General features: G+C 51.2%; 2 protein-coding genes and 1 non-coding gene across 3 annotated transcripts; 1 reads left to right on the forward strand and 2 right to left on the reverse strand.

Moving 5' to 3' along the window:
* The first annotated feature begins 1,466 nt into the window (after window positions 1–1,466).
* On the forward strand, window positions 1,467–22,084 carry MORN3 (MORN repeat containing 3). Its single transcript, XM_033220341.1, has 7 exons — window positions 1,467–1,486; window positions 5,297–5,470; window positions 13,251–13,408; window positions 18,726–18,885; window positions 20,229–20,413; window positions 20,679–20,759; window positions 21,828–22,084. The coding sequence occupies exons 2-6, from the start codon at window positions 5,326–5,328 to the stop codon at window positions 20,751–20,753; spliced, it is 723 nt and encodes a 240-aa protein (XP_033076232.1). The 5' UTR covers window positions 1,467–1,486; window positions 5,297–5,325; the 3' UTR covers window positions 20,754–20,759; window positions 21,828–22,084.
* A 12,216-nt stretch (window positions 22,085–34,300) lies between these two features.
* Window positions 34,301–50,952, reverse strand: ORAI1 (ORAI calcium release-activated calcium modulator 1). The gene is made up of 2 exons (XM_033220346.1): window positions 50,373–50,952; window positions 34,301–35,075 (listed from the first exon to the last, which is right to left on the reverse strand). The coding sequence occupies exons 1-2, from the start codon at window positions 50,667–50,669 to the stop codon at window positions 34,473–34,475; spliced, it is 900 nt and encodes a 299-aa protein (XP_033076237.1). The 5' UTR covers window positions 50,670–50,952; the 3' UTR covers window positions 34,301–34,472.
* Window positions 50,953–65,090: 14,138 nt separating this feature from the next.
* Window positions 65,091–65,197, reverse strand: LOC117091194. The gene has a single exon (XR_004440305.1). It is a non-coding gene; the product is annotated as a U6 spliceosomal RNA (small nuclear RNA).
* Window positions 65,198–70,083: the final 4,886 nt, after the last annotated feature.

The following is a 70,083-nucleotide window of genomic DNA, read 5'->3' on the forward strand; positions in this document are numbered from 1 at the left end:
GAACTCCTGATCTCAAGTGATCCACCTGCCTTGGCCTCCCAAAGTGCTGGGATTACAGATGTGAGCCACCACACCGGCTGAGACTCTGATTCCTTTCTAGAAGGAATCCTTAACCTGAGGACCACCAACTCCCACAGTGGGAGTCCCTGAAAGCGCCTCATTCATTCATTCACTCATTCATTCATTCACTCATTCATTCATCCAACAAATACTGAACAAATTTGTGTGTCTGGCACACTTCTAGGTCCTACAGAGATGGCAGTAAGAAAGCACAAAAACTTTTCTGCTTTCAAATAGGGCAAAATGCCAGTAATTGTTAAAAATAGGCAGAGGCAGTAACAGGTGTTCATTGTAGTTATTTTTTTTTCTGTGTTTGAAATTTTTATTGAAAATAGAAGTTGGAAGAAAAAAATGTTTGTCTTCCAAGAGGCAGACAATAAATAAGGGGTGTATGTGTGGTGGTGCCAAGTGCTAAAGAGGACATAAAACAGAAATGAGGGGGTTGGCAAGTGTACATGGAAATTCCAACTTTAAATAGGGTGATTCCAGGAACTCCTCACTGAGAAGGTGATTTTTGAATAAAGCCCTGAAGGAAAGAAGGGAATGATCCAGGCTGCTTTCCGGAGGAACAGATGTCCTGGCAGCAGGCACAAAAGAGGCAAAGGCCCCGAGGCCAGAACATGCCCAGTATTTTCCAGGAACAGCAATGAAGCAAGTATGTGGCTGAAGCAGAGAGCAGGTGCCAGGAGTGGCGGGGGACAAGGTCTGATTGGAAAGGGGAGGCGCGGGCAGATCACCAGGGCCTTGAAGGCCACTGGAAGGGCTGCGGCTTTTACCCTGAGTGACCAGGGGAGCCCCTGGAGGGTGTGAGCCAAGAGTGACAAGAGCTGACTTGTGTAGGGTAATGAGAAGGCACCCTTCAGGGTTTAGGGGGTCTTTAGAGCTCCCATGAGACACTCGGAGCAGTCCAGACCCCTACATGGCTAAGGACCAGTGTGACGGCAGGGCACAGTGGCTCAGGCCTCTAATCCCAGCACTTTGGGAGATGAGGTGGGCGAATCACTTGAGGTTAGGAGTTCAAGATCAGCCTAGCCAAACCCCATCTCTACTAAAAATACAAAAAATTAGCTGGGCATGGTGGTGGGCGCCTATAATCACAGTTACTTGGGAGGCTGAAGCAGGAAGAATCGCTTGAACCAGGGCGGCGAAGGTTGCAGTGAGCCGAGATCGCGCCACTGCACTCCAGCCTGGGCGACAGAGTGAGACTCCATCTCAAAAAAACAAACAAAACCAAAACAAAACATAAAAAACAAAAAAAGTGTGACGTAAGTTTGACGATCAAATTTTGCCGCTATCGGATCTCTGCAGGAAGGGGCGGGCACTGCCTGGTTGCTAGGCTGGGGCGGCGCGTTGCCACAGCGACCCTGGCCGGGCCCGCGGCGCACGCTGCTGAAGGACTTGGAAGCTGAAGGCTGCGATCCCGCAGGTGAGGGCAGGTGAGCCGGGCGCATGTGGGGCAGGGCCAGGACTCCTGACTGACCCCAAGCCATCTGGTTCCCGGCTCCTCCCCCTTCCATTGTGGGTTGTTGTTGTTTTTTTTTCCCCCTTGAGACAGGGTCTCCCTCTGTCCCTTAGGCTGAAATGCAGTGGCGCCGGATGGTAGCTCACTGCAGTCCTGACCTCCTAGGATCAAGGCATCTTCCCACCTCAGCCTCCAGCGTAGCCGGGATACAGGCCTGCGCCACCATGCTCAGCTGATTTTTTTTTTTGGAAGAGACAAGGTCTCACTATGGTTTCCCAGGCTGGTCTCCAACTCTTGGACTCATGCGATCCTCCCGCGTCAGCTTCCCAACGTGCTGGGATTGCAGGCGGCAGCCCCTGTGCCGCCAGGGTGGTCTGTTACTCAGCACCAAAACAACCTGGGCCGACTTTCATTTCCTGTCAACAGCCCACGTGTTAAGACCACAGCCTCCTCGGAGTAGAACCTATGTTCCCTAAACTGTGGGATGGAGGGTGATTTTAGGTTACACTTATGAGGTGTGAAGTAACATCCAATGACATCATGAGAAAGTTATTAGAGTCTGGGTTCTCTTACAATTCTGAGTAAGCCAAGGAGAGTCAGTCTGGTGATTACATGACATTAACACCTCTTTTAACATTTGCCAATCTTTTTTTTTTTTTTTTTTTTGAGAAGGAGTTTTGCTCTTTTCGCCCAGGCTGAGTGCAGTAGTGCAATGTCAGCTCACTGCAACCTCCTCCTTCCAGTTTCAAGGGATTCTCTTGCCTCAGCCTCCCGAGTAGCTGAGATTGCAGGTGTCACGCCCGGCTAATTTTTGTATTTTTAGTAGAGACGAGGTTTCACCATGTTGGCCAGGCTGGTCTCAAACTCCTGACCTCGTGATCTGCTCACCTCAGCCTCCCAAAGTGCTGGGATTACAGGCGTGAGCCACCGCACCCAGTCTTACTAATTCCTATTTTTAACAGAGACCTTGGAGCTCAACCTACTCTAAGCCATAGCATCTAGCTAAGACTTAAGTTGGTTCGTTCAATGTTTTTATTTTTACATTTATCATTGCCTTAGGGTACCTGCTACTGGTTTTCTATTTATAATAATGATACGTAAAGCCTCCATTCTTCTTCTTCTTCTTTTTTTTTTTTGAAACGGAATCTTGCTTTGTGGCCCAGGCTGGAGTGCAGTGGCGCGATCTTGGCTCACTGCAAGCTCCGCCTCCCTGCAAGCTCCACCTCCCAGGTTCACCCCATTCTCCTGCCTCAGCTTCCTGAATAGCTGGGACTACAGGCTCCCGCCACCACGCCTGGCTAATTTTTTTGTATTTTTAATAGAGACGGGGTTTCACCTTGTTAGCCAGGACGGTCTCAATCTCCTGACCTTGTGATCTGCCCGCCTCAGCCTCCCAAAGTGCTGGGATTACAGGTGTGAGCCACCACGCCTGGCCTTTTTTCTTTCTTTTTTTTTTGAGACAGAGTCTCACTCTGCCTGGCCCAGGCTGGAGTGCAGTGGTGCAATCTCGGCTCACTGCAGCCTCCTCCTCCCGGGTTCAAGCGATTCTCCTGTCTCAGCCTCCGGAATAGCTCGGACTGCAGGCATGGGACACCACACCTGGCTAATTTTGTATTTTTAGTAGAGACCAGGTTTCACCATGTTGGATAGGCTGGTCTTAAACTCCTGACCTCAGGCCATCCACCAGCCTCAGTCTCCCAAAGTGCTAGGATTGCAGGCATGGGCCACTGCAGCTGGCCCTCCTTTTTTCAATATATGTATTTTTTTAAATGAGTTAACTTATTTTATTATTATTATTTTTTTATTTTTTATTTTATTTTATTTTATTTTATTTTTTTGAGATGGAGTTTCGCTCTGTCACCCGGCTGGAGTGCAGTGGTGCAATCTCGGCTCACTAGAAGCTCAGGCTGGTCTCTAACTCCCGGGTTCACGCAATTCTCCTGCCTCAGCCTCCCGAGTAGCTGGGACTACAGGCGTCCGCCACCACACCCAGCTAATTTTTTGTATTTTTAGTAGAGATGGGGTTTCATAGTGTTAGCCAGGATGGTCTCGGTCTCCTGACCTTGTGATCCACCCTCCTCGGCCTCCCAAAGTGCTGGGATTACAGGTGTGAGCCACTGCGCCTGGCCTTATTATTTTTTAAGACTGAGTGTTGCTCTGTCACCCAACCTAGAGTGCAATGGTGCCAACTCAGCTCGCTGCAACCTCCGCCTCCCGGATTCAAGTGATTCTCCTGCCTCAGCCTCCTGAGTAGCTGGGATTACATAGGCGCATGCCACCAGGTCCGGCTAATTTTTGTATTTTTAGTAGAGACAAGGGTTCACCATGTTGACCAGGCTGGTCTCGAACTCCTGACCTCAGGTGATCCGCCTCGGCCTCCCAAAGTGCTGGGATTACAGGGGTGAGTCACTGCGCCTGGCCCTCCTTTTTTCAATATATATATTGATTTTTTAAAGTGAGTTAACTTATTTTTATTTTCTTCTTGAGAAAAGTTCTCACTCTGTCATCCAAGCTGGAGTGCAGTGGCATGATCTCGGCTTACTGCAACCTCTGCCAAGTGAGTTAATTTACATATAAAGATTAATAATAGTACATGTGATATTTGGAAATGGGAGGGGAGGCCGGGCACGGTGGCTCAAGCCTGTAATCCCAGCACTTTGGGAGGCCGAGACGGGTGGATCACGAGGTCAGGAGATCGAGACCATCCTGGCTAACACGGTGAAACCCCGTCTCTACTAAAAAATACAAAAATCTAGCCGGGCGAAGTGGCGGGCGCCTGTAGTCCCAGCTACTCGGGAGGCTGAGGCAGGAGAATGGCGTGAACCTGGGAGGCGGAGCTTGCAGTGAGCTGAGAACCGGCCCCTGCACTCCAGCCCGGGAGACAGAGCGAGACTCCGTCTCAAAAAAAAAAAAAAAAAAAAGGAAATGGGAGGGGAAAAAATCCCATCGGCATAGAATTTGGGACCTGAGATTGTTTCCCCACTGCCAGTTTTTGCTCTGCCTGTTTTCTTTGCCTGGAATGATTTTTCCCTACTCCTAGGTGTGATTGTCAAAATATGTAACCCATATTTTGGGTTCATATTTTGGATTCATATTTGGCTCAGTGGCTCATGCCTGTAATCCCAGCACTTGGAGAGGCTGAGGTGGGTGGATCATTTGAGGTCAGGAATTCAAGACGAGCCTGGCCAACATGGTGAAACCCCGTCTCTACTAAAAATACAAAAATCAGCCAGGCGTGGTGGTGGGCGCCTGTAATCCCAGCTATTTAGGAGGCTGAGGCAGGAGAATCACTTGAACCCAGGAGGCAGAGGTTGTAGTGAGCCAAGATGGTGCCACTGCACTCAAGCCTGGGCAACAAAGCAAGATTCCGTCTCTAAATAAATAAATAAATAAATAAATAAATAAATAAATAAATATAAATATTTAGAAGACATCAAATATATATATATATATATATACACACACACACACATGTATACATGACGCCACCCCCTCCCTAGGGGCAGCTTCTCCCTGATGCCATCACAAACCCTCCTGCTCTACTGGTCTCCCTAGATTCCCAAGTGATTGTGCCATCAGACCCCCTGGGAGGGGGCCCCTGGGAGAGGCAAGGGAGGGGCCAGCCAAAGGTCAGTCCAGCACTAAAGGATCCCCACCAAGGGCCGTTCACCTGCCCCGGGAGCTCAGAACACACATGACTCGCCCCACTTGAGCTCAGGATCCCGGCATTACACGGGGCACACTGAGCCCCAGATGTTCCTAACCCCTTTCCAGCACCCTCCATCCTTGCAGAAGCAGCCACCATGCCAGACTCTAAGTGCCCGAAAAAGTTGGAGTCCCTGTGGAAGGGGTGGGACCAGAAGGCCCAGAAGAACGGCCTGCGGCGCCAGGTGTATGCTGTGAATGGCGACTACTATGTGGGCGAGTGGAAGGACAATGTGAAACAGGGTGAGTGGGACTCGAGGACAGGCGGCCAGAGTGGGTCGTGCCCACAGTGGGCAACAGGGCCAGGAAGGCGGCATACAGAGCTCACTGGGGACATGAGATGTGTCCCCAAGGCTCCCCCAGGATGAGTGCTGGCCCAGGCCAGCGGGGGGCCTCCATGTGCTGGGGCTTCTGAACAAATTCAGCCCTGACTTCAACAGAGTGAGGGTCTCAGGACCAGCAGTGGACAGAGGGTCTTGAGAAACTGGCCTGTCCCCGGGGCTCTGGGACCTAGGGGGCTCAGTTCCTGCCTTCTGAGACTTGGGTTAAGCACCAGGCTGGCTGGCAACAAGAAAAGCCAATCCCCCCGAAACCCGCTTGCAGCGGGGTTCGGGCTTTGCATTCATCTGTGATGCTCTGCAGAGGGCTGAGCTCCACGCACAAGGGAGGACCCCCTACTCCATCCCCCCGAGGAGGAGCCAGGGCTCAAGTCTGACCAGCAGGGGGCAAAGGGGTCCTGTCGATACAAACTAAATCCTGACTGGGGGAAAAAAAGAAAGAAAAAAGAGCTTTTATTTTTAAATGTGACACTGCTGCTCACTCTAGTCTTTCAATTCCAGACTGTGTATTCTTTTTTTTTTTTTTGAGGGGACAAGGCCTTGCTCTGTCTCAGAAAAACAGGCTGGAGTGCAGTTGTGCCTCGAGATCCTGCAGCCTCAGGATCCTGGGCTCAATCCTCCTGTCTCAGCCTCCAGAATTGCCAGGATTACAAGTGGGAGTCACTGTGCCTGGCTAGATTCTGTGCTCTTTGTTTTTTTTTTTTTTAAGACGGAGTTTCACACTTGTTGCCCAGGCTGGAGTGCAGTGGCACAATCTTGGCTCACCACAACCTCCACCTCCTGAGTTCAAGCAATTCTCCTGCCTCAGCCTCCAGAGTAGCTGGGATTACAGGCATGCGCCACTATGCCAGACTAATTTTGTATTTTTAGTAAGACGAGGTTTCTCCATGTTGGTCAGGCTGGTCTCGAACTCCCGACCTCAAGTGATCCACCCGCCTTGGCCTCCCAAAGTGCTGGGATTACAGGTGTGAGCCACTGAGCCCGGCCCGATTCTGTGCTCTTAACCACCCTGCTCTCCTGCCTTGCTGGGTTAAGTGCTTTGGAGTCAAATAAACCCGGGTTAGGATCCCAGTTCCAGGCTGGGTGTGGTGGCTCACATCTGTAATCCCAGCACTTTGGGAGGCCGAGGCAGGCAGATCACCTGAGGTCAGGAGTTCGAGACTACCTTGGCCAATATGGCAAAATCCCATCTCTACTAAAGAATTACAAACGGCCGGGCGCGGTGGCTCAAGCCTGTAATCCCAGCACTTTGGGAGGCCGAGACGGCCGGATCACAAGGTCAGGAGAACGAGACCATCCTGGCTAACCCGGTGAAACCCCGTCTCTACTAAAAAATATAAAAAACCAGCCGGGCGAGGTGGCCGGCGCTTGTAGTCCCAGCTACTCGGGAGGCTGAGGCAGGAGAATGGCGTAAACCCGGGAGGCGGAGCTTGCAGTGAGCTGAGATCCGGCCACTGCACTCCAGCCTGGGTGACAGAGCGAGACTCCGTCTCAAAAAAAAAAAAAAAAAAAAAAAAAAAAAGAATTACAAAAATGGGCCAGGCGGGGCCAGGTGCGGTGCGCCATTGCACTCCAGCCTGGGCGACAGAGCGAGACTCTGTCAAAAAAAAAAAAAAGGTGCCTGAGTGTATTTTCCAGTTCTTGTGGGTGGCATATGTTGTGGACAGAGCCCTGTACACTGCACAACCCAGCTGTACTGCAGAGCAGTTGTGAAGCTTCAGGTAAGTCATCTCCTATTCACTGGGTCTTGGCCTCCCCATCTGTGACGGGACAGTGGGCTTCCATCTGTGTGAATCTTGCTGTCCCTTAGACCTTGGAGGTGTAGACCTAATGCCAATGGGCCAGGGGCTGCAGAAAGCAGACCTCAGAGAACTGAGGCCCCCTCTCTTCAAGACACATGCCTTGACCAAGCTGAAGTGAGTTGCTGTGGTATAAGCAGATCAGAAGTGGTCAAGACAGTCGTTACAGAAGTTGAGGACAGAGTGGCCTGGTGGGTCCCCACGCCACTCATTCATTCACTCCACAAACACTTACTGAACTCCCAATCCATTCCAGGCCCTGTGTGGGGCATCCAGCATGATCCTAGCCCTCAGAGAGCTTACTGTGTTGCAAAGAACCTGCCCAGGAAGGTAACATTCTCATTTTACAGATGAGGCACATGGCGCTCAGAGAGAGGAAGTAACTTACTCAAGGTCAAGGGGCTACAGGTGGTGGCATCTGGATATGAAGGGAACCAGAGAGGAGACATGAAGGAGCCATGAGAACACAGATTGTGGGAGAGGTGATGTTCCAGCTGAACCAGACAGGAGGAGGATGAGTTCACCAGGCAGGGGGTATGCCTGCTAGGCAGTGCAGTCAGAATTGGGGGATGCTGTGGAGTACTGAGAGGGTACTGGGCATGGCAGTGCATACCTGTAGTTCCAGCTACTCGGGAGGGTGAGGCAGGAGGATTGCTTGAGGCTAGGCATTGGAGACCAGCCTGGGCAACGTAGCAAGACCCCATCTCTGCAAAATAGAATACTTTTTTTTTTTTTGAGACGAAGTTTTGCTCTTGTCACCCAGGCTGGAGTGCAGTGGCATGACCTTGACTCATTGAAACCTCCGCCTCCTGGGTCAAGCCTGATTCTCCTGCCTCAGCCTCCTGAGTAGCTGGAATTACAGGCATGTGCCACCACACCCAGCTAATTTTTGTATTTTTAGTAGAGACGGGGGTTTCACCATGTTGGCCTGGCTGGTCTCGAACTCCTGACCTCAGGTGATCCATCTGCCTCGGCCTCCCAAAGTGCTGGGATTACAGGTATGAGCCACCGCACCCGGCCTTAGAAAATAGAAAACTTAAGGAATTAGCTAGATATGGTGGTATGCTCCTGTAGTCCCAGCTACTCAGGAGGCTGAGGCAGGAGGATCGCTTGAACCCAGGAGTTAAGAGAGGCTGCAGTGAGCCATGGTTGCGCCACTACAATCCAGAGTGAGACCCTGTCTCAAAAGAAAAGAAAAAAAAAAAAAGAAAAAGAAAAAAAGGAGACTGGAAACCAGTGTGGCTGCAATAGAGTGAGCAAGGGGAGAGACAGTGGGCAGGTCAGTAGCACCAACCATGTAGGGTCTCACGGGCTGTGATGACATTTGCCTTTATCCCAGAGGCAAGCAGCAAATGGCTTAAAAGTGGGGGCTGGACAGGCACAGTGGTTCACGTCTGTAATCACAGCACTTTGGGAGGCTGATACAGGCAGATTATGAGGTCAGGAGTTTGAGACCAGCCTGGCCAGCACAGTGAAACCTCGTCTCTATTAAAAAAATACAAAAAATTAGCCAGGCATGATGGCACACGCATGTAATCCCAGCTACTCGGGAGGCTGAGGCAGGAGAATCGCTTGTATCCAGGAGGCAGAGGTTGCAATAAGCCGAGATTGCGCCACTGCACTCCAGCCTGGGCAACAGAGTGAGACTCTCTCTCAAAAAAAAAAAAAAAAAGGGAGGGGGCCATGCTTGGTCACTGCTTACATCCTCACCATCCTAACACCCGGCGGGGAGGGGTGCACCACATATGTGTAGCATGAATAGTGAGTCCACATGACTTAGGAATAACCAAGTTCACACCGACTTCACAATTTGTATTGAGTACCTACTATGTGCCAGGAACTATGCTAAACTCTGTGGAAATGTAGCAGTGAAGAAAACAAAGATACCTGTTCTTATGAAGTGTATGTTTAGCAGGGCTAGACTGACAACAAATGATAAATATAATAAGTAAATAATATACTATGTTAGAGGTGGTAGGTATACATGTATGAAAACAGAAAAACAATAGGGTAATCTGAGTTTGCAGAATTAAATGGTGATCTCAACTCAGTGAACAGATAAATTCTCAGTCAAGACTTGGAGGAGAGGGCCAGGCACGGTGGCTTACACCTGTTATCCCAGCACTTTGGGAGGCTGAGGTGGGTGGATCACGAGGTCGGGAGATGTGTGCCATCCTGGCCAACATGGTGAAACCCTGTCTCAAGTAAAAATACAAAAAATTAGCCGAGCGTGGTGGCGGGAGCCTGTAGTCCCAGCTACTTGGGAGGCTGAGGCGGGAGAATGGTGTGAACCCGGGAGGCGGAGCTTGTAGTGAGCCAAGATGGTGCCACTGCACTCCAGCCTGGGCAACAGAGCCAGACTCTGTCTCGGGGAAAAAAAAAAGAGACTTTGGAAGAGAGGGAGTAACTGAGTGGATGTCTGCAGGGACTAGGATAGAAGGTGGCGTGACCAGCTGGAGCAGAGGAACATACCTGGGGTGTTCAAGGAACAGCCAGGAGGATGGTGTGAATGAAACAGAGTGAGGAAGAGGAGGAGGTCAGAGAGGTTGAGGGCTGGCAGGGCATGGTGGCTCACGCCTGTAATCCCAGCACTTTGAGAGGCCGAGGTGGGCAGATCACTTGAGGTCAGGAGTTCCACAGCAGCCTGGCCAGCATGGCAAAACCCAATCTCTACTAAAAATACAACAAATTAGCTGGGTCAAGTGGTGAACGCCTGTAATCCCAGCTACTAGGGAGGCTGAGACAGGAGAATCGCTTGAATCCGGGAGGTGGAGGTTACAGTAAGCCAAGATCATGCCACTGCACTCCAGCCTGAGTGCCAGAGCAAGACTCTGCCTCAAAAAAAACAGGCCCAGCGTGGTCCCTCATGCCTGAAATCCCAGCACTTTGGGAGGCCGAGACAGGCAGATTGCCTGAGGTCAGGAGTTCAAGACCAGCCTAGCCAACATGGTGAAACCCCATCTCTACTAAAAATACAAAAATTAGCCGGGCGTGATGGCAGGTGCCTGTAATCCCAGCTACTTGGGAGGCTGAGACAAGAGAATTGCTTGAACCTGGGAGGAGGAGGTTACAGTGAGCTGACATCGCGCCATTGCACTCCAGCCTGGGAGTTTCCAAGAGCGAAACTCCATCTAAAAAAAAAAAAAAAAAAAAGTTGTGGGCTAAAGAAGGGTAGTCAGATCATACAGGACCTTGTCAGCCACGGTAAGAACTTTGGATTTGACTCTGTGACACAGGGAGGATTTAGAGCAGAGGAATGACATGTTCTGATTCATGTCCTATAACACCCATGCTGGCTATTTTGTTGTGAATGAGGTGGGGGCAGCAAGACCCCTCAGAGGCCCTTGCAGACATCCACATGAGAGATGACAGCATCAGTAAATCAGGAGAACGAAGCACCCCATAAAAGCAAATTATTAGAAAGGCAGGAATAGAGCCAACCTCAGGGAAGGCTTAGAACAACTTCTCCATCTTATTTCTGCTTCTCCCTGGCTGGCCTTTTTTCTCTCTTCCTGCAAGTATACCTCTGCATGATACACATGTCTACCAGCATCTTAGTGACAGGATGGAGGAATCCTCTTCACTTCCTGATGTAGTTTCATTTTGTTTGAGACAGAGTTGTGTTCTGTCGCCCAGTCTGGAGTGCAGTGCTGCGATCTCGGCTCACTACAACCTCCGCCTCCCGGGTTCAAGCCATTCTCCTGCCTCAGCCTCCCAAGTAGCTGGGACTACAGGTGCGCACCACCATGCCCAGCTAATTTTTGTATTTTTAGTAGAGACAGGGTTTCACCATGTTGGCCAGGATGGTCTCGATCTCCTGACCTCACGATCCACCTGCCTCAGCCTCCCAAAGTGCTGGGATTACAGGCATGAGCCACCGTGTCCGACCTGTTTATTTGTTTTGGGACAGAGTCTCACTCTGTCCAGGCTGGAGTGCAGTGGTGCAATCTCACTCACTGCAACCTCTGCCTCTGAAGTTCAAGCAATTCTCCTACCTCAACCTCCTGAGTAGCTGGGATTACAGGCACACACCACCACACCAGGCTAATTTGTGTCTATTTAGTAGAGACAGGGCTTAACCATGTTGCCTAGGCTAGTCTTGAACTTCTGGCCTCAAGTGATTCACCTGCCTCAGCCTCCCAAATTGCTGGGATTACAGGGGTGAGCCGCCGTGCCCAGCCTTAGGTCTCCAAATCTTGTACATCTTATAACAAAAAGTATGCACCCTTTGACAGAACATCTCCACATTTTCCCCACCCCACCAGCCCCTGGTAACTGCTATTTTACTGTTTCTATGAGTTTGACTTTTTACATTCCACATATAAGTAAAATCATGCAGTATTTGTCTTTCTGTGCTTGGCTTAATTTCACTTGGCATAATGTCTTCCAGATTCATCCATGTTGTCACAAATGGCATGTTTTCTTTCTTTCTTTCTCCTTTTCCTTCATTCCCTTCCTTCCATCCCCCCTCCCTCCCCCTGACCCCCTTTCTTCCTTCCTTCTTTTTTTTTTTTTTTTTTTGAGACGGAGTCTCGCTCTGTCGCCCGGGCTGGAGTGCAGTGGCCGGATCTCAGCTCACTGCAAGCTCCGCCTCCCGGATTTACGCCATTCTCCTGCCTCAGCCTCCCGAGTAGCTGGGACTACAGGTGACCACCACCTCTCCCGGCTAGTTTTTTGTATTTTTAGTAGAGACGAGGTTTCACCGTGTTAGCCAGGATGGCCTCGATCTCCTGACCTCGTGATCCACCCGTCTCGGCCTCCCAAAGTGCTGGGATTACAGGCTTGAGCCACCGCGCCCAGCCCCTTTCTTCCTTTCTTGGAGTCTCACTCTGTCACCCGAGCTGGAGTGCAGTGGCATGACCTCGGCTCACTGCAACCTCCGCCTCCCAGGTTCAAGTGATTCTCCTGCCTCAGCCTCCAGAGTAGCTGGGATTACAGGCGTGCACCACCACGCCCAGCTAATTTTTGTATTTTTAGTAGATACCAGGTTTCACCATGTTGGCCAGGCTGGTCTCGAACTCCTGACCTCAAGTGATCAGCCTGCCTCGGCCTCCCAAAGTGCTGGGATTACAGGCATGAGCCACTGCTCCCAGCCCCCATAAGATTTTTTTTTTTTTTTTTTTTGAGATTGAGAGAGAGAATCTCACTCTTGTTGCCCAGGCTGGAGTGCAATGGTGTGATCTCAGCTCAGCTCACTGTAACCTCCACCTTCCAGGTTCAAGCAGTTTTCCCACCTCAGCCTCCCAAAATGCTGGGATTACGGGCGTTAGCCACTGCGCCCAGTCTCCAGGCATAGGTTTTCAGTGCAGTGAACAAAACAGATCAAAGTCTGTGCCCTCCTGCAGCTCACATTCTCCTGGAAAGGACAGACATGCGACACTAATCAACAAACAAACAAAGAGAATTACCTCTGGCTGGATGCAGTGGCTCATGCCTGTAATCCCAGAACTTTGGGAGGCCGAGGTGGATGTATCACTTGAAGTCAGGAGTTTGAGACCTGCCTGGCCAACATGGAACCCCATCTTTACTAAAACACAAAATTAGCTAGGTGTGTTGGGTCACACTTATAGTCCTAGCTACTCTGGATGCTGAGTCAGGAGTATCTCTTGAACCCGGGAGGCAGAGGTTGCAGTAAGCTGAGATTGTGCCACTGCACTCCAACCTGGGTGACAGAGAGAGACACTGTCTCAAAAAAAAAAAAAAAAAAAAAAAAAGAAATGGAACTTTCCTGGCCTTCTCCTGGGTACTGGGTGTCTAGGATGATGTGCAGAGCCTGTCCCAGCTCTCAAGATTCATCCAGTCAGGGACCCCTGAGGCTCAGGCAGGCACACCACCCCCACCCCTGAGTGGCCACATCTGCAGCATTGCCCATCTGTGTGTCCCCAGGGAAAGGAACACAGGTCTGGAAGAAGAACGGAGCCATCTATGAAGGGGACTGGAAGTTTGGGAAGCGCAACGGCTATGGCACCCTCAGCCTTCCTGATCCACAGACAGGCAAATGCAGGAGAGTCTACTCAGGCTGGTGGAAAGGTGATAAGAAATCGGTGAGGAGGGCTGCCAGCCAGGCTGTGTGTGTGTGTGTGTATGTATGTGTAGGGGGAGCCGAGAGAGGCCTGGGAGAAAAGAGAGGGGAGGTCTACAGGGAGGAGGACAAGGTTGTGGTACGTGTGGGAGAAGGAAGGGGTGGGGGAATTGCAAAGTTTCTCAGAACAAAATCCAGGAAACAGGAAGCAAGAGAAGGCCAGGGAGGAGCTCACAAAACCCTGTGGTTGCAAGGAGCCAGCCAGGCTTGTGGGGACCAAGTTGCCTCCACCCTCTTCCCCCTTACTTCCTGGCTTTCTTTTCCCCAGGCATCTCTTTTTAAGAATCTCGCTTCTGCTGGGGCTGGATAAAAGGGGAGGTAGGAAAAGTGGGAGCAAGAGGGCAGAGGACAAGAGAGGAGCGAGCATCCCGAGGGGCCAAAGCCAGCCAGAGGCGCGTGCTCAGCCCAGAAACACCCAAGCTGGGCACAGGTTGCCTCCACCTACTCCCACCAGTGTGGAGGAATCCTCTCCATCAGTCCTGGAGACACAATAATAAACAGTATTGCAACTGAGCAACTACTATTGTGAGCCTGAAACACATATTTAAAACTTTTTTTTTTTTTTTGAGACAGAGTCTCGCTGTGTTGCCCAGGCTGGAGTGCAGTGGTGCGATCTCGGCTCTCAGCAACCTCCGCCTCCCGGGTTCAAGCAATTCTCATGCCTCAGCCTCCCGAGTAGCTGGGACTACAGGCGCCCGCCACCATGCCCAGCTAATTTTTTATATTTTTAGTAGAGACAGGCTTTCACGCCCGGTCACCACGCCCAGCCTGAAACACATTTTTTTTTTTTTTTTTTTTTTTTTTTTTTGAGACGGAGTCTTGCTCTGTCACCCAGGCTGGAGTGCAGTGGCCGGATCTCAGCTCACTGCAAGCTCCGCCTCCCGGGTTTACGCCATTCTCCTGCCTCAGCCTCCCGAGTAGCTGGGACTACAGGCGTCCGCCACCTCGCCCGGCTAGTTTTTTGTATTTTTTAGTAGAGACGGAGTTTCACCGTGTTAGCCAGGATGGTCTCGATCTCCTGGCTTCGTGATCCGCCCGTCTCGGCCTCCCAAAGTGCTGGGATTACAGGCTTGAGCCACCGTGCCCGGCCCTGAAACACATATTTAATATTCAGTTAACTCTCACAGCAACAGCTCATCATCATCGTCATGCCCATTTTATTGATAAGCAAACAAGCTCGAAGAGATGAGGTGTCTTGTAACTGCCCAAGGGGTTCACCTTGCCCACGCCTGGCCCTGAGTTGTATTATTTCTCAAATCAGTCTCTCCGAACATTCTGGCTGCAGAGGTTTTAAGGATAACTTGAGGGCCGGATGTGGTTTCTCACACCTGTAATCCCAGCACTGTGGGAGGCCAAGGCAGGTGGGTCACGAGGTCAGGAGATCGAGACCATCCTGGCTAACACAGTGAAACCCCATCTCTACTAAAAATACAAAATAATTAACTGGGCATGGTGGCGGGTGCCTGTAGTCCCAGCTACTCAGGAGGCTGAGGCAGGAGAATGGCGTGAACCGGGGAGGCGGAACTTGCAGTGAGCCAAGATCCAGCCTGGGTGACAGAGCGAGACTCTGTCTCAAAAAAAAAAAAAAAAGGATAACTTGATGTGTGGGGGAAAGACAGTGAGCCCGGCGTGCTGATTGGTCAGAGATGAAATCATAGGGAGTCAAAACTGTGTTTTTGCCCTGAGTCAGTTCCTGGGTGGGGGCCACAAGATCACATAAGTCAGTTTATTGATCTGGGTGGTGCCAGCTGATCCATCAAGTGCAAGTTCTGCAAAATATCTTCAGCACTGATCTTAGCAGCAGTTTAGGGAGGGTCAGAATCTTGTAGCTTCTAGCTGCATGACTCCTAAACCATAATTTATAATCTTGTAGCTAATGTTAATCCTATAAAGGCAATGTAGTCCCCAGGCAAGAAGGAGGTCTTTGGGAAAGGGCTATTACTGTCTTTGTTTAAACTATAAACTATAAACTAAGTTTCTCCCAAAGTTAGTTCAGCTTAAGCCCCAGAATGGACACGGACAGCTTAGAGGTTAGAAGCAAGATGGAGTCAGTTAAGTTAAATCTCTTTCACTGTCTCAGTCATAATTCTGCAAAGGCAGTTTCAGTCTTGCCTGGAGTCACACAGCTAGCAAGTGGTAGAGCCCAGGGTTTCGTGTTCTCTGCTCCCAAACTGTTTATTGGCGAAGTAGGAAGAGAAAGCTCCAAATAACCAGTTTACATGGAATACGGTGTTAGGGCCTGGCGTGGTGGCTCACATCTGTAATCCCAGCACTTTAGGAGGCCGAGGAGGGCGGATCACGAGGTCAGGAGATCGAGACCACCCTGGCTAACACGGTGAAACCCTGTCTCTACTAAAAATACAAAAAATTAGCCGGGCATGGTAGTGGGTGCCTGTAGTCCCAGCTGCTCGGAAGGCTGAGGCAGGAGAATGGCGTGAACCCGGGAGGCGGAGCTTGCAGTGAGCGGACATCACACCACTGCACTCCAGCCTGAGTGACAGAGCGAGACTCTGTCTCAAAAAAAAAAAAAAAAAAAAGAATATGGTGTTAGGAGGGATGTTTTCACAGGGTGCCCAGAGGAAGATCATTAAGCCCAGCCTAGAGAATTCAGGGCAGAAGGCTAGGCACAATGGCTCACGCCTGTAATCCCAGCAATTTGGGAGGCCAACGGGGGTGGATCACTTGAGGTCAGGAGTTCGAGACTAGCCTGGCCAACATGGTGAAACCCCCGTCTCTACTAAATAAAAATACAAAAAAATTTAGCCGGGCATAGTGGTGTGCACCTGTAGTCCCAGCTGGGGAGACGGAGGCATGAGAATCGCTTGAACCTGCAAGGCAGAGGTTGCAGTGAGCCAAGATCGCGCCACTGCACTTTAGCCTGGGCAACAGAGCAAGACTCTGTCTCAAAATAAATAAATAAAACTATATAATAATAATTAGCTGGATGTTGTGGTGCACATCTGTAGTCCCAAATTCTCAAAAGGCTGAGGCAGGAGGATTGCTTGATCTCAAGAAGCTGAGGCTACAGTGAGCTATGGTGGTGCCACCACACTCCAGCATGGACAACAGAGCAAGACTTGTATCAAAAAGAGGGAATTCAGGACAGGCTTCCTGTAGGAGGTGACACTAAAAGATGCTAGGAGTTAACCAGGAAAAAAAAAAAAAGAGAGAAAGATGGGAAGCAAAAAATAGCAAAGGGAAGGAGATGTAAAACAGCAGAGTGTGTCTGCCCTGGGGCAGGAGTGAGGAGAAGAGTTGCAGGGGCCCTCAGGGATATGTGGGAAATCAGGATTTTGAGGAGTAGACGTGGCTTCTCAACCCAACCCCCTCGGGTGTGATCTGCAAACAGACCTTGTTTCCCTGCTGTTGGACACTAAGTGTGGTGTTTTTTTGTTTTTTATTTTTTGTTTTGAGACAGTCTCTCGCTCTGTTGACCAGGCGGGAATGCAATGGCATTATCTCGGCTCACTGCAACCTCTGACTCCTGGGTTCAAGCAATTCTTCTGCCTCAGCCTCCCAAGTAGCTAGTATTACAGGTGCCGGCCACCACACTCAGCTAATTTTTTGTATTTTTAATAGAGACAGGGTTTTGCCATGTTGGTCAGGCTGGTCTCAAACTCCTGACCTCAGGTGATCCACCCACCTCGGCCTCCCAAAGTGCTGGGATTACAGGCATGAGCCACTGCACCTGGCCTCAACATGAGTGAGTCTCAAATGCATTTGGCTGACCGAGATGCAGTAACAGTGTGGATTTACTTTCTCACCTGAAAGAACAAAACAAAATGGATAAAATATGTATGAAACAATGTTTTTCAAGACTTCGGACATCAGTCAACAGAGGACAGTGATCCCTGAGGGACAGGGAACAAACCGGGTGAGCCCAGTGATTGCTCCCACAATGTTACTGTCTTGGGAATTTCCAGGCCATGATGCAGAGAGGGGAACCCGCGCCAGGCTAAGTATGGTGTTTATGTTCATTTTTCTGGGTCAAAAGAAGAGTTGGGGCTGGGCGCGATGGCTCAAGCCTGTAATCCCAGCACTTTGGGAGGCCGAGGCGGGCGGATCACGAGGTCAGGAGATTGAGACCATCCTGGCTAACATGGTGAAACCCCGTCTCTACTAAAAAATACAAAAAAACTAGCCGGGCGAGGTGGCTGGCACCTGTAGTCTCAGCTACTCGGGAGACTGAGGCAGGAGAATGGCGTGAACCCGGGAGGCGGAGCTTGCAGTGAGCTGAGATCCGGCCACTGCACTCCCGCCCGGGCCACAGAGCGAGACTCCGTCTCAAAAAAAAAAAAAAGAGTTGGAGGGGGGCGAGCATGATCAGATGGGCGATTTTTTTTTTTTTTTTTTGAGACAGCGTCTCACTCCGTCACCCAGGGTACAGTGCGGTGGCAGGATCTCAGCTCACTGCAACCTCCATCTCCCAGGTTCAGATGATTCTCCTGCCTCAGCCTCCCGCGTAACTGGGATCACAGGTGCCACCATCATGTCCAGCTAATTTTTTGTATTTTTAGTAGAGATGGGGTTTCACCATGTTGGCCAGGCTGGTCTCAAACTCCTGACCTCAAGTGATCCACCCACCTCGGCCTCCTAAAGTGAGTCAGTGAGCTACAGCGCCCTGCCTAGATGAGTGATTTAAAGAATCCTCTGGCGCTGTAGGGGCTGCATGATGCATGGTGGGGTGGGGATGAGAGAGGAGAGGGTGGGTCAGTGAGAAGGGACTTTAATGACCGGCTGCATGGAGGCGGCTGCAGAGGGACAGAGAGAAACAGAGCATGAGGAGATCCTTCAAGACATTATCAGCAGGCACTGTGGCTCACGCCTGTAATCCCAGCACTTTGGGAGGCTGAGGCGGGCGGATCACTTGAAGTCAGGAGCTCAAGGCCAGCCTGGCCAACATGGTGAAACCCTGTCTCTCCTAAAAATACAAAAATTAGCAGGATGTGGTGGTGCGTGTCTGTAATCCCAGCTGCTTGGGAGACTGAAGCAGGAAAATCACTTGAACCCGGGAGGCGGAGGTTACATAAGCCGAGATCACACCACGGCACTCTAGCCTGGGTGACAGAGCGGGGCCCTAGCTCAAAAAAAAGAAAAAAGAAAAAAAGAAGACACGATCCTCCGCTAAGACACGACCCTCCGCTTGGACATAGGGCTGAGGAAGAAGGAAGAAGCTGGGGTGTGTGGCTCTGGGGGTGCCTGGGACGACGGCGGGCTTTCCTGGTTTGGCGGGGCGGTGGCGGGGGGAGCCCTGAGTAGTAGCATCTTCGTGCTTTCAGGGTTATGGGATCCAGTTTTTCGGACCCAAGGAGTATTATGAGGGTGAGTGGTGTGGCAGCCAGCGCAGCGGGTGGGGCCGCATGTACTACAGCAACGGCGACATCTACGAGGGACAGTGGGAGAACGACAAGCCCAACGGGGACGGCATGCTGCGCCTGAGTGAGTACCCCGCCCCCGCTGACCCCGCCCACATGACCACGCCCCCGGCAGCGAGCTGGCCACGCCCATCTGGTCCCACAGAGGCAGGCCACACCCCACACTCTTGTCCCACACTGGCCCTTGTGCCAATGTGGGACAAGAGAGGAAGAGGACCCTATCCCTTCCCTCAGTCACAAAAGGTCACATATATATGATTCTATTTATATGAAATTTTCAGAACACGCAACTCCATAGAGACAGAAAGTAGACTAATGGTTGCCTAGGACTATGGGAATGGTGAAGTTAGGGGGTGTGGGGAATGGCTGCTTAATGGGCACGGGGTTTCCTTCTGGGGTGACTAAAACGTTTTGAAAGTAGATAGAGGTAATGGTTGCACAGCATTGTGAATGTACTAGATGCCACTGAACTATACACTTCAAAATGGTCAACTTATGTTATATGAACTTATATCCCAATTTTAATAAACAGGCCAGGCGCGGTGGCTCACGCCTGTAATCCCAGCACTTTGGGAGGCAGAGGTGGGCAGATCATAAGGTCAGGAGTTTGAGATCAGCCTGACCAACATGGAGAAACCCCATCTATATTAAAAATACAAAAATTAACTGGGTGTGGTGGTGGGCACCTGTAATCCCAGGTACTCAGGAGGCTGAGGCAGGAGAATCGCTTGAACCTGGGAGACGGAGGTTGCAGTGAGCCGAGACTGGGCCATTGCATTCCAGCCTGGGCTACAAGAGCGAAACTCCATCTGAAAAAAATTTTAAAAAACATTTAAAAATAATTAAAAGAATAAAAACAGACTGGGCGCGGTGTTTCCCGCCTGTAATCCCAGCACTTTGAGAGGCCGAGGCGGGTGGATCACCTGAGGTCAGGAGTTCAATACCAGCCTGGCCAACATGGAGAAACCCCATCTCTACAAAAATACAAAAAATTAGCCGGGCATGGTGGCACGAACCTATAATCCCAGCTACTTGGGAGGCTGAGACAGGAGAATTGTTTGAACTCAGGAGGCAGAGGTTGTCACTCAGGCTGGAGTACTGTGGGGCAATCTCAGCTCATTGCAGCCTCAACTTCCTGAACTTAAGCCATCCTCCCAACTCAGCCTCCCGAGTAGCTGGGACTATAGGTACACACCACCATACCCAGCTAATTTTTAAAAAATTGTTTTTGCAGAGATGGGGTCTCACTATATTGCTCAGGCTGGTCTTGATCTCCTGGGCTTATGAGCCTCTTATCTTGTCCTCCCAATATGTTGGGATTTGCACGGAGCTCTGGAAGAGCGACCCCTGGGGGTCTAGCTTAGTTTGGTGTACCCTGCACCACACCTCCCTGTCCTTTCCCCCCAGAGAACGGGAACCAGTACGAGGGCTGCTGGGAGAGAGGCATGAAGAACGGGGCGGGGCGCTTCTTCCATCTGGACCACGGCCAGCTGTTTGAAGGCTTCTGGGTGGACAATATGGCCAAGTGCGGGACGATGATGGACTTTGGTCGTGACGAGGCCCCTGAGCCCACTCAATTCCCCATTCCTGAGGTGGGCAGCCCTCACCAGGGCCCTGTAGCCACACCCAGACAGAGACAGAAGCCAGCACCCCCAGCCATGCCCAGCCCAGACCTGCCAGGCCAGCCCAGCCCAGACAGGGAACAGACAAGGTTTTGTTTTCAGTCAGGGCATCCCTAGCAAGAGAGGTGGCTCCTGATGAGGCTGGCAGCACCCCACAGGGCAGGCAGCACCAGTCAAGGCTGGCAGCCTGGGTCCTCCATGCTCTCCAAACCAACTTCTTGGTATTTCCTTCCAGGTCAAAATCCTAGACCCTGATGGTGTGCTGGCGGAAGCCTTGGCCATGTTCAAGAAGACAGAGGAAGGAGATTGATGCCAGGTAAGAGGTGGGCACGCCTGCCACGTTCTGATGTGGCTGAGGCTGCTCCAGGGCCTGGAACAATGCACAGATCTCCTGGGGTCTCCAAAGGGCTTGGGGTAGGGGAGTGGGGGAGCAAGATCAGAGCGGGCAGGCTTCTTGCCTCCTACAGTCCAGGTGTCCTTTTTGACTCTTCCTCTTCAAAACCCGTTTCGGCCGGCCATGGTGGCTCTTGCCTGTGATCCCAGTACTTTGGGAGGCCAAGGTAGGCGGATCACTGGAGGTCAGGAATTCAAGACCAGCCTGGCCAACATGATGAAACCCTGTCTCTACTAAAAATACAAAAATTAGCCCGGCATGGTGGCAGGCACCTGTAGTCCCAGCTACTTGAGAGGCTGAGGCAGGGGAATCGCTTGAACCCGGGAGGTCTCCATCTTGCAGTGAGTTGAGATCACACCACTGCACTCCAGCCTGGGTGACAGAATGGGACTCCGTCTCAAAAAAACAAAACTCGCTGGGCACGGTGGCTCACGCCTGTAATCCCAGCACTTTGGAAGGCCGAGGTAGGTGGATCACAAGGTCAGGAGTTCAAGACTAGCTTGGCCAAGATGGTGAAACCCCATCTGTATTAAAAATGCAAAAATTAGCCGGGCGTAGGGGCAGGCTTCTGTAATCCCAGCTACTCAGGAGGCTGAGGCAGAGAATTGCTTGAACCCGGGAGGTGGAGGTTGCAGTGAGCTGAGATTGTGCCACTGCACTCCAGTCTGGGCAAGACTCTTGTCTCAAACAAACAAACAACAAACAAAAAAACCATTTCACTGAAGACCAGTACATTCCAGTCCTGCACGAAACCTTCTGTTTGCACCCTGGGCCACATAACTGGGCTGGGCACGGGGTTGAAAGGAGGTGGTCTTCTGGCTTCTGAACACCCTTGAGTAAGGCAGTTGGCCTTCAGCCTCCATTTGCACATCTGTCCAGTGGGGTCTTGTCCAGTCCAAGCCCTCCTGAGCACGCTGTGAGGGTTTGAGGAGAAGACATTGGTACAGCGTCTTTCAAATGCCAGCTCCACTATCCCCCTCTCCCCTGCAGAGAAAAAAAAAAACGCTTCACGAGAAATTCGAGCCTGCGTCACCTGATCGCTCAGACCAGAGCGGCTCTGTCTGGAGGAGTCAGCAGCGGCTCCCGGCATGCCCCTGGCACCCTCAGAGGGCCCCTCACTGCCCCCAGCACTGGGTCGTTCCTTGCCAATAGGAAGGCCGGTGCTTCTCTCCCAGGCTGGCTTCAAGACCCTCTTCATTCTCTGATCTCATCCTGGAGTGCATGAGAATAAAGAATAACCAGGTGGTGTAAGCCTGGGCCTATGGGGTAAGGATGGGGCACTCGAGGGGGCTCAGGAGGGGTTTCAGGTTTAGAGGAGGGAAGACCTGCCTTGGCTGGGCTGCCTGGGCTTAGCTGGGGGGAGTAAGGGCAGGTCTTAGGCCGGGTGCAGCGGCTCATTCCTGTAATCCCAGCACTTTGGGAAGCCAAGGTAAGAGGATTGCTTGAGGCCAGGAGTTCGAGACCAGCCTAGGCAACATAGCAAGACCCTGACTCTCCAAAAAAAATTTTTTTTAATATAAAAGAAAGGAAAAGAAAAAGAGAAAGAAATGGCAGGTCCCCTGTGAGATAACCTAGATAACCCAGAGAGAAGGTCTGCATCCTGACACACTGGCTGCCAAGATTTGAGATTATAAAATTTGCTGACCATTTCTCAACCTAACACAGGGCTCTCAACCTTGAAATCCCATGGAAATTTTACAAAGTTGTGGAAGCCCAGGTCTCATGCCCAGAGATTCACAGATTCACATCTAATTCATCTGGGGTGAGGCCTGAGTTTTCAGAAAATTCCCCAGGTGATTTTTTTTTTTTTTCCCCAGTAGTCTCCCTCTGTCGCCCAGGCTGGAGTACAGTGGAACGATCTCGGCTCACTGCAACCTCTGTCCCCCAGGTTCAAGCAATTCTCCTGCCTCAGCCTCCCGAGTAGCTGGGATTACAGGCATCCACCACCACACCCGGCTAATTTTTGTATTTTTAGTAGAGATGGGGTATCACCATGTTGGTCAGGCTGGTCTCGAACTCCTGACCTTGTGATCTGCCCACCTCGGCCTCCCAAAGTGCTGGGATTACAGGAGTGAGCCACTGAGCCTGGCCTTTTTTTTTTTTTTTTTTTTCTGAGATGGAGTCTCGCTTTGTTACCCAGGTTAGAGTGCAGTGGCACAATCTCAGCTCACTGCAACCTCCGCCTCCCTGGTTCAAGCGATTATCCTGCCTCAGCCTCCTAAGTAGCTGGGATTACAGGCACCTGCCACCATGCCCGGCTAATTTTTTGTATTTTTAGTAGAGACAGGGTTTCACCATGTTGACCAGGATGGTCTCGATCTCCTGACCTTGTGATCTGCCCGTCTTGGCCTCCCAAAGTGCTGGGATTACAGGTGTGAGCCACTGCTCCCGACCGAGCAGGGCAACATTCTTGAGAGATCAGATGTTCTCTTGCATAATGGGCAGGTGAGCTCTGGAGTCACACTGCCTGGGTGTGAATCTCGGAGCTGTATTTTCTTGGGGATGTCACCCAGACTGTTCTGTAGGTCCCCTCACTTGCAATATGGGGCATTAACAGTACTTACCATCTGGGGCTACTGTGGTTAGTTACTGTGAGGATGAGATAAGGTGGTGGTTTTTTTTTTTTGTTTTGTTTTTTTTTTTTTTGAGACGGAGTCTTGCTCTTTCGCCCGGGCTGGAGTGCAGTGGCCGGATCTCAGCTCACTGCAAGCTCCGCCTCCCGGGTTTTACGCCATTCTCCTGCCTCAGCCTCCGGAGTAGCTGGGACTACAGGCGCCCGCCACCTCGCCCGGCTAGTTTTTTGTATTTTTAATAGAGACGGGGTTTCACCGTGTTAGCCAGGATGGTCTCGATCTCCTGACCTCGTGATCCGCCCGTCTCGGCCTCCCAAAGTGCTGGGATTACAGGCTTGAGCCACCGCGCCCGGCAAGGCGGTGGTTTTAAACTGGGTAGGATTTTGTCCCCCCTCAGCCCCATTCTTTCTTGGGGACATTTGGCAATGTATGACATTTTTGATGTCACAACAGGCAGGAAGAAGGTTACTGGCATTGAGTGAGTAAAGACCAGGGATGTTGTTAAGCATGGTGCAATGTCACCATGCTACCAAAAAAAAAAAAAAAAAAAATCAGCACCGGTAATCCCAACTACTTCGGAGGCTGAGGGAGGAGAATCGCTTGAACCTGGGAGGCAAAGGTTGCAGTGAACAGAGATCGCGCCATTGCACTCCAGCCTGGGCGACACAGTGAGACACACCATCTCAAAAAAAAAAAAAAAAAAAAGTTGAAAAACCCTGAAATACCATGATTCTAGCTAAGAATTCAGCAAGAGGCACATAGCACATAGTAAAGCCTCAATAAACACCACTGACCTTACTGAGGTTCTCTCTGCCCCCTAAGTCATAAGTGGGTGGCCTCACTAAGGGTGTGGTTCTCAGTCTGTACCTCTGGCACTGGGAAGCCCCGCCTGGCCACCCTAGAATGCACAATTAATCATAACTTCCAGATACGGAGCGCTCACTCTATTCTAGGCCCTGTGCTGACAGCTTCGCGGCAAGCGTTCTCTCCTGGGACTCCCCGACAACAGTGAGGTGTCTTGCTATTCCTTCCATTTTAGAGGAGGAAACTGAGGTTCAGGGAGGATCACAGGTCATCAAGCTAGTACTGTGCTTAAACTTAGGTCTAGCTGCTCTAAATATGCAGGAGAGTGTATATAAAGGGTTACCATTTTTTAAAAAAAAGTCTAGCACTTTGGGAGGCCGAGGCAGGTGGATCAAGAGGTCTGGAGTTCGAGACCAGCCTGAAAAACATGGTGAAACCCTGTCTCCACTAAAAATACAAAATTTAGCTGGGTGTGGTGGCATGCGCCTGTAATCCCAGCTACAAGGGAGGCTGAGGCAGGAGAATCACTTGAACCCAGGAGGCGGAGGTAGTGGTGAGCCAAGATCACACCGAGCCGAGATCACACTGCTGCACTCCAGCCTGGGCAACAGAGTAAGACTCCATCTCAAAAAAAGAAAAAAGTGGGAAGAGGATGTGCTTGTTTATGTGTAAAATGTCGCTAGATTTGAACACAATAAACTGGCAAAGATGGTTGTCTCCCGGGAGAATTGGGGACTTGGGAACAGGAGCTGAAGAACAACTTTTCTCTGTTGTGTTTGGAAGCATGTGAATGTATTATGTATTCAAAATGTAAAAAAAAAAAAGGAAGTTAAAGAGACTGTGCTCCTAGCTAGGAGTGTTTGTCTAAGTTGCCTGGGTGTGAGAGCACCTAGGGTGCTTTGTTAGAAATAGATTCCAAAGACACACCCAGACCTACTTAAATCAGAATCCAAGGGCTTCGAAACCTGCATTTGACAAGCCAGGCTGATAAGTCTTGAGTCTGGGACAGTTTGGGAATAAGAACCCAAGACAACAGGATCCTAGCCCAGAAATGATTCCAGCTGGATCTCACATCCCTGCGGAAGCAGGGAGGTGGCTGTCTTAGGGGAATACATAAAAGATGTCCAGGACAGCCGGGCATGGTGGCTCACGCCTGTAATCCTAGCACTTTGGGAGGCTGAGGCAGGTGGATCACCTGAGGTCAGGAGTTGGAAACCAGCCTGGCCAGCGTGGTGAAAGCCCATCTCGGCTAAAAATACAAAAATTAGCCAGGCGTGGTGGGTCATGACAGTAATCCCAGCTACTCCGGAGGCTGAGGCAGGAGAATCCCTTGAATCCAGGAGGCAGAGGTTGCAGTGAGCTGAAATCATGCCACTGCGCTCCAGCTTGGGCAGTGAAGGTTCACAGAGGTCCCTCCCCATCCTACTTGATACCCTTCAGAAGTATGGATTAGGCCAGGCGCGGTGGCTCACACCTGTAGTCCCAACACTTTGGGAAGCTGAAGCGGGTGGATCACATGAGGCCAGGAGTTCAACACTAGCCTGGCCAACATGGTGAAACCTCCATCTGTACCAAAAAATACAAAAATTAGCCAGGCGTGGTAATGTGCACCTGTAATCCCAGCTACTTGGGAGGCTGAGGCAGGAGGATCCTTTGAACCCGGGAGGCGGAGGTTGCAGTGAGCCAAGATTTCGCCACTGCACTCCAGCCTGGGTGACAGAATAAGACTCCGTCTCAAAACAAAACAAACAAAAAAAGAAGTGTGGATCCCGGAGCATGTGACACAGGACCCCAGATGCTGCTGGAGGGAAAAGGAAGGTCCCCTTCCCCACCCAGACTATGAAGCTGCCGTTCACTGTGTCCCAGTCCGCACAGGCCAAGAACTCAAGGCCACACTTTCCAAATTGTGTTTCTCCAGAGTCTTGGGGTTCTGTGAAGCACCTGGGACAACAATGATAGGAGAAAGAGAAATATCAGGCCTGCCGATGCTCCACCCACATTTCACTTCAGCCAGACTACATTATTTTATAAAGCTAATTAAAAAATTGGTTTAAACTGTTCTTTTTTGAGACAGGGTCTCTCACTTAGGCTGGAGTCCAGTAGCACAATCAAGGCTCACCGCACCCTCTACTTCCCAGGCTCAAGCAATCCTCCCGCCTCAGTCTCCTGAGTAGCTAGGATTACAGGCGCGTGCCTCCACACCCAATTAATTTTTGTATTTTGTGTAGAGACAGGGTTTTGCCATGTTGCCCAGGCTGGTCTCAAACTCTTGGGTTCAAGTCATCTACCTGTCTCGTCCTCCTAAAGTGCTGGGATTATAGGCATGAGCATAATCACTTTATATATTAGGTGTTTGGGACAGACAAAAATCTCAAACTCGAAGGCCTAATGAGGCCAAGAAAGTCACATGAGTGAAGCTGGCCTGGTGTGAGATAAGAGGGAGTGCTGGGGACTGTGGAAAAAATAGGCCCTGGGGAGAGTGTGGCTGCAGTGCAGCTGCTGCTCGTTGTTGCTCTTTAAGAAGGTGGTCCCATGCAGCTGGGGCTTCCAACATTTCTTTTTTTTTTTTTTTTTTTTTTTTTGAGACGGAGTCTCGCTCTGTCGCCCAGGCTGGAGTGCAGTGGCGCGATCTCCGCTCACTGCAAGCTCCGCCTCCTGGGTTTACGCCATTCTCCTGCCTCAGCCTCCCGAGTAGCTGGGACTACAGGCGCCCGCCATCTCGCCCGGCTAGTTTTTTGTATTTTTTAGTAGAGACGGGGTTTCACCGTGTAGACCAGGATGGTCTCGATCTCCTGACCTTATGATCCACCCGTCTCGGCCTCCCAAAGTGCTGGGATTACAGGCTTGAGCCACCGCGCCCGGCCTCAACATTTCTTTAATGTATGTATGTATGTAATGTGTGTATGTATTCATATATTTATTTGAGACTGAATTTTGCTCGTCGCCCAGGCTGGAGTGCAATGGTGCGATCTTGGCTCACTGCAACCTCCGCCTCCCAGGTTCAAGTGATTCTTCTGCCTCAGCCTCCCAAGTAGCTGGGATTACAGATGTGCACCACCACGCCTGTCTAAGTTTTGTATTTTTAGTAGAGATGGGGTTTCGCCATGTTGGTCAAGCTGGTCTCAAACACTGCTGACCTCAGGTGATCCACCTGCCTCAGCCTCCCATAGTGCTGGGATTACAGGTGTCAGCCACCACGCCTGGCCGCCCATTTCAAACAAAGCCAGAATCAGCCCAGGTAAGATCTTTGTGAGGGCGTAGGCTCTGAGTCAGACTATCCAGGTTCAAATCCTGGCAATTTACTTAACTTCCATGGGCATGAATTTTACCTTCGGCAAAGTGGAGCTAATAATAGTACCCACCATATAAGGGTGCCGAGGGTGAAATGAGTTGATGCATAGTGCATAGAATAGCAACTGCACATAATAATAATTATTATTATTTTGAGATGGAGTCTTGCTCTGTTGCCCAGGCTGGAGTGCAGTGGTGTAATCTCAGCTCATTGCAACCTCTGCCTTCTGGATTCAAACAATTTTCCTGCCTCAGCCTCCCGAGTAGCTGGGATTACAGGTGTATGCCAACACGCCCAGCTAATTTTTGTATTTTTAGTAGAGACAGGGTTTCACCATGTTGCCAAAGCTGGCCTTGAACTCCTGTGATCCATCAGCCTTGGCCTCCCAAAGTGCTGGGATTACAGGTGTGAGCCACCATGCCCAGCATTTTTTTTTTTTTTTTTTTTTGTATTTTTAGTAGAGACGGGGTTTCACCGTGTTAGCCAGGATGGTCTCGATCTCCTGACCTCGTGATCCGCCCGTCTCGGCCTCCCAAAGTGCTGGGATTACAGGCTTGAGCCACCGCGCCCGGCCTTTTTTTTTTCTTTAAGACATCTTCCTCTGTTGTCTAGGTGGGAGTGCTGTGGCATGATCTCAGCTCGCTGCAACCTCCACCTCCCGAGGTCAAGTGATCCTCCTGCCTCAGCCTCCTGCGTAGCCGGGATTACTGTGCACTACCATACCTGGCTAATTTTCATATTTTTATTACAGATAGGGTTTCACCATATTGGCCAGGCTGGTCTTGAACTCCTGACTACAAGTGATCTGCCCGTCTCAGCCTCCCAAAGTGCTGGGATTACAGGTGTGAGCCACTGTGCCCGGCCGATATTCTCATGTTGTTATTTTTGAGACAGAGTCCCATTCTGTCACTCAGGCTGGAGTGCAGTGGCATCATTACTGCTGACTGCAGGCCTTACCTTCCAGGCTCATGCAGTCCTCCCACCTCAGCCTCTCAAATAGCTGGGACTGCAGGTGCACCACCACCATGCCCAGGCAATCTTTTTGTTTTATGTAGAGACAGGGTCTCAAGATGCCCAGGCTGGTCTTGAACAACTGGGCTCAAGCGATTCTCCCACCTCAGCCTCTCTGTATTGAGATCACAGGTGAGTCACCATGCCCTGCTTATTTTGTTATTTTAAACAAATCCTGATAAAAATCTCACATAATATTCCTGCCCAAATGCACAATCTGATTATAATAATGAGAAAACATCTGGGCCAGGCATGGTGGCTCATACCTGTAATAAGATGGGAGGATAGATCTTTTGAGCCAGGAGTTTGTGAGCAGCCTGGGCAACACAGTCAGTCCTTGTCTCCACAAAAGGTGAAAAAAACAGCCAGGGCAACATGGCAAAACCCTGTCTCTACAAAAAATATGAAAATTAGCCGGTGGCTCAAGCCTGTAATCCCAGCACTTTGGGAGGCCGAGACGGGCGGATCACGAGGTCAGGAGATCGAGACCATCTTGGCTAACACGGTGAAACCCCGTCTCTACTAAAAAATACGAAAAACTAGCCGGGCGAGGTGGCGGGCGCCTGTAGTCCCAGCTACCCGGGAGGCTGAGGCAGGAGAATGGCGTGAACCCGGGAGGCGGAGCTTGCAGTGAGCCGAGATTGCGCCACTGCACTCCAGCCTGGGCGACAGAGCGAGAGTCCATCTCAAAAAAAAAAAAGAAAAAAGAAAATTAGCTGTGCATGGTGGCGGGCACCTGTAGTCCTAGCCATTTGGGAGGCTGAAGTGAGAGGATTGCTTGAGCTTGGGAGATCAAAGCTGTAGTGAGCTGTGATCATGCCACTGTACTCCAGCCTGGGTGACAGAGTAAGATCCTGTCTCAAAAAAAAAAAAAAAAAAAAATTAAAGACAAAGGCTAGCCTGGGTGCCGGGGCTCACAACTGCAATCTCAGCACTTTGGGAGGCCAAGGTGGGAGGATCCCTTGAAGCCAGGAGTTCAAGACCAGCCTGGGCAAGAGAGAGGCCCTGATTCTACAAAAAATACAAACATTATCCAGACGTAGTGGCATGTGCCTATATTCCCAGGTACTCAGGAGGCTGAGAGAGAAGGATTGCTTGAGCCTAAGAGGTTGAGGCTGCACTCTAGTGTGGGTGACAGAGCAAGTCCCTGTCTCAAACACAAACAAACAAACAAACAAAAGGCTGAGGAATTGTTCCAAATTAAAGGAGACTAAGGCTGGGCGCAGTGGCTCATGCCTGTAATCCTAGCACTTTGGAAGGCCAAGGCGAGTGGATCACTTGAGGCTGGGAGTCTGAGATCAGCCTGTCCAACATGGTGAAACATCTTCTCTACTAAAAATACAAAAATTAGCCAGGTGTGGTGGCGGGCGCCTGTAATCCCAGCTACTCAGGAGGCTGAGGCAGAAGAATCACTTGAACCTAGGAGGCAGAGTTTGCAGTGAGCCAAGATCACGCCACTGCACTCCAGCCTGGGTGACAGAGTGAGACTCTGTCTCAAAAAAATAATAATGAAATAAAAAGAATAAAGGAGACTAGGAAGTGACATCTCATTGTGATACACAATCCTCAAGTGGAAAAAACGTGGCTGGAAGGGACATTACTGGGATATTTAGGAAACTAAACAGGAATGTTGTATCTAATAATTGCCTGGATTTCATCACTGGAGTGTCGTTATATCGGGAAATGTCCTTAGTTTTAGGAGGAGTATTTAGGCATGAAGGACCATATGCGTAACTACAGCACATGGCTCGGGGAAGACAGACAGTCCCTCCTCAGCCTTCAGTCAGTGTTTGTGACTTTGCCAGTTTCCTGAGGGGTCGAGCATGAGGACACTCTGCTTTCTTGTCTCAGCTCTCATATTGCAAACAAGTGTCCTTTTCACGGTCTACTTAGTGTCACATTTTCCACATTTTTATGCTTTTTGTTGGTGATTTTGCTGTTTATAATGGTTCCCAGCTGGGTGCAGTGGCTCATGCCTATAAACCCACTGCTTTGGGAGTCCAAGGAGAGAGGATCACTTGAGCTCAGGAGTTCAAGACCAGCTTGGGCAACACAGTGAGACCCCATCTTGACAAAATTTTTTAGAAAAATTAGCTGGACATGGCTGGGCACAGTAGCTTGTGCCACTGCTCTCCACCTTGGGTAACAGAGTAAGACTCCATCTCAAAAAAAAAATATATATATATATATTAGGCTGCGCACAGTGGCTCACGCCTATAATCCCAGCACTTTGGGAGGCCAAGGCAGGTGGATCATGGGGTCAGGAGTTCCAGACCAGCCGACATAGCGAAACCCCATCTCTACTAAAAACACAAAAAATTAGCTGGGTGTGGTAATGGGTGCCTGTAATCCTAAGTATTCAGGAGGCTGAGGCAGGAGAATCGCTTGAAACCGGAAGGTGGGCTGGGTGCAGTGGCTCCCATCTGTAATCCCAGCACTTTGGGAGACCAAGGTAGGTAGACTGTTTGAGGTCAGGAGATCGAGACCAGCCTGGCCAACATGGTAAAACCCCGTCTCTACTAAAAACACAAAAATCAGTTGGGTACGGTGGTGCACGCCTGTAATCCCAGCTACTCAAGAGACTGACGCAGGAGAACCACTTGAACCTGGGAAGCAAAGTTTGTAGTGAGCGGAGATTGTGCCACTGCACTCCAACCTGGGGAACAAAGTGAGATTTTGTCTCAAAGAAAAAAAGGCCGGGCGCAGTGGCTCAAGCCTGTAATCCCAGCACTTTGGGAGGCCGAGACGGGCAGATCACGAGGTCAGGAGATCAAGACCATCCTGGCTAACACAGTGAAACCCCGTCTCTACTAAAAAATACAAAAAACTAGCCGGGCGAAGTGGTGGGCGCCTGTAGTCCCAGCTACTCGGGAGGCTGAGGCAGGAGAATGGCATAAACCCGGGAGGCAGAGCTTGCAGTGAGCTGAGATCCAGTCACTGCACTCCAGCCTGGGCGACAGAGTAAGACTCTGTCTCAAAAAAAAAAAGAAAAAAAAGAAAAAAGAAAGAAGCCAGAGAGTGAAGGTTGCAGTGAGCTGAAATAGTGCCATTGCACTCCAGCCTGGGCAACAAGAGCAAAACTCCGTCTCAAAAAAAAAAAAAAAAAAAAAGCTGGGCGTGGTGGCTCAAGCCTGTAATCCCAGCACTTTGGGAGGCCGAGACGGGCGGATCACGAGGTTAGGAGATCGAGACCATCCTGGCTAACACGGTGAAACCCCATCTCTACTAAAAAATACAAGAAAAAAACAAAACTAGCCAGGCGAGGTGGCGGGCGCCTGTAGTCCCAGCTACTCAGGAGGCTGAGGCAGGAGAATGGCATAAACCCAGGAGGCGGAGCTTGCAGTGAGCCGAGATCCGGTCACTGCACTCCACCCTGGGTGACAGAGTGAAACGCCGTCGCAAAAAAAAAAAAAAAAAAAAAAAAAAAAATATATATACACACACACACACACACACACACACACACACACATACAATAAAGTAGAATAAACAAAACTGTCCCCAAGTGTAATACTGGAATGCTGTCTAGTATTCCTCAATGCAGGAAGGTTATGATGGACACACATATGGAGAAAATAGGTATGTTAGATAAGCTTTATTTAGGCATGTGTTCTAGTCCTGTGGGCTGTGAGTTCAATGATAACAACTCAACCATATATATATATATGTATATATATTTCTTTAAACAGAAATACACATAAAACAAGATTACATATTGATCAGCTGATGAAAATATCATGACCAAAGCTCACAGGAATACAACCCTGTATTTCTCCTAGGAGCGATGGTTCAGTATGTGCTAAGTCAGTGTTCACGGTGACTTTACAGATTGTACCACTGCACTCCAGCCTGGGTGCAGAGTGAGGCTCTATCTCAAAAAAAAAAAAAAAAAAAGACTTCTAAAGAAAAGACTGAATACGTATTTCAGATAGACACTATTCATGCAACTTTTTTTTTTTTTTGAGACGGAGTCTCGCTCTGTTGCCCAGGTTGGAGTGCAGTGGCACAATCTCGGCTTACTGTAAGCTCCGCCTCCCAGGTTCATGCCATTCTCCTGCCTCAGCCTCCCGGGTAGCTGGGACTACAGGCGCCCGCCACCTCGCCCAGCTAATTTTTTTGTATTTTTAGTAGAGACGGGGTTTCACCGTGTTAGCCAGGATGGTCTCGATCTCCTGACCTCGTGATCCACCCGCCTCGGCCTCCCAAAGTGCTGGGATTACAGGCGTGAGCCACTGCGCCTGGCACAACTTTTTGTAGGTTTGAAATTTCTCAAAATAAAATGTTGAATTTTTTTCTTTTTTTGAGACAGAGTTTCACTCTTGTTGCCCAGGCGAGAGGGCAGTGGCGTGATCTCGGCTCACCACAACCTCCGCCTCCCGAGTTCAAGCGATTCTCCTGCCTCAGCCTCCCGAGTAGCTGGGATTACAGGCATGCGCCACCACGCACGACTAATTTTGTATTTTTAGTAGACACAGGGTTTCTCCATGTTGGTCTGCCTGGTCTCGAACTCCCGACCTCAGATGATCTGCCCACCTTGGCCTCCCAGAGTGCTAGGATTACAGGCGTGAGCCACCATGCTGGGCAAAGTTTTCCTTTTTTTTTAGAGCGTCTCCTTCTGTTGCCCAGGTTGGAGTGTAGTGGTGTTACCATAGCTCATTGCAGCCTTGGCCTCCCGGGCTCAGGCAATCTTCCTGCCTCAATCTCTCAAAGGAGCTGGAATTGTAGGTGCCATGCCTGACTAATTTTTGTATTTTTTGTTTGAGATGGGGTCTCAAACTCCTGGGCTCAAGAGATCCTCCTGCCTTGGCCTCCTGAATAGCTGAGACCACAGGTGTGTGCCACCATACCTGGCTTAAAAGTTGTTTTGCCGGGCGCGGTGGCTCAAGCCTGTAATCCCAGCACTTTGGGAGGCCGAGACGGGCGGATCACGAGGTCAGGAGATCGAGACCATCCTGGCTAATACGGTGAAACCCCGTTTCTACTAAAAAATACAAAAAACTAGCCGGGCGACGAGGCGGGCGCCTGTAGTCCCAGCTACTCGGGAGGCTGAGACAGGAGAATGGCGTGAACCCGGGAGGCGGAGCTTGCAGTGAGCTGAGAGCCGGCCACTGCACTCCAGCCTGGGCGGCAGAGCAAGACTCCGTCTCAAAAAAAAAAAAAAAAAAAAAAAAAAAAGTTGTTTTAAGTTTTCCTAGAGGCTCACCTAATCAGGGTGAGGCATAATACCAGTAGCCCAGGCCCAACAAAAACAAGACACGGGAAGGAGGTGTCCTTATGAGTATATTTATGTGTCACACACACATACACACTCAACGCTGGACGGGAGGGAGGTTGAGACGGACGGGAGGAGGCACCCAGGTGGCACTGGCACAGGGGAGGAGAGGGGACACAGCGAGTGTGTGGCCCCACTTTGGCCCCCTCCAGCTCTTCCTGGAGCTGGAAGAACAGGAAATGCTTATTCTCTTAGAGGACAGTTTCTTTTTTTTTTTTTTTTTTTGAGGCGGAGTCTCGCTCTGTCGCCCGGACTGGAGTGCAGTGGCCGGATCTCAGCTCACTGCAAGCTCCGCCTCCCGGGTTCACGCCATTCTCCTGCCTCAGCCTCCCGAGTAGCTGGGACTACAGGCGCCCGCCACCTCGCCCGGCTAGTTTTTTTGTATTTTTAGTAGAGACGGGGTTTCACTGTGTTAGCCAGGATGGTCTCGATCTCCTGACCTCGTGATCCACCCGTCTCGGCCTCCCAAAGTGCTGGGATTACAGGCTTGAGCCACCGCGCCCGGCCTCTAGAGGACAGTTTCAAAGTGCAGAAATTTCTCTTACAAAAAGCCTCTTCCCTCCAGGCTCTGCCCCTTGCTGAAGCCCAGCCCCTTGCACAGGCTGTCCGTGAGGCTGGGGCAGGACAAGGTCATGGGAAAGGGCGTAAGGCCAAAGAAGTGGAAGGGCCCAGACCGCATGGGCCTAGGCATAGTGGCTGCCGGGCGTCAAGGGGTGGTCGCCTCTGTGGTCCAGCTGGTCCTGTAAGCGAGCAAACTCCGCCAGCTCGTTGAGCTCCTGGAACTGTCGGTCCGTCTTATGGCTGACCAGTGAGCGGTAGAAGTGGACGGCGAAGACGATAAAGATCAGGCCGAAGGGCACCATGATGGTGGTCGAGGTGATGGCAGCTGCCTGGCCCGGGGTGATGCCGCTGGTGCTGACGTTGACAGCTGCACCACTGGCGGGGGGCTTGCTGGTGGGCCTCGGCTGGCCTGGCTGCTTCTTGAGGGGCAAGAACTTGACCCAGCAGAGCAGCACGACCTCGGCCAGGAAGAGCAGCGTGCCGATGACGGTGGAGAAGGCCCAGGCCAGCTCGATGTGGCGGTGCATGCGCTCGTGGGGGGACTCCTTGACCGAGTTGAGGTTGTGCACGTTGCTTACCGCCTCGATGTTGGGCAAGATGCAGGTGCTGATCATGAGTGCAAACAGGTGTACGGCCACCAGCACCGTGGTGCAGGCACTGAAGGCGATGAGCAGCCCTGGCGGGTAGTCGTGGTCAGCGTCCAGCTGTACCTCCACCATCGCCACCTGCGGGGGGACAGGCGGAATGAGTGCCAGCAGTCCCAGCCCCCACTGCTACTCTTCAGTCCTGGCTCTCCTCCTGTCAGGCTCTGGGACCCTGGTCAGTCGCGTGGCCTTTCCAAGCCTCAGTTTTCATTTATCTATAATGGGGATAGTAAGGCCTATTCACTTGGGGATGAAAGTGGCAGAAAGTCCTACAGAAAGCAGGAGCCAAGGCCGCCTGGATCTGAATCCCAGTCCTGGCACTCACTAACTGTGCAACCCTGGGAAAGTCATTTAACCTCTCTAAGCCTCAACTTTCTTTTCTTTTTTTTTTTTTTTTTTTTGAGGCAGAGTCTCGCTCTGTCGCCCAGACTAGAGTGCAGTGGCCGGATCTCAGCTCACTGCAAGCTCCGCCTCCCGGGTTTACGCCATTCTCCTGCCTCAGCCTCCCGAGTAGCTGGGACTACAGGCGCCCGCCACCTCGCCCGGCTAGTTTTTGTATTTTTTTTAGTAGAGACGGGGTTTCACCATGTTAGCCAGGATGGTCTCGATCTCCTGACCTCGTGATCCGCCCGTCTCGGCCTCCCAAAGTGCTGGGATTACAGGCTTGAGCCACCGCGCCCGGCCAAGCCTCAACTTTCTTATCTGTAGAAATAGGAATATAATACTAGTTCATAGGATTTTTTTTTTTTCCCCAGACACAATCGTATTCTTTTGCCCAGGCTGGAGCCCAGTGGTGCGATCTCGGCTGACTGCAACCTCCACCTCCTGGGTTCAAGTGATCCTCCTGCCTCAGCCTCCCAAGTACCTGGGACTACAGGCACGTGCCTACACTTGACTAATTTTTTTGTACTTTTGGTAAAGACGGGGTTTCACCACATTGGCCAAGCTGGTCTCGAACTTCCAACCTCAGGTGATCCACCTGCCCGCCTCAGCCTCCCAAAGTGCGGGGATTACAGGTATGAGCCCACACCCAGCCAATTCATAGAATTATTTTAACAATTAAATGAGAGCTGGCACATGGTACCACCTCCCAAATCTGCTATTACCACCTGGTCAGGTATTAGAAACCAGCCGCGGCCGGGCGCGGTGGCTCAAGCCTGTAATCCCAGCACTTTGGGAGGCCGAGGCGGGCGGATCACAAGGTCAGGAGATCGAGACCATCCTGGCTAACATGGTGAAACCCCGTCTCTACTAAAAAAATACAAAAAACTAGCTGGGCGAGGTGGCGGGCGCCTGTAGTCCCAGCTACTCGGGAGGCTGAGGCAGGAGAATGGTGTAAACTCGGGAGGCGGAGCTTACAGTGAGCTGAGATCTGGCCACTGCACTCCAGCCTGGGCGACAGAGCGAGACTCCGTCTCAAAAAAAAAAAAAAAAAAAAAAAGGAAACCAGCCGCAGGACAGGCACAGTGGCTCACATGTGTAATCTCTACACTTTGTGGAGGCCGCGGTGGGAGGACTGCTTGAGGCCAGGAGTTAGAGAGCAGCCGGGCAATACAGAGAAACCTCACCTCTACAAAAAAATTTGTTTTAATTAGCTGGGGGTGGTGGTGCACACCTGTAGTTCTGGCTACTTGGGAGTCTGACGGAGAAGGATTGCTGGAGCCCAGGAGTTTGAGGTGGTGGTGAGCTATGATCGCACCACCGCCCTCTAGTCTGGGCACCAGAGCAAGACCTTATCTCTAAAAAAAATAAAATCAGGCGGGGCCAGTGGCTCATGCCTGTAATTCCAGCACTTTGGGAAGTTGAGGTGGGTGGATCACCTGAGGTCAGGAGTTGGAGACGAGCCTGGCTAACATGGTGAAACCCTATCTCTACTAAAAATAAAACAAAATAGCTGGGCGTGGTGGCACGTGCCTGTAATCCCAGCTGCTTGGGAGGCTGAGGCAGAAGACTCACTTGAATCCGGGCAGCGGAGGTTGCAGTGAGCTGAGATCGTGCCACTGCACTCCAGCCTGGCCAACAGAGTGAGATTCTTAACTCAAAAATAATAATAATAACAATTAAATAATTAAATTAAAATTAACACCAACCACCATCAGTGGTCAAAATGGTAAATTTTGTTATGCGTGTTTTACTATGGTTAAAATAAAAGCATTAAAAAAAAGCAATCACCAGCCACCATTCCTGTTGGCCCCACATCCTCACACCCAAGCACAGGCTTCTCCTTCATGCCCTGCTCTGGGGACATGCAGAGGGGTGGTGGCTGCTCTCCCAGGACACACTCAGGCCCTTCTGCGAACACAGTGCACAACCTGAGAAGTACAGAGCAGGCTTCCCAGAAGCGACGGGCTCAGCTGGTGCAGGCTGGGTGGCCAGTACACCCTGGGGCTGTCTCCTCCCCAGCTGCAGGGCTGACCACCAGCTGCCCCCAGTTCCTGAAGACCTGTGGACCCGAGGTCACCAGGGGCATGCTCCGGGCCACACACGCGCTGCTCCTCACCTGGGCCTTGCAAGTCACCTCCATGCTAAGGAGCCCGCTCATCAGATCTGGGCCGGGAACAGCTGGCAGTGGGCACACAACCACGGTCAACCTATGAGGGCTGGAGGGACGGGGGTAGGGAGGTGGCGGGACCTATGGCAGTCATTCCATCAAGGACAGTGACTCTTTATAAGGTGTTTGCTATGTATGTGGCAGGCTCAGAGCGGACAGCCTAATGTTGAAGTTTCTCCATTAGCCGCACACCAGCCTGGCCCCCAGCAAGCAGGGAATTTCTGACCTCACCCCTCCTGCCCTAGGGCGGGGTGTGGGCTCCTTCCTTCCCCACTGCTCTCCTTTTGCAGTCTGCCTGGCTTCAACCCTGACTCCCCTGCCCTTGATTAGGCTGTATGACTCTGGCAAGCTTTCAACTTTCTGTACCTCTGTTTCCACATCTGTAAAATGGGAATAAATGGGACAAGCCTTGAAGGCTTCTTGTGAGGATTAAGAGAGTCAATTCATGTAAAACAGGTAGTGTCTGGCACACAACAAACCCTCAATAAAAGCGAGCTTTATTATTACCCAGTTTAGGAACCTCATCCCCACCCCACAGTCTCTTTATAACATCCTCCTGGGGCTTCTACCCTCCTGCAGAGGGGCACGCTCAGGCAGAAAGAATGCCAGGTCAAATCGGCAAACCCATGTTCCAGCTCCATAACTGCCTGTTCACCGGTAACCTTGGCCAAGACCCTCCTCTCCACCCATAAAAGGAGGGGATGCAGTGAGATAGTCACAATCTGGATCTGACTTGGGGTCGGATATCTCTGAGAATCTGAAGATGGTGGACACTATCCTTTTTTTTGTTTTGTTTTGATGGAGTCTCTCTACCGCCCAGGCTGGAGTACAATGGTGTAATCTCAACTCACTGCAACCTCTGGCTCATGGATTCGAGTGATTCTCCTGCCTCAGCCTCCTGAGTAGCTGGGATTACAGGTGCCTGCCACCACGCCCAGCTAATTTTTGTATTTTTAGTAGAGATGGGGTTTCACCATGTTGGCCAGGCTGGTCTCAAACTCCTGACCTCGTGATCCACCCGCCTCGGCCTCCCAAAGTGCTGGGATTACAGGTGTGAGCCACCACACCTGGCCTTGACACTCTCCTTAAAACAGCCAAGTATCATTTATTGACAGGACTTTTCTGACAATTTCAACGGGATTCTCAGGCTTTTGTCTAAGAATGCCCTCAGTGGACGTTGGTATGTACTTTTCAGTCTAGGCGTTTACAAAACATTTCAAACTCATATAAATTTGGGGCAATGCCATCAGGATTTCTACTGTGTTTAAGATCTCTGGTGGCTGAAAGCCAGTCCTGAGAATTCTGAGTCCATGCGGGTGAGGGTGTCTCAGCACATGTGGGTGCTGGACACAAGACGTGGGACAGCCGGGCGCGGTGGCTCAAGCCTGTAATCCCAGCACTTTGGGAGGCCGAGACGGGCGGATCACGAGGTCAGGAGATCGAGACCATCCTGGCTAACACGGTGAAACCCCGTCTCTACTAAAAAATACAAAAAACTAGTCGGGCGAGGTGGCGGGCGCCTGTAGTCCCAGCTACTCGGAGGCTGAGGCAGGAGAATGGCGTGAACCCGGGAGGCGGAGCTTGCAGTGAGCTGAGAACCGGCCACTGCACTCCAGCCTGGGCGACAGAGCGAGACTCCGTCTCAAAAAAAAAAAAAAAAGACGTGGGACAGGTCACCAGGCCACGGCAGGTGGAGGGCCACATCCTGCAGCTCCCTTGTCTCTGCACCCAGGTCTGCCCACATCTGGAAGAGGAGAGCCCCTTCCAGCAGCCAGTGTCTCCTGGCACCTCCCCAACCCCCAGCACTTCCTCTTCCTGCTCTGGTCTGCCACCCTGGAACCTGAAACCGGACGGGACAAGCAGCAGCGGCCGTTAGTGAGCTGTCCCAGGTCCACTGCTACTGATCCACTCACTGGAAATGTCTGGAGCCTTTAGGTGTCTTAAGCCCTGAGCTGGCCGCTGGGGTGTGTATGAGGGGCCTGTACACAGGTCTATAGTCCTACTCTGTTCCCGACTTGGTGCCTCACCTGCGCCCCAGCCACCCTTCAGGTAGCGTCTCTCCCCCTCTATCCAGTCAGGACCGCAGAGCACACCACACGGCTGGCTGCAAACTGGCTCCTCCACTTACACAGCCATTGACCTTGGATAAGGTTCTCAACCTCTCTGTACCACAGCTTCCACATCTATAAAATAGAGGCTGACAGGCGTACTGGCTCATGCCTGTAATCCCAGCACATTGGGAAGCTGAGGCGGGCGGATCACTTGAGGCCGGGAGTTCCAGAGCAGCCTGGTCAACATGGTGAAACCCTGTCTCTACTAAAAATACAAAAATTTGCCAGGCGTGGGCCAGGCGTGGTGGCTTATGCCTGTAATCCCAGAACTTTGGGAGGTCGAGGCAGGCAGATAACTTGAGGTTGGGCGTTCAAGACCAGCCTGGCCAACATGGCGAAGCCCCGCCTCTACTAAAAATACAAAAAAATTAGCTGCGTGTGGTGGGACGCACCTGTAATCCCAGAAAATTGTGAAGCTGAGGCACAAGTATTGCTTGAACCTGGAGGTGGAGGTTGCAGTGAGCTGAAATCGTGCCGCTGCACTCCAGCGTAGGCAACAGAGTGAGACACCATCTCAAAAAAAAAAAAAAAAAAAAAAAAAATTAGCTGGGGTGTTGTGGTGGGCACCTGTAATCCCAGCTAATTGGGAGGCTGAGGTAGGAGAATCTCTTGAATCCAGGAGGCAGAGGTTGCAGTAAGCCAAGATAGCACCACTGCACTCCAGTCTGGGTGACAGAGCATGGTCTGTCTCAAAAAAAAAAAAAAGATAACCCCATGATTTATTAATACTATTATTATTCTTTCACAAACAAGGAAACTGAGGCTCAGAAAGGTGATGTCAGCTATCCAAAGGGTTACTCTGCTGCTGGATTCAAAACCAAGTCCACTTGGCTCCACAGCCCGGGTATGAAGGGGGCAAAGGAGCACCTCCCTCACATGGTGGCTGAGACTAATGTAGTTTTCACATCTAGATGTTTAGCATAGCGCCAGCTACAGCAGCTCAACAAATCTTGGTTAAAGAGAAAAACACAGGGCTGGGTGCGGTCGGTCATGTCTGCAATCCCAGCACTTTGGGAGGCTGAGGCAGGCAGATCACGTGAGGTTGGGAGTTCGAGACAAGCCTGACCAACATGGAGAAACCCTATCTCTACTAAAAATACAAAATTAGCTGGGCATGGCAGTGCTAATGTGAGACCCTATTGCACACACACACAGAAAAAAAAATTAGCTGGGTATAGTGGGCATGCCTGTAGCCCCAGCTACCTTTTTTTTTTTTTTTTTTGAGATGGAGTCTCACTCTGTCACCCAGGCTGGAGTGCAGTGGCATGATTCGGCTCACTGCAACCTGCCCCTCCCGGGTTCAAGCGATTCTCCTGCCTCAGCCTCCTGAGTAGCTGGGATTACAGGCGCCTGCCACCACACCCAGCTAACTTTTGTTAGTGCCCAGCCAGTCCTGGCTACTTGAGAGGCTAAGGCAGGAGGATCCCTTGAGCCCAGGAGTTCGAGGCTGCAGTAGCTATGATCGCATCACTACACTACACACTGGGCAACAGAGCAAGACTCTATCTCTAAAAAAAAGAAAAGAGAAGAAAAAAGGAGAAAAACAGAGCTTGAAGTGCATGGAAGAGAAATAGTGCCTGGATACCCTCAGCTCAGGCTGGAGACAGGGACCCCATATGCCCACCTTCCAACCCCAACTCTGGACCTCGCTTGCTATATTTAGAGGCAGCTCCAGCTCCAAACCCCAGCCACAAGGATGTGTACCCCACGCCACACCTGGCCTGATGGCCACCTCCACAGGACAGAGACCACCACATTCCACACCATTAGTCACACCCACAGGCTTCAGGGCCAGAAAGCAGTGCAGCTGTTGGGACGCACACAGCCCGGGGACACCCACAATCGCCAGCTCTCCCTGAGGTCTTGGGCTGCGGAAAGAGGAGAGGCTCTCCGAGGAAGAAAAAAGGACCTGCTGCCCGGCTCTATAAGAAACCCCATTACCCTCAATGGACCCTACTATTCCTGGAACTCTGTGCACATAGGCAAGCTGTATGTGCCCAGACTTGGGACCAAGTTCAATGCCACAGGGTTCAGGGGGCTGTGTAAAAGAATGATTCAAAGTGAGAAGAAAGGAACGGTTGGCACGTGTCACGGAGCTGGATGAAAAATTCACAGGAATAAATACCACCACTTTTTCCAGGATCCGTCTTGCTCTAGAAATGTCCCCTCGGGTGGGGAGGGTGAGGGCCTGGGGCCCTGCAGATCTGGCAGCTGACTGCCAGATCCCCAGCTAAGCCCCAGCGAGATTGGATCAGATCAGATCGCATGCAGCTTCACAAGGTAAATATAGCCCGTCAGCCCAAAATAAACAGCCCCCAGCCAGCCGCTGGCCGCCTGAACCTGGCGAGGCAAACCCTATAAGGGATAGGAAAGGCGAAAGACCACCAGCCCCACCTCACGCTAGTCCATGGATCCCCCCAGTAGGGTTTTGGCTAGAGATGCCAAAGCTTAGCAAGGGCCAAGAAGAGGATTACATAATTCTGCGAAAGGCAGGGCCTGGGTGGCCCTGGCAGACTGTACCAGGCGTCAGCCCACCTCGCCTGAGTGCCAGCTATCTCTCCTGGCTCCTGCTGGGCTCCATGGAGACCCTGGACACCGGGCACCTGCAAGTCCAGGCCCTCTGAGGCAGCCCTCCCATGCTGGGCCTGACCTCAGCTCCCACAGCCTTCCTTCCCCTGGCCTAGTTCTTTTCTTGACCACCCTTTTAGGAGGGTGTGTGGCTGCAGCCTCGAACATGAGGCCCTCTAAGCTGCAATCACGCAGGGTCACCCGGAGCTGTCTGAGCCTGCTGGCCCCACCTCAAATGCAAACCATCTCTTAAGAGGGTATTGAGGTCTAGTGTGCAGTGGTTTACAAAGTCTTGACCATGACAGTCCAGGACTCCACGTTTCTATAAATAGACACTCATGCGTTTATAACAGAAACAAAAGTTTCGCCAATCAACATTTAGTCTTACAGCACGCCAATAAGGTCTTGCAAGATGCAATGCGCGCTGCGACTTTGTTTCATTTCATCCTTATCTCATTCTAAAAACCGCCAGGAGCTTGGCACCAAAGTTATCAAAAGAAAGAAACAACAAAATGTGCTGGTTGCAACTTACTAAATTTGTTACAAGCCATGAACAGGCTGAATTTGCATACGGGGTTGGGGGGCACAGACCCAGACTTTCTCTTCAACTGGCTAATTCTTTTTTTGAGGCAGGGTCTCACTCTGTCGCCCAGGCTGGGGTGCAATTGGGTAATCACAGCTCACTGCAGCCTCAACCTCTCGGGTTCAGTGGTCATCCCATCTCAGCGTCCCAAACAGCTGGGACTAGAGGCAGCACGCCTAGTTAATTTTTTTTTTTTTGAGACAAAGTCTCACTCTGTCGCCCAGGCTGGAGTGCAGTGGCGCCATCTCGGCTCACTGCAAGCTCTGCCTCCTGGGTTCACACCATTCTCCTGCTTCAGCCTCCCAAGTAGTTGGGACTACAGGCACCCGCCACCACGCCTGGCTAATTTTTTGTATTTTTTAGTAGAGACGGGGTTTCACCGTGTTAGCCAGGATGGTCTCGATCTCCTGACCTAGTGATCCGCCAGCCTCAGCCTCCCAAACTGCTGGGATTACAGGCGTGAGCCACCGTGCCCAGCCATAAATATTTTTTGATAAGGGTATAAGCTCAAAAGTTTGGAGACAGGGCCAGGCGCAGTGGCTCACACCTGTAATCCCAGCACTTTGGGAGGTCGAGCTGGGCGGATCATCTGAGGTTGGGAGTTCGAGACCAGCCTGACCAACATGGAGAAACCCCATCTCTACTAAAAATACAAAATTAGCCGGGCATGGTGGCACATGCCTATAACCCCAGCTACTCGGGAGGCTGAGGCTGAAGAATCGCTTGAACCCAGGAGGCAGAGGCTGCAGTGAGCCAAGATCGCACCATTCCACTCAAACCTGTGCAACAAGAGAGCAAAACTCAGTCTCAAAAAAAAAAAAAAAAAAAGATTGGCTTAGATCAGAGGTCAGCAAACTAGAGCCTGCAGACAGTAGTTTTTGTAAATTAAGTTTTATTGGCACACAGCCATGCCCACTCACTCACCTATTATCCGTGCTGCTTTCCAGCTACAACAGCAGAGTTGAGGCCGGGCACAGTGGCTCAAGCCTGTAATCCCAGCACTTTGGGAGGCCAAGATGGGCGGATCACGAGGTCAGGAAATCGAGACCATCCTGGCTAACACGGTGAAACCCCGTCTCTACTAAAAATACAAAAAACTAGCCGGGCGAGGTGGCGGGCGCCTGTAGTCCCAGCTACTCGGGAGGCTGAGGCAGGAGAATGGCGTGAACCCGGGAGGCAGAGCTTGCAGTGAGCCGAGATTGCGCCACTGCACTCCAGTCTGGGCGACAGAGCGAGACTCCGCCTCAAAAAAAAAAACAAAAAAAAAACAGCAGAGTTGAAGAGTTACCACTGAGACCTGGTGGCTCCTTTACACAAAAAGCCAGCTGACCCCTGGGTGACATCAATGATCCCTAAATAGGGCTATCAAATAATAGTCCCACAGGATTATCATCTGAAGAAAAGTCTGTGGTCTTAGCAGTCTGAGATGTTCCTTCCAGAGATCATATTAAAGAACCCTTAGAAACCCCATCAGAGGGCCGGGCGCGGTGGCTCAAGCCTGTAATCCCAGCACTTTGGGAGGCCGAGGCGGGCGGATCACAAGGTCAGGAGATTGAGACCATCCTGGCTAACACGGTGAAACCCCGTCTCTACTAAAAATACAAAAAACTAGCCAGGCGAGGTGGCGGGCGCCTGTAGTCCCAGCTACTCGGGAGGCTGAGGCAGGAGAATGGCGTGAACCCGGGAGGCGGAGCTTGCAGTGAGTTGATATCTGGCCAGTGCACTCCAGCTTGGGTGACAGAGCGAGACTCCGTCTCAAAAAAAAAAAAAAAAAAAGAACCCCATCAGAGAGAAATCTGCTGTCTATGTTTATTTTATTTGTTGTGAGACAGAGTCTCACTCTGTCACCCAGACTGGAGTGTGGCACCCTTAGAGCTCACTGCAGCCTCGACCTTCTGGGCTCAAGTGATCCTCCTGCCTCAGCATCCCAAGTACTTGGGACCACAGGCATCTGCCACCATGCCTGGCTAATTTTTTTTATTATTTGTAGAGACGGGGTCTCCCTATGTTGCCCAGGCTGGTCTCCAACTCCTAGGCTCCGGCTATCCTCCTACCTTGGCCTCTCAAAGTACTGGGATTACAGGCGTGAGCCACTGAACCTGGCCTGCTGTCAATGTTTAAACTTTGTATTCAGTTGTATTTCTCTACAGGAACTCTACCGTTCACCCCCACCCGACATTGATTACCTCAGGGCTGTCTTAGAAACCTACTCAGAGGTATCCTTCATTAGCCAGGGACCCGGCAGTCAGTGGAGCTCAACACTGCTCTGGGTCAAAATTCCAAAAATATGCCACAGGCACTTGTGAAATTTTACAAACGTCTTCTCTGCTAGGCAGGAGGCACCCTCCCCTTGGGGAACACAGCATAATTCCCTTTCTCCATAGCCCAGCATGCAAACCCAGCACACAGAGTCTCACATCTGGAAGATCTCAAAGGCCCAGTTAACAACTTGCATGGGTGGTGGAAACCAGAGGGTGGTAAAGTGGAAATGGCTCCCAGCCAGACAGACCAGAGCTTGAATGCTACTAGCTGGAGAATCTTAACCTCTAGGAGCCTTAGTTTTCCTGTTTACAATACATACTTTTAAGAGCTATAGTGAGGATTCAGTAAGAATGAAAGAAAAGCGTTCAGGCTCATGCCTGGCACGACAGGGTTTCAGTAAACAGTAACCACAACCACCACCACCACCATCATAGAATTCATCATGTAACTCCTGTCTAAAACCTTCAATGGCTCCCTGCTGCCAATCCAAGAGTTCAAATTTCCCACCCAATCAAGGCCCTCCATCATCTTGCCTGGCTAAATTCACCGTTCTCTACTACTTCCTGAAGACCCTCAACCCCAACCACAGCCCCTGTACCTTTCCCCTAGGCCCTGTCATTTCTCATCTGTTCCTGCCACTTCCTGTGACTTGAAGGCTCTTTCTCAAGTCCTAACTCCACCACACTCAAGGCTCAGCAAGAACCAGATTATTTTAACTCAGTTAACCCTTAGTAGCCCTAACACCATGGAAAAAAGGGTAAGCAAGTATCTGGGATACTTGGGTCAGATACTGTAAGTGCTTTGCAATTTTTTTTCTTTTTTTGAGATGGAGTCTTACTCTGTTTGTTGCCCAGGCTGGAGTGTAGTGGTGTGATCTCTGCTCATTGCAACCTCCGCCTCCCAGGTTGAAACATTCTCCTGCCTCAGCCTCCCGAGTAGCTGGAATTACAGGAATGCACAACCACACCCAGCTAATTTTTGTACTTTTAGTAGAGATGGGGTTTCACCGTACTGGCCAGGCTGGTCTCCCACTCCTGACCTCAGGTGATTCGCCTGCCTCGGCCTCCCAAACTGCTAGGATTACAAGCGTGAGCCAATGTGCCCGGCCGTACTCCATTTTAAAGATGAGGAAACTGAGACCGAGAAAGGTTAAATGACTTACCTAAGTAAGGTCTTGCCCTTATAAGAGGTAGAGCTGGGATTTGAACCAACTTGTCTTGCTCAGGTGTCTGTTCTGACTTTGCTCTGCTTGAGCTTCTCAGCTCTGTTCTCCTACACTCTCTGATCCTTCCTCTCCCACAGCAAAGGCAGCTTCCCAGCCAGGGACCATGGGCAAGTCTTTCCTCTCAGTGACCACCTATACTCACCTGGTTATAGGAAGATCACAGAATGTGCTACGTGGGGCACCGTCTAGCCTACAGCAACAGCCCAGTCAACAACAGCAATAATAATTACTATTAGTGATCAGTACTGGGAATAGTAATAGCAATTTCTTGCTCATTTACATGGTCCCTGAACTCGGAACATGTCACAGAGGCTCAGTGTCTTATGATTTGAGTCCTTCCTTCCAACTTATTTTCATAGAAATTACAGGCAACTTCTGAACCAGCTCTAGAACTTGGGAACAAAAGGGTGCTGGCAGGCAGAGAACTGAGGAGGCAGATAATCCAAAAATAATTGATCCCAGGTCATGGAAAGCATTTTGTTTACAGCAGCAGACTGACCTTCCCAATTATCTTCTGCTTAGGCTAATGTTACAGCCTGCCTTCCCCAGCAGACGAGATCACCACATATGCTCACCAGTCCTGCAGGGGACGGGGTCAGGCTGAGGCTGGCTGCCTCTCAATGAAGTGTAAACTGAGGCACAGAGGGCGTGATTCAAAGCCCGCAAGAGTACTGTGGGCTTAAGGAGCTCTACAGGATGCTGCTCCTACGCTACGCCCAGGTCGCCTTGCTTTGTATCTCTTGTTAGAGTTTGGAGGATGGCGCGCCTGAGGCCTGCTGGTCCTAGAAATGCCGTCTGGAGCAAGAATCTCATCTGCAGATTAGAGCGGGTCCAGGCAAGGTGTGCGTCATCAGACCCTGAAAATTCCTCTGTGTTTCATGGGCCCGGTCTGGTTTCACAATGAATCTTCATGCAAGTCCATGGGAGAGCAGGATATCTGCCATTCCGTACACATAAAAAACAACTGGCTTCGGCCAGGCGCGGTGGCTCACACCTGTAATCCCAGCACTTTGGGACGCCAAGGCAGGTGGATCACCTGAGGTCAGGAGTTTGAGACCAGCCTGGCCAACATGGTGAAACCCCTCCTCTACTAAAAATACAAAAATGAGAGGCCGGGTGAGGTGGAGTGTGCCTGTAATCCCAGCTACTAGGGAGGCTGAGATAGGGGAATCGCATGAACCCAGGAGGCGGAGGTTGCAGTGAGCCGAGATCGCACCACTGCACTCCAGCCTGGGCAACAAAGAGGAAACTCCGTTTCAAAGAAAAAAAAAGAGAAAACTGGCCTCGAAGAGGTAAAGCCTCTTGCCTGAGGTCACCCACTGGCCATCCCCAACACTTCCGGGCCACCTAGCCCGGCCCTTCTACCTGTGAAGTGGGGAACCTCTCAATCCCCTCCAGGCTTTGTGGGAGACCCTCCCTCAATCTCACCTGGTGACCCCATCCCTTGACTTTCCAGGTCTCTGGGAAGGAAGCCCTCTGGGGGCAGGAAGTTGGTTATGCTGACTCACAGGCCAACTGAGAGTAATTCAGGAAACTTGTTGCTCTGTTACCATGGCGTTGGGGCTGCTGGCACCCCCTCCTCTCTGAAGCTCACTTACAGGCTGGGTGTCTAAGTGGGAGTGGGGCATGGTCAGACCCTGTACCCAATCCCATCCCTCCTATAGATCTCCAGCTTCATGGTACATGCAGTTACCCTCTTGTAACTGCAGAATGGAGAGTATCCTGGGGTTTGGTCCTTCCCTGCCTGCAGAACTTTGGGGATTCCATCAGCAGAGCCGGCAAGCCTTCTCCACCCAGGAAGGGGAAAAAAAAGTCCCCAAGAGACAGACAGGGTGGGCCAAAGCCCACTCCAAGCCATTGGCTGCCCCAGTCTCCTGACTTCCTCACACTGTTTTTAGCAAGAGGAAGGAGGTGACATTTGACCATGAAGCCCGAGGCCTGTCTTTGAAAGGAAGAGGGGACTTGAGAAGGCAGGAAAGTATCATTCATCTGGATCTCACCCCTCAGGAGTGAGAAGCTTGGGGTAGCTATAAACTCATGACCACAAGAAAAGGGGGAACCATTATCTTAAACACGGGGCACTGCAGGGAAAAGCTGACAACTGGTAGCTCCCTGCCCACCACCAATTATAAAACTTTCTTTGGCTTAAAAGAAACTCTTTTGCCCTATTTTTCATTTCCTAGGCCTGTCTTAACATGTCCCTAGCTGGACATCAATCAGAGTTCCTATACACCGCAATGGGTACAACTGCCTGAGCAAGTTCTGAACACAAACAGACCCGGGTTCAAATCCTGCTCCACCGGACTGGCTGTGTGGTCTTGGGAAAGCCCCTTGACAAAATCATCACAGAGGGTTGTTGAGGAGTAAGCCCAGGAGTTAAGGCACCTAGCACTGAGTGAGTGTTTAGTACATGCCAGCTGCTTTTAGAGATTCTTCAGGCACGAGGCAGAACCTGGTCTCTCAGGATTTGAAACTAACAGAGCAGAATTCCCTCCTGTCTAAACTAAAACTGAGAGTGCTGTCTATACAAACACACTCCCTGATCTCCTCTCAGGGGCTCCCTCAATTGTATTCCCAAAGAGAAACTTTTGAGTAGCAGCCTTCTTTGATGGATTCAGGAATTGAGGCCCAGACAGAGAGAGTGAGTTGCTTGAGGTCACAAAGGCAGCAAGTAGCTGAGCAGGGAGGGCTGCTTCCCACTCCCCATCTCCTGGCCTTTCTACTGTGGCCCAGCGCGCTCTGGGCCTTAAAAAATTCAGGCTCTGCTGCAAGGCAAAGCAGGGAGAGTTCCAGACACACTCCCTTCCCAAGAAAACACGAAGGGTGCAGCCACTCCCTCCCTCAAAGCCAAGGGCTTAGCTCGCTTGTGGCGGGGGCAGGAGTGCTCCGGTCTACAGAACTGGGGGGCGGGGACAGAGTCCATTCACGAAGGCTGATACCACCGAAAGTGGTAATAATGTAGTTATTATGTAGTCCCCTGCTCCCGGAGAAACTTCAATATGCCAAGCCTGAGGATATCCCCAGAGCCACTTCTCAGGTCCATCGGCGGCCTCACCCACCCCACACCTCAGAGGCTTCCCACTCCAGCTCCTTAGGATGGTGGGGAAAGGAAAGCAAGCCTATCCCCTATATCAAGAAAGAGCTCATTGGGCCGGGCGAGGTGGCTCACGCCTGTAATCACAGCACTTCGGGAGACCAAAGTGGACAGATCATGAGGTCAAGAGTTCAAGACCAGACTGGCCAACACGGTGAAACCCTGTCTCTACTAAGAATACAAAAATGAGCCGGGCGTGGTGTCTGTAATCCCAGCTACTCAGGAGGCTGAGGCATGAGAATCGCTTGAACCCGGGAGGTGGAGGTTTCAGTGAGCCGGGATTGCACCACTGCAATCCAGCCTGGGCGACAGAGCGAGACTCCGTCTTGGAAAAAAGAAAAAAGAAAGAGCCCATTCAACGGGAACACGTCCCTCCCTCCTCCCTCACACTCAGTGACTCAGTGGCAAGTTTCTGGAGGAAAAACTGAGGGTGCGGACTGGTTGTCAAACCCCCAGGCTGAGGCTCTCGGAAAATGCGGTGGCAAAAGGGGTGTCAGGAAATCCCCTCTACAAGCTGATAAAAGAACAAGGCTAACACCTTCCGGCCTCAGGTGCGGGGGCACAAGACAGCTCGAGGTCTTTCTCCTCGTCCCCACCTCCTGACGCCCCCAGCTGGGTTAGTTTTTGAGTCCCTTCTTTCCCCACTGAACGCACGTGGGGCGGGCTTCTTACAGAGCTAACTTCGGGATGCATCTACCACTTTTGCTGGGGCAGGCAAGTCCATGTGGAGGCACCCAAGCCCCCCAAGCCCGGACTCTGGTATGGCTTGTCACCACCCCAGATCGCAGTATTCGGCGCCCACTAGTGCTCACGTCCAGCAGCACCTCTGCCCCTCGCGCAGCGCTCACGACGGCTTCTCCCAGCTCTTCCCCTCACCCCGGCCCGCCCAGCCCGCCCAGCCCGCTCCCCAGTGGGCCCCATCGGGGCTGCGGGAGGGAGCAGCCGGGACAGCAGAGAGGGGAGGGCAAGGTGGTCCGAGCTCACCATGGCGAAGCCGGAGAGCAGAGCCGAGGTCCGGCTGGAGGCTTTGAGCTTGGCGCGGCTCAAATAGAGCTTGCGCCAGGACAGCGCCTGCATGGAGTGCTCGTTGAGACTCATCACCTCGGAGTAACTCTGGCCGATCCAGTCCGGGTAGGTGACGGCGGGCGGCGGCGGGGCTCCCGGAGGCTCCCCGTCCCCGCTGCGGCGGCGGCTCCGGCGGCTGCCGCTGGTGGTGCTGCCGCCGCTCGGGGGAAGCTCGGGGCTGCTGCGGCTCGGGGGCGGGGCGGGCTCCGGATGCATGGAGCACGCCGCCGAGGCGCGGGCCCGCCCGGGAGCCGCGAGGCACCTCCGCCGGAGGCAGCCGCCGCCTGCCCCCTACGCGGGCCCGGCCTCACCCGGCCGGCCGCACAGGACGAGAGGACGAGGTCAAGGGAGCGCCCGCTCTCCCAGCACACAGGCCCCCGGCGCCGCTGGCAAAAGCCCCCGGGCAACAGCGACCCACGACTGCGCGCGGGTGGCGTCCCGGATCCCCGGAGCTGGGACCCCCGGCGCGCGCCGCGATTGGCCGCCGCCCTGGGCTGTTTTGCATGCGCCCCGCCCACCTGTGCCCCGCCCACCGAGAGGTGGGCGTTGTTGTGGGTGTCACGTGACCCGCCCGCTCAGACGGCACCGCCCACGGTCCCTGGCGCGCCGCCGCCGGCACCTCGTCCAGGAAGCGCCCGACTGCCCGTTCCGGCTCCTGGCACCGCCCCTCTCCGCAGCTGCTCCTGTGGCCCTGCTCCCGGAGCTTGGACTCCTGGATCGGGCCGCCTGAGGTCACCTCTGGGCGCCTCCTGAGGCCAATATCCCCTTTGGAACAAGGTGGCTCAAGGTCTGTAGGAAAAAGAGCGGCCGAGGTCTAGAGTTCAAGTCGTCAGTGTTTATTTGGCGCCCACTGGGTGCCAACACTGGTCTAGGTGCTGAGGCTGGGTAGGGTGATGAACGAGAGGGACAAAATCCCATGCCCTCGTGGAGGCTGCATTCTGTAGGGGAAGACACACAAACACCAATGAGTCGATTTTATAATAGTTTAGAAGGTGAAAAGCTGGAGAAAAAATAAAGCGGGCTAAAGGAGGTGGATAGTGAGGGGGCTGCAATTTTAATTTTAAAATACTCGGATTCAGGGCAGGGCGGTTTTTCTTTTATTTTTTTAGGGTAGGGATTTTTGGTCTGTTGAGCACTTTGTCCCCCTGTGTTCACCAGCATCTGATACGTATTGAGGTGACCGGTTCCTGGTTTGTTTTTTTTTTTTTGAGACGGAGTCTAGCTCTGTCGCCCAGACTGGAGTGCAGTGGTGCGATCTGGGCTCACTGCAACCTCCACCTCCTCGGTTCAAGCGATTCTCCTGCCTCAGCCTCCCTAGTAGCTAGGATTACAGGCGCCCGCCACCGTGCCCTGCTAATTTTTGTATTTTTAGTAGAGATGGGGTTTCACCATGTTGGCCAGGCTGGTCTCAAACTCCTGACCTCGTGATCCGCCCGCCTCAGCCTCCCAAAGTGCTGGGATTACAAGCGTGAGCCACCGTGCCCGGCCTCCTGATATTTTTTAAACCAGTGAATCTTCAAACCCATTCAACAAGTGTCTTCTGAGCAACTATTAAGTGCTATGCTGAGGGATTCCAGGAAAATGAAAGCCTTAATTGAATATTTTATATATATGTGTTTGTGTGTGTGTGTGTGTATATATATATATATATATATTTTTTTTTTTTTGAGACAATTTTGCACTTATCGCCCAGGCTGGAGTGCAATGGCGCGATATTGGCTCACTGCGACCTCCACCTCCCGGTTCAAGCGATTATCCTGCCTCAGCCTGCTGCGTAGCTGGGATTACAGGCGCCCGCCACCACGCCTGGCTAATTTTTGTATTTTTAGTAGAGACGGGTTTTTGCCATGTTGGCCAGGCTAGCCTCGAACTGCTGACCTCAGGTGATCCGCCCGCCTCGGCCTCCCAAAGTGCTGGGATTACAGGCATGAGCCACCACGCCCGGCCCGAATATTTTAGTGGGGTGCGGAGAGGGGCAGGAAATAAGCAAGGTCACACCTTTCTGACTTAGGTCACATTTAAGCTGAGACCAGAGCCCGCCATGCAGACAGGATCTAGCTTTCCAGGGCGGCGAGGGAACTGCTCATGCCAAGACCCTGAAGCAGGGATATTTAGCTGTTGGAGCATTGGAAGGCCAATTTTGGGGAGCAGAGGTGAGGTGGGGGTGTATGCAAGACTATGCTAGGGAATGTCTCCTAAGAGGTCAGCTCCGGGGCAGGGACCTTTACTATCAGCTTCACAGCTCTACCTTCAGCTTCTAGAATATTCCTCTGCATACAATCGGTGCTCAGTAATTTTTTGTTGAATGAATAACTATGGGAGAGACAGGAATGAGTGACAGGCATGTGACATTGCAGGTCGGCGAGGTGAAACTTAACTCTTGCCACCACTAGAGGGCGCGCCCCCACCCAACCGTTGTGGGATGAAAACCTGACCCCCAAAAGTCTCTGGTTCCCGCAGCGGCCTGTCTTGGCTTTTTGGCCGGGCGCGGTGGCTCAAGCCTGTAATCCCAGCACTTTGGGAGGCCGAGACGGGCGGATCACCAGGTCAGGAGATCGAGACCATCCTGGCTAATACGGTGAAACCCTGTCTCTACTTAAAAATACAAAAAACTAGCCGGGCGACGAGGCGGGCGCCTGTAGTCCCAGCGACTCGGGAGGCTGAGGCAGGAGAATGGCGTAAACCCGGGAGGCGGAGCTTGCAGTGAGCTGAGATCCGGCCACTGCACTCCAGCCTGGGTGGCAGAGCAAGACTCCGTCTCAAAAAAAAAAAATAAAAATAAAAATAAAAATAAAGATGGGGGCCGGGCGCGGTGCCTCACGCCTATAATACCAACACTTTGGGAGGCCGAGGCGGGCAGATCACAAGGTCAGGAGTTCTAGACCAGCCTAGCCAACATGGTGAAACCTCGTCTCTACTAAAAAAAATTAGGTGTGGTGGCGCATGCCTGTAATCCCAGCTGCTGGGGAGGCTGAGGCAGGAGAATCGCTTGAACCCGGGGAGCGAAGATTGCAATGGGCCAAGATCGTGCCACTGCACTCCAGCCTGGAGACAGAGGGAGACTCCATTTTAAATAAATAAATAAATAAATAAAAGGCTGGCCGCGGTGCCTCACGCCTGTAATCCCAGCACTTGGAGAGACTGAGGCGAGTGGATCACAAGGTCAGGAGATGGAGACCATCTTGGCCAACATGCTGAAACCCCGTCTCTACTAAAAATACAAAGATTAGCTGGGCGTGGTGGTGGGTGCCTGTAATCCCAGCTACTCGGGAGGCTGAGCCAGGAGAATGGCTTGAATCCGGGAGGCGGAGGTTACGGTGAGCCAAGATCATGCCACTGCACTCCAGCCTGGTGACAGAGGAAGACTCTGTCTCAAATAAATAAATAAAATTTTAAAAATAAATACAAAAAATTAGCCGGGTGTGGTGGCAGGCGCCTGTACTTTCAGCTACACCGGAGGCTGAGGCAGAGAATGGCGTGAACCTGGGAGGCAGAGCTTGCAGTAAGCCAAGATCGCGCCACTGCACTCCAGCCTGGGAAACAGCGAGGCTACGTCTCAAAAAAAAAAAAAAAAAAAAAAAAAAAAAAAAAATTGGGGAATTTGGAATTTGAAATCTCACCCTACTGGCCTTGTTTCCCTGGTGGCCTTTGTACTTTTTTGTTTTTGAGACGGAGTCTTGCTCTGTCACCAGGCGCGATCTCGGCTCACTGCAACCTCCACCTCCCGGGTCCAAGCGATTCTCCTGCTTCAGTCTGCCAAGTAGCTGGAACTACAGACGGGCGCCACCACGCCCAGCTAATTTTTGTATTTTTAGTAGAGACGGTGTTTCACCATATGGACCAGGATGGTCTCCATCTCTTGACCTCGTGATCTGCCCGCCTCAGCCTCCCAAACTGCTGGAATTACTGGTGAGAGCCACCATCTCTACTAAAAATCCAAAAAAAATTAGCCAGGTGTGATGGGGCACACCTGTAATCCCAGCAACTGGGGAAGCTGAGGTGGGATAATCGCTTGAACCCAGGAGGTGGAGGTTGCAGTGAGCTGAGATCACGCTGCTGCACTCCAGCCTGGGTGACAGAAGGAGACTCCGTCTCCAATAAAAAAAAATAGTGACAGCGTACAGCGTCTCCCCCTGTTGTGCATGCTGATCTCAAACTCCTGGGCTCAAGGGATCCTCCCATATGGGCCTCCCAAAGTTCTGGAATTACAGGCATGAGCCACTGTGCCCAGCCTATGTAAACATTTTTTTTTACTTTAAGATGGAGTCTCTCTCTGTCCCCCAGGCTGGGTGCAGTGGCTCGATCTCGGCTCACTGCAACCTCCACCTCCTGGGTTCAACCGATTCTCCTGGTTCAGCCTCCTAAATAACTGGGATTATAGGTGCCCACCACCACACCCAGCTATTTTTTTGTATTTTTAGTAGAGACAGGGTTTCACTATGTTGTCCAGGCTGGTCTCGAACTCCTGAACTCAGATGATCTGCCTGCCTCAGCCTCCAAGAGTGCTGGGATTACAGATGTGAGCCGCTGCATCTGACCTTATTTATTTATTTATTTATTTATTGAGACAGGGTCTCAGTAGTCACCCAGGCTGGAGTGCAGTAGCGCCATCTCTACTAAAAAAAAAAAAAAAAAAAAACTAGCTGGGAATGGTGGTGCATTCCTGAAATCCCAGCTACTAGGGAGGCTGAGGCAGGAGAATCACTTGAACCTAGGAGGCAGAGGTTGAGTGAGCCGAGATCTCACCAGTGCACTCCAGCCTGGGGGACTGAGTGAGACTCTGTCTCTAAATAAATAAATAAACAAACAAACAAGGCTGGGCGCAGTGGCTCACGCCTGTAATCCCAGCACTTTGGGAGGCTGAGGCGGGTGGATCAGCCGAGAGGACAGGAGTTCAAGACCAGCCTGACCAACATGGAGAAACCTCGTCTCTACTAAAAATACAAAAACTGGCTGGGTGTGGTGGCACATGCCTGTAATCCCAGCTACTTGGGAGGCTGAGGCAGGAGAATCGCTTGAATCTAGGAGGGAGAGATTATGCCATTGCACTCCAGCCTGGGCAATAAGAGCAATACTCCGTCTGAATAAATAAATAAATAAATAAGCCAGGTGTGGTGGCATGAGCCTGTACTCCCAGCTTCTTGGGATGGAGGCTGTGGTAATTGCTCCAGTGTCCTCCAACCTAGGCAATAAAGCAAGATCCTGTCTCAAATAAAAAACAACCAAGTAAGGCTGGGTGCGGTGGCTCACGCCTGTAATCCCAGCAATTTGGGAGGCAGTGAGCTGAGATCGCGCCACTGCACTCCACCCTGGTTGACAGAGCGAGACTCCATCTCCAAACAAACAACAAAAACAACAAAAAAACTAAATAAATAGATGAATCATGGGCCAGGTGTGGTGGCTTATGCTTATAATTCCAACACTTTGGGAGGTGGAGGCAGTGGATCACTTAAGGTCAAGAGTTTGAAACCAGCCTGGCTGACATGGCGAAACTCCGTCTCCATTAAAAATACAAAAATTAGGCCGGGCACGGTGGCTCATGCCTGTAATTCCAGCACTTTGGGAGGCTGAGGCAGGTGGATCACCTGAGGTCAGGAGTTAAAGACCAGCCTGGTCAACATGGTAAAAGCCCATCTCTTCTAAAAATACAAAAATTAGGTCGGGCGCGGTGGCTCAAGCCTGTAATCCCAGCACTTTGGGAGGCCGAGACGGGCGGATCACAAGGTCAGGAGATCGATACCATCCTGGCTAACACGGTGAAACCCCGTCTCTACTAAAAATACAAAAACTAGCCGGGCGAGGTGGCGGGCGCCTGTAGTCCCAGCTACTCGGGAGGCTGAGGCAGGAGAATGGCGTAAACCCGGGAGGCGGAGCTTGCAGTGAGCTGAGATCCGGCCACTGCACTCCAGCCCGGGCGACAGAGCGAGACTCCGCCTCAAAAAAAAAAAAAAAAAAAAAAATACAAAAATTAGCCGGGCTTGGTGGTGCGTGCCTATAATCCCAACTACTTGGGAGGCTGAGGTAGAAGAAGTTCTTGAACCCGGGAGGTGGAGGTGGAGGTTGGAGTGAGCAGAGATCACGCCACTGCACTGTAGCCTAGGTGACAGTGTAAGACCCTGTGTCAAAATAAAAAAAATTAGCCGGGCGAGGTGGCTCACGCCTGTAATCCCAGCTCTTTGGGAGGCCAAGGCAGGCGGATCATGAGGTCAGGAGTTTGAGATCAGTCTGGGCAACACGGTGAAACCCTATCTCTACTAAAAATACAAAAATTAGTCAGGCGTGGGTGTGCACCTGTAGTCCCAGCTACTTGGGAGGCTGAGGCAGGAAAATCGCTTGAACCCGGGAGGCAGAGGTTTCAATGAGCCGAGATCACACCACTGCGCTCCAGCCTGGGCAACAGAGCAAGACTCCATCTCAAAAAAAAAAAAAAAGAAATTGGTTGGGCATGGTGGCCGTGCCTGTAATCCCAGCTACTCTGGAGGCTGAGGCAGGAGAACTGCTTGAACCCAGGAGGCGAAAGTTGCAGTGAGCCAAGATCCTGCCACTGAACTCAGCCTGGGCGACAGAGGCAGACTCAGTCTCAAAAAATACATACATACATCACGTCGCTATCACCCCAGGGCCTCCCACTGGCTATTGCCAATGGAAACAGGTTCAGTGAACAAAATAATGCAATGTCCTTGGTTCCCAGAAACCCCCAGTTCAGGATTAGGAACACACAACATTTAGCAGCTAAGGGGGCCTGAGGTCTGGAGGGGGAAGAGGACGGAAGCTGGGAGGAGAGATTTGCTGATTTTAGAGAAACAAGAGGATCTGGGAGTGGTGACTCAGGGGGGGCTTTGGGGTGGGGAGGGTTTCCTGTCCCCAGCTCCTATGTCACGCTCCTCATCCCTCTCCTAATTCTATGTGGTTTGAATTTCCCCATCTGCACAGATAAGAAGTAATAAAAATATCCAGACTTGGGTGGGATGTCTGGGCCATCCCTGCCTCCTGCCCCAGGATCCTAGAGGGGTTCATGGTTAGTAACTTTTCCCCACTGTTTTTTTTTTTTTTGGTGGTGGGGAGACAGGGGTCTCATTGTGTTACCCAGGCTGCATTCGGACTCCTGGGCTTGACAGGCACGCACCACCAAGCCCGACTAGAACAATGTTTTCATACCGCTGGCGATGGGAAGCTCACTCCTTCTAGAAGCTGAGCACATCAGATTGGTTGTCTGATACTTCACAAGTTGTCCTTGTATGGAGCTGGGGGCAGCTTCCCTGTCCTTCCTTGTGTCCTGACTCAGAATGCATGAAATCCCTCTGTCAGCCAGCCCTGGTGCCAGCTCCACAAGACATCTGGGAGGCATCTTTTGTGAGTGATCTTGAAGGTTTTCATGGTCAAAGAATTGGGGTGAAGGAGGCTGGAAACCAAGTGAGACACTGTCAGGGAGCTGGTTACAAAATGCACAATGGGGTCAGGTTGGTGAGCCCTAGAGTTGGTCTCAAAATGGTTCTCTGAGTCTGGAGCTTAGACTATGCCAGGGGAGCGTGAACTCAGTTCACACTCTCGTTGCTCCCCAGTTTCTGGGCTTATAGGGCTTACTCTTCATCCCCCCACTCCTACCCCCTTACTGGTCAGAAGTCTTTGCTGGGTCTGTGTTTGTGCCCATGCCTTTTAAAAGTGAGAACTTTTTCTCGCCTGGATAAGAAATCTTTGCTGGGCCGGGCGCAGTGGCTCAAGCCTGTAATCCCAGCACTTTGGGAAGCCGAGACGGGCGGATCACGAGGTCAGGAGATGGAGACCATCCTGGTGAACACAGTGAAACCCCATCTCTACTAAAAAAATACAAAAAAAAAAAACTAGCCGGGCGAGGTGGCGGGCGCCTGTAGTCCCAGCTACTCGGGAGGCTGAGGCAGGAGAATGGGGTAAACCTAGGAGGCGGAGCTTGCAGTGAGCTGAGATCCGGCCACTGCACTCCAGCCTGGGTGACAGAGCGAGACTCCGTCTCAAAAAAAATTTTTTTTTGCGGGGGGGGGAGGGCCAGGTGTGGTGGCTAACTCCTGTAATCCCAGCACTTTGGGAGCTGAGGCGGGTGAATCACCTGAGGTTAGGAGATCAGCCTGGGCAACATGGCAAAACCCTGTCTCTACTAAAAAATACAAAAGTTAGCTGAGTATGGTGGTGTGCGCCTGTAGTCCCAGTTACTCAGGAGGCTGAGGTGGGAGAATCGTTTGAACCCAGGAGGCGGAGGTTGCAGTGAGCTGAGATCAGGCCATTGTACTCCATCCAGCCTGGGCGACAGAGGGAGACTCCATCTCAAAAAAAAAAAAAAACAAAACAAAACACAGGCAGGGCGCGGTGGCTCAGGCCTGTAATCCCAGCACTTTGGTAGGCCAAGGCAGGCAGATCACGAGGTCAGGAGATTGAGAACATCCTGGCTATCTCGGTGAAACCCCGTTTCTACTAAAAATGCAAAAAACTAGCCGGGCGTGGTGGCGGGCGCCTGTAGTCCCAGCTGCACGAGAGTCTGAGGCAGGAGAATGGCGTGAACCCGCGAGGCGGAGCTTGCAGTGGGCGGAGATTGGGCGGAGATCCGGCCACTTCACTCCAGCCCTTCAAGGAGCCTGGAGTGATTGGGGTGGGGTCTTCAGCCAGCCAAGGAAGTTGAATTCTAATGGCGTTGCAAGTGTGTTCAGATGAGACTAGATCGTCATGCAGAGTTTGGAGCTAGGTCCTCTCGGATTTGAATCCCAGTTTTGTCAGTTTGTAACTGAGCCACGGTGGGCAAGCACCCCAGCCTCTCTGAGCCCCATCTGTGAAACGGGAATATTGATGGGACTTGGCAAAGAGATTGTTATGAGTGTTCCACGAAAGAACAGTTGTCTGGCGATTAGCACAGCGCTCAGTAAATGGTGGCTCCAACCTTCCCTCTCGTGGGATGTGCTGTGCTCAGAGAAAGAGGATTGCTGCCTTCTAGATTAAATGAATTGGCTGATCTGTGAGTCTTTAGCAAAGGTAGTGTATCTGTGAGAATCTGACCGGGACAAACAGTTACCACACTAAGAGAACTTATCCTGAGAATTGCTCCAGGGGTGCCGGAAGACTTACGGGAAAAGGCATGCAGGGGAGGGGCAGCCCCCAGGTTAGCCCCAGCAGGAGGACTGCCATCACCCCTGGGATTGGAGGGACAGAGGCAGGGGGTGGTGTTTCTGGTACCCAAGAGGGACTGGAGTCCCCAGGCAGAAGCCAGAGCCACAGTGGGCCTGTCTGGTGGGAAGTGGAGCTGGAGATACCACCTGAGGCAGAAGGGTAGGAACACCCTGGATTCCCCTCCTCCCACCACCAGGCTCCTCCCACCCACCAGGCTCCTCCCACCCACCAGGCTCCTGGCACTGCCTCCAGTTGGTCCATCTGGGCAGGAAGCCACTCTGCCACAGGTTGGCCACCCTGTGATCTGGAGCAAGGCAAGAGAAAGGCAAGGGAGGGGTCCGAGGGCAAAGAAGTATAGGTCCAACACTGGGGTGTGGGGGTTCCATCCATTCTCTCTGGAGCCCAGATTCCCCATCTAGAAAACGGGGATAGTGATAGCACCTACTTATAGAATAGTTGACTACCTGCAACAGGGTAATGCCTGTAAGCAGGTGAGCCCAGCAGCTGGCACACAGTAGGGAGTACCCCATAGATGTCACGAACAACCTGGTTAGCTGTTTTCTGCTCAGAGGATGAAAGGAGGTAACAGGGCCAGACGCAGTGGCTCAACACCTGTAGTCCCAGCACTTTGGGAGGCTGAGGCAGGAGGATCGCTTGAGCCCAGGAGTTCAAGACCAGCCTGTGCAACATGGTAAAACCCTGCCTCTAATTAAAAAAAAAAAATAAATAAATAAGAGAGAAAGAGAAAAGAAAGGAAGGAAGGAAAGAAAGAAAGAAAAAGAAAGGAAAGAAAGAAAGAAAAAGAAAGAAAGAAAAAAAGAAAAGAGCTGAGCTAACAGGACAGGGCTTGGGAATACATTCAAGGTACAGGAACAGTGCTAGGGCTCGTGATATTTTTGTCTTGGAGACGTGTCCATCTGTCCTCTCTCCATTCTAAGCTGGTGAGTCTGTCAGTCTCCTTTTAGAAATCCTGAGTCAGGGCAGCTCTTACAAGTTCAGGGTGGCTCGAAGTTTGGCCTCTGTGCTCCCTCAAAAGGATTTCAAATCCACTGGATTTTTAGTTGGTTTCTCTGCCTCCTACCGTTGCCAAACTTCCCTTGCCTCCCCCAGCCTGGGGCTGAGCCATTTCCAGGATCTCGCTTTGTATAATTAAAAAGAAAAATAGAACAGCTGATGTTGCCAAACATGTATTTAAAGTGACACCCTGAGTTCAAGGAGTGGAAAATAAAAACGTTTAAGGTTTAGATTAAAAGTCTCCATGCTCAGCTGTCTCCTGACCCTGGGATTTCTCCATAGCCCGGCCGCCTTTAATCCCCTGCCGTGGCTCGTAAAAAAGCCCTTTAGACTGAGGGCATTTATTTCCCAGAGAACAGTTCTAGCCTAATCACACAAAAACACCCGCATCCTGGGAACAGCCTGTCAAATGCAGTGTGGCTCTGTGAGGCCCCAGAGAAGCTGGAGAAATTGTAGTGCTGATCACCCTAGAAGTCACACTCCGTCACTTTACTAGACTGTACCCTTTCCCCGCAATACCCAATTCATCAATAAACCCAGTCAATTCTAGCCCCTAGCATTTTCCTGAGATCTGAGCTCTTCCATCCAGCGGCACCCCTTGCATTGCATCCGGGCCCTCATTGCTGCCCACCCACATGTCTGCAGTTCCCCACCCGGGCTCTCTGCTTCTGCTGATCCCATTAAAGTCCGTTCTGTAACAGCAACCAGAAATAGTTTTGGAAACATAAATCTGATCATGTCCTTTCTCTGCTTATATTAGTTTCCCATTGCTGCTGTAAGAAATTACCATACATTTAGTGACTTAATACAAATTCAGAGAGGGTGCAGTGGCTCACGCCTGTAGTCCCAGCACTTTGAGAGGCTGAAGCAGGCAGATCACCTGAGGTTGGGAGTTCAAGACCAGCCTGACCAGCATGGAGAAACCCCGTCTCTACTAAAAAAAAAAAAAAAAAGAAAGAAAGAAAAAGCTAGGTGTGGTGGTGCATGCCTGTAATCCCAGCTACTAGGAAGGCTGAGGGAGGAGAATCACTTGAACCCGGGAGGCAGAGGTTACAGTGAACCCAGATCACGCCATTGCACTCTAGCCTGGACAACAAGAGCAAAACTCCATCACAAAAACACAAATTTACTAGGTGCAGTGGCTCACGCCTGTAATTCTAGCACTTTGGGAGGCTGAGGCGGGGGGATCACTTGAGGTCAGAAGTGGGAGACCAGCCCGGCCAACATGGCAAAACCTTGTCTCTACAACCCCAAAATTCAAAAATTAGCCAGGTGTGGTGGGGCACACCTGTAGTCCCAGCTACTTGGGAGACTGAGGCAGAAGAATCGCTTGAATCCAGGAAGCAGAGGTTGCAGTGAGCCGAGATTATGCCACTGTACTCCAGCGTGGGCGACAGAGCAAGACTCCATCTCAAAAACAAACCAAAAGCACAAATTTGCTGGGTGCAGTGTCTCATGCCTGTAATCCCAGCACTCTGGGAGGCCGAGGCATGTGGATCACCTGAGGTCAGGAGTTTGAGATCAGTCTAACATGGTGAAACCCTGTCTCTATTAAAACCACCAAAAAAAGGCTAGGTGCAGTGGCTCACGCCTGTAATCGCAGCACTTTGGGAGACTGAGATGGACTGATCACCTCAGGTCAGGAGTTTGAGACCAGCCTGGCCAACATGGTGAAACCCCATCTCTACTAAAAATTCAAAAATTAGCTGGGCGTGGTGGCAGGCGCCTGTAATCCCAGCTACTCGGGTGGCTGAGGCAGGAGAATCACTTGAGCTCAGGAGGCGGAGGTTGCAGTGAGCCGAGATTGTGCCATCACACTCCAACCTGGGGGACAACAGCAAGACTTTGTCTCCAAAAAATAAAAATACAAAATACAAAATTTAGCCAGGCGTGGTGGCGAGTGCCTATAATCCCAGCTACTCGGGAGGCTGAGGCAGGAGAGTTTCTTGAACCTGGGAGGCGGAGGTTGCAGTGTGCTGAGATCATGCCACTGCACTCCAGCCTGGCTGACAGAGTGAGACTCCATCCCACAACACACACACACACACACTCATTATCTTACAATCTAGAGGTCAGAAATTCAAAATGAATCATCAGGGGCCATAATTAAGGTGACAGCAGGGTTGGTTCCTTTGGAGGCTCTAATGAAAAAATGGGAAAATCCATTTCTTGTTTTTTCCCTTCTGTTGGCAGCCCGCATTCCTTAGTGTGCAGCCCCTTCTGTTTCTTTTTTTTTTTTTTTTTTTTGAGGCGGAGCTTGCAGTGAGCTGAGATCATGCCATTCCGGGTTTAAGAGATTCTCCTCCCTTGGGGAATCACAGGCATGCACCACCACACCTAGCAGATTTTTGTATTTTTAGTAGACACAGGGTTTCGCCATGTTGGCCAGGCTGGGGACCTCTTTTATTGATTAGTTTTGTTGGTATTGTTTTTTTTTTTGAGAGAGTCTCGCTCTGTGGCCCGGGCTGGAGCGCAGTGGCCGGATCTCAGCTCACTGCAAGCTCCGCCTCCCGGGTTTACGCCATTCTCCTGCCTCAGCCTCCCGAGTAGCTGGGACTACAGGCGCCCGCCACCTCGCCCGGCTAGTTTTTTGTATTTTTTAGTAGATACAGGGTTTCACCGTGTTAGCCAGGATGGTCTCGATCTCCTGACCTCGTGATCCGCCCACCTCGGCTTCCCAAAGTGCTGGGATTATAGGCTTGAGCCACCGCGCCCAGCCGTTATTTTTTTTTATTTTTTGAGACAGAGTTGTGCTCTGTCCCAGGTTGGAGTGCAGTGGCATAATCCCGGCTCACTGCAACCTCTGCCTCCCAGGTTCGAGCTATTCTCCTGCCTCAGCCTCCCAAGTAGCTGGGATTACAGGTGTGCACCACCATGCCCGGCTAATTTTTGTATTTTTAGTAGAGACGGGGTTTCACCATGTTGGCCAGGCTGGTCTTGAACTCCTGACCTCGTGATCCACTTGCCTTGGCTTCCCAAAGTGCTGGGATTACAGGTGTGAGCCATTGTGCCTGGCCATTATCCATTAAGTATTTTTAAACCAAAAAAAGAAGAAATGACTGGGTGCATTGGCTCACACCTGTAATCCCAGCACTTTGGGAGGCCGAGGCAGGGAGATATTTTGAGGCCAGGAGTTTTTTTTTTTTTTTTTTTTTGAGACGGAGTCTCACTCTGTCGCCCAGACTGGAGTGCAGTGACCAGATCTCAGCTCACTGCAAGCTCCGCCCCCCGGGTTTACGCCATTCTCCTGCCTCAGCCTCCCGAGTAGCTGGGACTACAGGCACCCGCCACCTCGCCCGGCTAGTTTTTTGTATTTTTTAGTAGAGACGGGGTTTCACCGTAGTAGCCAGGATGGTCTCGATCTCCTGACCTCGTGATCCGCCCGTCTCGGCCTCCCAAAGTGCTGGGATTACAGGCTTGAGCCACCGCGCCCGGCCGAGGCCAGGAGTTTAAGACCAGCCTGGCGAATGTTTTCGCAACATGGCGAAACCCTCTACAAAAAATAAAACTAAAAAATTGGCTAGGCATGCTGGCTTGCACCTGTGGTCCTAGTTACTGGGGAAGCTAAGGCAGGAGGATCCCTTGAGCCTAGGAGTTTGAGGCTGCAGTGAGCTGTGATTGCACCAGTGCACTCCAGCCTGGGTGAGAGAGGGAGACCCCCATCTCTAAAAATAAAATGAAACAAGTGAATGATTCAAAACAAAAATTAACAGACCAAAGGAAACAATATATATAAAAACTCGGCCAGCACATCGTGGCTCACACTTGGGATCCCAGCACTTTGGGAGGCCGAGGTGGGTGGTCGGGAGTTTGGGACCAGCCTGGCTAACATGGCAAAACCTCATCTCTACTAAAAAATACAAAAATTAACCGGGTGTGGTGGCGTGCAGCTGTGATGCCAACTACTCGGGAGGCTGAAGCAGGAGAATCCCTTGAACCCGGGAGGCGGGGATTGCAGTGAGCCGAGATTGTGCTACTGCACTCCAGGGTGGGCAATAGAGTGAGACCCTGTCTCAAAAAAAAAAAAAAAAGCCGGGTGTGGTGGCTCATGCCTATAATCCCAGCACTTTGGGAGGCCGAGGCAAGTGGTTCACGAGGTCAGGGGTTCAAGACCAGCCTGGCTAAGATGGTGAAACCTCATCTCTACTAAAAATACAAAAATTGGCCGGGCATACTGGCAGGCACCTGTAATCCCAGCTACTCAGGAGACTGAGGCAGGAGAATCACTTGAACCCAGGAGGCAGAGGTTGCAGTGAGCCGAGATCGCGCCACTGTACTGCAACCTGGGTGACAGAGCAAGACTCCGTCTCAAAAACAAACAAACAAACAAACAAAAAATCTGCAATGGTACAATAAGCGATAAATACAAAAATAAGGATAGTGGTACTTTCAGGGGGTTAGGAGGAAGAGACCGGGATGGGTCCATGGAGAACCATGGAGAATTTCAAAGACTCACTGGGATTGCTGGACTTCTGTTGCTGCTGTTTTAACGTGGAATGCCTCAGCCTCATGAATGTGCTTGTCATTCTTGCACAAGAGCCATGCTAAAGTGCTCTGTGTGGTTCCAATTTCAGTATACGTGCTGCCAAAGTGAATACTGCTGATTTTTTAAATTGTGATAAAATATACGTAACATATAAATTTATAATTTTAACAGTTTTTAAGTGTACAGCTCCATGGCATTAAGCATACTCACACTGTTGTACAACCATCACCACCATCCACGTCTAGAACTTTTTCATCCTCTCAAACGAAAACTCTGTCCCCATTACATCTAACTCCCCAAAATATCCCCCTCCATCCAGCCCCTGGCCACCATCATTATATCTATTTTATTTCCTTTCTCTCTTTTCCTTTGTTTTTGTTTTTTTGAGATAGAGTTTCACTCTGTCGCCCAGGCTGAAGTGCAGTGGCTCAATCTCGGCTCACTGCAACCTCCGCCTCCCAAGTTCAAGTGATTTGTCTGTCTCACCCTCCCAAGTAGTTGGGATTACAGCCACGCACCACCATGCCTGACTCATTTTTTTTTTTTTTTTGAGATGGAGTTTCGCTCTTGTTGCCCAGGCTAGAGTGTAACGGCACGATCTTGGCTCACCACAACCTCCGCCTCCTGGGTTCAAGCAATTGCCTACCTCAGCCTTCCCAGTAGCTGGGATTACAGGCATGTGCCACCATGCCCAGTTAATTTTGTATTTTTAGTAGAGATGGGGTTTCTCCATGTTGGTCAGGCTGGTCTCGAACTCCTGACCTCAGATGATCCACCCGCCTTGGCCTCCCCAAGTGCTGGGATTACAGGAGTGAGCCACTGTGCCCAACCATTGGGCCCACCATTCTGTTTTCTGTCTCCATGAATTTAAATACTCTAGGTACTTCATATTAATGGAATCATACCATATTTGTCCATTCATATCTGGCTTATTTCACTTAACATAATGTCTTCAAGGTTTATCTTCTTTTTTTTTTTTTTTTTTTGAGACGGAGTCTCGCTCTGTCGCCTGGGCTGGAGTGCAGTGGCCGGATCTCAGCTCACTGCAAGCTCCGCCTCCCGGGTTTACGCCATTCTCCTGCCTCAGCCTCCGGAGTAGCTGGGACTACAGGCGCCCGCCACCTCGCCCGGCTAGTTTTTTTTTTGTATTTTTTAGTAGAGACGGGGCCGGGCGCGGTGGCTCAAGCCTGTAATCCCAGCACTTTGGGAGGCCGAGACGGGCAGATCACGAGGTCAGGAGATCGAGACCATCCTGGCTAACACGGTGAAACCCCGTCTCTACTAAAAAAAATACAAAAAATTAGCCGGGCGAGATGGCGGGCGCCTGTAGTCCCAGCTACTCGGGAGGCTGAGGCGAGAGAATGGCGTAAACCCGGGAGGCGGAGCTTGCAGTGAGCTGAGATCCGGCCACTGCACTCCAGCCTGGGCGACAGAGCGAGACTCCGTCTCAACAAAAAAAAAAAAAAAAAAAGTAGAGACGGGGTTTCACCGTGTTAGCCAGGATGGTATCGATCTCCTGACCTCGTGATCCGCCCGTCTCGGCCTCCCAAAGTGCTGGGATTACAGGCTTGAGCCACCGCGCTGGCCTCAAGGTTTATCTTGTTGCAGCATGTGTCAGAATTTCCTTTGCTTTAAAGTCTGAATCACATTCCATATTATATTATATTCCATATATCGTGTTTTTCCATTTATCTACGGATGGACTTTTGGGTCATTTCCACCTTTGTGGCTGTTGTCAATAGCACTGCTATGAAACTGTTAATGTTTTCTCTCTTAAGTCGATGGTAATAATAGTGTGTGTGTGTGTGTGTGTGTGTATATATATGTATATATATATTTTTTTTCTTTGAGATGGAGTCTCCCTCCGTCGGCCAGGATGGAGTGCGATGGTGTGATCTTGGTTCACTGCAACCTCCGCCCCCTGGGTTCAAGTGATTCTCCTGCCTCAGCCTCCCAAGTAGCTGAGACTACAAGTGCATGCCACCATGCCTGACTAATTTTGTATTTTACCACTCCTGTGGTACCAGTTTCTCTGGAGGCTAAGGTGGGAGGATCACTTGTGCCCAGAAGGTCAAGGCTGCAGTGAGCCATGATCGCACCACTGCACTCCAGCCTGGGTGACAGAGCCAGACTCCGTCTCAAAAAAAAAAAAAAAAAAAAGAAGTCAAGGAGGAGGAGGGTCAAATCTTTCATTTCATAGCTGGAAACGTCAGGCCAAATCTGAGGGAGAGCACCTGTCAGAAGCGCAGGCCCTCTGCCAGAGCTCCAGGGTTAGAACCCAGCTGCTGCCCTCTTGCCTGGTGTATGAAGGAAGGAACAACTGCGGTGGGGGAAGCGGCCGTAATCAGACAGCAGGCATTGATTGAGCGGGAGCTGCAGGCAAAGTCCTCCATGGGTGCCTGGGGATGGACAGGCAGGTGAGCTAGGGGCCAGCCTGGCCTCACCTTCAAAGAGCTGGTTCCCAGGTGAGAAGATATGGCCCTGAGAAAGGTACCTGGCAGTCCAGGTGATAAGGGGCCCTCTGCACTCTAAACACACCCACCTTCTAGCCTTATCTTTGTGTGTTAGAGTTATTTATTTACAGGCCACGTTAGCAAGAAGACTGGGCGCTCCTTGAGGGCGTTCATTCATTCAGGCATTTATTGAACTACTGTGTACCCAGCCACTGATTGGGACAGCTGTATACAGGAGCTGCTTGATAAACATACACTGCACTGAATGACAAACTCAGAGCTTAGCATTTCATAGGCACTCCATAAATGCTGCTTGGATTGAATAAATAATGCATGAATAAATTACAGGCATCAGGCCTGGCACACAGCAGGTGTTTAATACATGTTGAATGCATGAAGGAAGGACTAGCACAAGGTCTGGTACACAGGAAATACATGTTGCAAGAACCTACCTCTTTTTTTTTTTTTTTTTTTTGAGGTGGAGTCTGTCGCTCAGACTGGAGTGTAGTGGCGTGGTCTGGGCTCACTGCAAGCTCCGCCTCCCGGGTTCACGCCATTCTCCTGCCTCAGCCTCCTTGCCTGGCTAGTTTTTCATAATTTTTAGTAGAGACGGGGTTTCACCGTGTTAGCCAGGATGGTTTCGATCTCCTGACCTCGTGATCCGCCCGTCTCGGCCTCCCAAAGTGCTGGGATTACAGGCTTGAGACACCGCGCCCAGCCCTTTTTTTTTTTTTGAGATGGAGTCTTGCTCTGTTGCCCAGGCTGGATTGCAGTGGTGTGATCTTGGCTCACTGCAACCTCCACCTCCCAGGTTCAAGTAATTCTCCTGCCTCAGCTTCCCAGGTAGCTGGAATTACAGGCGCATGCCACCATGCCGAGCTAATTTTTGTATTTTTAGTAGACATGGGTTTCACCATATTGTCCGGGCTGATCTTGAACTCCTGACCTCAAGTGATCCACCCGCCTTGGCCAAGTGCTGGGAATACAGGCATTAGCCATAGCCTTTTTTTTTTTTTTTTGGAGACAGGGTCTCACTTTGTTGCCCAGGCTGGAGTGCAGTGGTGCGATCATGGCTCACTGCAGCCTTGACCTTCTGGGCACAAGTGATCCTCCCACCTTAGCCTCCAGAGAAACTGGTACCACAGGAGTGCATCACCATACCCAGCTAATTTTTTTCTTTTTTCTTCTTTTTTTTTTGAGATGGAGTTTTGCTCTTGTCACCCAGGCTGGAGTGCAATGGTACAATCTTGGCTCACTGCAACCTCTGCCTCCCAGGTTCAAGGGATTCTCCTGCCTTAGCCTCCTGAGTAGCTGGGATTACAGGTACACGCCACCATGCCCAGCATATTTATGTATTTTTAGTAGAGTTGGGGTTTCGCCATGTTGGCCAGGCTGGTCTCGAACTCCTGACTTCAAGTGATCCACCCGCCTCGTCCTCCCAAAATGCTGGGATTACAGGCATGAGCCACCGCACCCAGTCTTTAAAATTTTTTTTGTAGAGACAGAGTCTCACTAAGTTGCCCAGGCTGGTCTCAAACTCCTGGGCTAAAGTGATTCTCCTGTGTTGGCCTCCAAAAGTGCTGACATTACAAATGTGAGCTACCATACCAAGCCTGAACCTGCCTTTTTTTTTTTTTTTTTGAGACGGAGTCTTGCTCTGTCACCCGGGCTAGAGTGCAGTGGCCGGATCTCAGCTCACTGCAAGCTCCGCCTCCTGGGTTTACGCCATTCTCCTGCCTCAGCCTCAAGAGTAGCTGGGACTACAGGCGCCCGCCACCTCGCCCGGCTAGTTTTTTTGTATTTTTAGTAGAGACGGGGTTTCACCGTGTTAGCCAGGATGGTCTCGATCTCCTGACCTCGTGATCCGCCCATCTCGGCCTCCCAAAGTGCTGGGATTACAGGCTTGAGCCACCGCGCCCGGCCTTTTTTTTTTTTTTTTTGAGACAAAGTCTTGCTGTATTACCCAGGCTGGAGTGCAGTAGTGCAATCCTGGTTCACTGCAAGATCCGCCTCCCAGGTTCAAGCAGTTCTCCTGATCAGTCTCCCAAGTAGCTGGGATTACAGGAGCCTGCCACCATGCCCAGCTACTTTTTGTATTTTTAGTAGAAACAGAGTCTCGCCATGTTGGCCAGGCTGGTCTTGAACTCCTGACCTCAGGTGATACGCCTGCCTTGCCCTCCTAAAGTGCTGGGATTACAGGCATGAGCCACTGCGCCTAGCCTGTTTCCAGTTTTTTGTAATGACATACAATGCTGCTGGGGCCATCATCCTTGTCCATGCTTACCCGGTGCACTCCTGCATTTCTGTCAACAATGTCCTCAGATGTGGAGTGGCTACATGATAGGTTACACACGCCTTCAGCTTTACTAGACATTGCCCAGCTAGTTCCCAAAGTGTCTACTACTTTTTGCAGCTTATTTCAACCCCAATCGCACCCTCAGCTCACTATGCTTGGGTCCTATGGGCCTTCTTTTGGGTCCTTCAGCACATGTGCGCCTCAATCACAAGGCCTTTCCATCTGCCATTTCGTCTGCTGAGAGCACTT

Source organism: Trachypithecus francoisi, unplaced genomic scaffold, assembly GCF_009764315.1.
Source record: "Trachypithecus francoisi isolate TF-2019V2 unplaced genomic scaffold, Tfra_2.0 Lachesis_group11, whole genome shotgun sequence".
In the NCBI taxonomy this organism is placed as follows: Eukaryota; Metazoa; Chordata; class Mammalia; order Primates; family Cercopithecidae; genus Trachypithecus; species Trachypithecus francoisi.

Coding starts and splice junctions, on each gene's coding strand:
- MORN3 (XM_033220341.1), top strand. CDS start 5,326: ATGCCAGACTCTAAGTGCCCGAAAAAGTTGGAGTCCCTGTGGAAGGGG. Junction 18,886..20,228: donor GGACGGCATGCTGCGCCTGA/GTGAGTACCCCG, acceptor CTTTCCCCCCAG/AGAACGGGAACCAGTACGAG. Junction 20,414..20,678: donor CTCAATTCCCCATTCCTGAG/GTGGGCAGCCCT, acceptor ATTTCCTTCCAG/GTCAAAATCCTAGACCCTGA.
- ORAI1 (XM_033220346.1), bottom strand. CDS start 50,669: ATGCATCCGGAGCCCGCCCCGCCCCCGAGCCGCAGCAGCCCCGAGCTT. Junction 35,076..50,372: donor TGCTCTCCGGCTTCGCCATG/GTGAGCTCGGAC, acceptor GTCCCCCCGCAG/GTGGCGATGGTGGAGGTACA.